This window comes from Acipenser ruthenus, chromosome 33, assembly GCF_902713425.1.
Source record: "Acipenser ruthenus chromosome 33, fAciRut3.2 maternal haplotype, whole genome shotgun sequence".
NCBI lineage: Eukaryota > Metazoa > Chordata > Actinopteri > Acipenseriformes > Acipenseridae > Acipenser > Acipenser ruthenus.
Genome location: NC_081221.1, coordinates 10,406,220 through 10,478,308, shown reverse-complemented (window position 1 = coordinate 10,478,308; position 72,089 = coordinate 10,406,220). Strand labels below are relative to the sequence as shown.

Sequence of the window (72,089 nt, the reverse complement as noted above, 5' to 3'; positions counted from 1 at the left end):
TTTTGTAAGTGCATTATCTAAATGAATGTTATTAAATTACATACTTCCTTTTGTTCATATTGCATCTGCTGCAAGACATACATAATTACAGGGAAGCATGTCAGAGACTAATAGAACATTCATAAGTTACGGGCCCTCTTTTAAGAGACCACCTGTGTTAAGAGGCCACTATTAGCCTGTCCCTTGAGTGGTCTCTTAATACAGGTTTGACTGTAGTTCATTCCATTATCAGTAATTACTGAACTTATTACTGATAAAAAAAAAAACATACCTGATTTAATGTAGTTCACAAAATGTGATCTGCTTGTATCCACTCATTTCTTGATATTTATAAATGTTGTAAACGTACATATTAACTCATGACAGAATAATGTTCTAATAGAACTAGAAGTCAAATAAATCAGATTTAGTTTTTTCCCTTTTTGTTGTTTTTTTCCTCGCTTCAAACCAGTTCCTGTGCAATACTTTGTTTCTGTGTGTTGTTGTAAAATCTATCTGCCCTTTAAAAATTAAATGCCCGACTTAGTGACGTCACAGGAAAAAACAAACAAACAGGCAGTGAAATTCAATCCTTCCCCTTCCAATGATATGTGTCTTCAACCTGTACTGCAAAGAATGGTGGCCCAGCAAGAGAAAGAAACAAAGTGCGTTTTTCTTTTTTTTTTTTATCGTGTTTACCAGATTATGGGCCCAGTATGACACTTCAGTATGATTGCGTTTTATCACAGTCCTTAAAAGGTTAAGAGAGGCCTAGTGTTGCTACCGGTAACACTTTGATACCTGACATTTTAGGCCTTCAGCTATGGCTAAGCCCTGGCTTCCTTGTCTTTTCAGCGGCAGGGAATGCCCCCAGGTCGAGGTATGCCAATGCCAGGGATGGGGCCTGTTCCTGGCCCTTCGTATGGTTCAGGGATGCCCATGAGGCCTGGCATGCTTCCGCAAGGGATGGACCCCATCCGAAAACGACTTCTTCAGCAGCAGCAGCATCATGGGATGCATAACCAGAGACGGGGGTAAGACACATGTCAGCAGGACAATAAAGCAGACTTGTTTTACTGTTCTCCCTTGCGGTTCTGAAAAAAAAAATAGGATAAACCAGGTGGTAAGGTCAATTTGTTTAATTAGGTGTCATCTTGAAGTGCTATCATTTGAATTGGTTGAGATACAAGGCATTGTTTAAGGGGTGGTCCTGCTGCATTGGCATATTAGTTACTTAAAGAAGAGTTTTTTTCAAAGTCTTTTTATGAATTTTAAATTTTGTTAAAGGCTGTCAAAAGAGAATTTAATTTAAAAAAAGCATATATCTAATGGGGAAATGGCAGAATCTTTGTAACACCCGCCTTATTTAATCAGCAAGTTATTCCTGTCTGCAAATAAATCTTTGCACATTTATCACTGCACTAATTGATATACAGGCTAACTGATCCATTATGGACAGCTCCATTAAAAACATGTTTGAGAATTTGAAAATATTTCTAACTGGGTATTGGGACATTGCTTGTCTTTGTCCTCAGATCATTTAGTTCCCCCAAAATAGCCTGGACCTCTTAAAATATTACAATGCAGTGTCCCCCAATACCATGAGGTGTGGGCCAGAGCAACGAGTGCCCTCTACTAAGTCACCAACACCTGATGTTCATTAGAGGCCTTTTTGTGAGACTGTTTGGAATATTGGCCCTGAATATCAAAACTGTCTTCCGACAGTCCTAAACTCGCTGTTTCCATCATAAAATGAAACACCTGTTTTCCGACAGGTGGATTGGGTGCAATTTTACAGAAAGGTGACAGAAACTATTCAGTATTTAAATAAGAAAGCTCTATGTTAATGATGCAAATGACAATTTCAACCAAGTGACAGGTCTGATTTGAAAGGTAGTAGAGGCGGAGAAAAACAAAACCGGTATGTGTTTCAGGAGACACGGAGAAAGAAGAGAAGATCCATTTAACAGAACATAATAATAAAGCAAGTACATCAGGACATAGAGTCATTTTAATGTAATTTTTTTTTAAATGTTCTGTTATTATAAATAATACTAATGTATTAATTCAACTATAGTTTAATGAACCCGGCAATGCATGACCTAAATTCTCTAAGTTTGTCACATGAATATAATATCGTAGCTTTATCTATTTGATATACTTGTAGCACTTGCTCTTCTGTAACATCCAAGCAGGTGGCCCTTTGACAATACACACATGGGGAATACCTTCGGAGTCATCTGAGATTCCGTACTGGAATTTATTTTAGCACTGAGCCTGTTTGAAATATGTTCCCACCTCCTTAGGACTCTTTGAAACAGGTGGAACCATTTGACAGAAAACTCAATTTTTGCACAGGGGGTATTTTAATTAGGTACCCACTTAATTTGCATGATTCCTCATACTGTCGGTATTGGGGTTTTGCCACTGTTCTCATCCTTCTTGGCCATTTCAGATTTTTGCTCAGAACACGAAAAACAGTTGGAAAGTCAAAACAAAAGCCCTCCCAAATGGTCGGAAAAGCTTTGATATTCAGCACCACTTTGTCCAATTCTGGTCACCTCCGCAACAAAGACACGTTGTGACCCTGGAGAGAGTCCAAAGAAGAGCAAACAGACTAATCCCATGGGTTAAAGGAGTGAGCTGCGAAGATAGACAAAGAATTGCAAGAATAGACAAATGGAGTACCTAGTCATGTTGTTGGGGCAGAATCACTTTAGACCAGAGGTTTTCAAACTGGGGTTGTGTTGGAATCTGTTTTGGAATGTGTCTGGAGGGAGGGCAGGCTTGAAAGCCAAAGTGTTTGAAAATGCTCCACATCTGTCGTGGATGCATTGTATGATGCATCTCAAAGTCTTTGCAACTCGAAACATGGATCGGGAACTTAGGGATCTCCTCAGTTCTGCTATTAAAGTTGTCAACTTCTTTATCAAGACGCAGCCCACAAAGGCGTGTCTCTTTTCAATGCTTTGCGGAGAGATGGGAGTGAAGCACAATGCTTTGTTTCACACTGAAGTCAAGTGGTTATCCAGGGGGAAAGTGTTGCAATGCATTTCTGAACTGCGAAATGAAGTTCGACTATCTGCTGGATAACAATTTCAAAATGCAGAGACACTGTGATGCCCACAGGCTTGTGCTTTTGGCTTCTCTTGCTGATGTTTTTGACATTCTCTTAATGAACAAGATATCAACATTCAAGACAATCTCTGGAAAACAAAGATTGAGGCTAGTTGAAGCGATCCATTCCCATTAACTGATGCTGTCGAGGAAACAGAATCAAGAATCACTTGATTTCTCTCAGACCAAGTTTTGATAAGTATTTTCCCGAAGAAAATGTACTTGTGAATGACTGGATTATCCAGCCCTTTTGAAGCCAAGTCAGTGTCCTTGTCCCATCTCTCAAATGACATTCAGGAGGAGCTGTCAGAGTGGCAGGTCGCTAGAAATTCAATTTAAACCCCAATCTTTGGAGGAGTTTTGGTTGAAAGTTAACTCAGAACATGCAGCTTTGTCAAACTGTGTGATGAAAGCTCTTTTACTGTTTTGGTTCATCTTATTTATGTGAGATCGGGTTCTCTGCACTGGCTGTGTTAAAAACAAAGTATCGCTCCAGACTGGAAGTGGAGGACAAGCTCAGAGTGTCCCACTCCGCAAATTGATAAACTGTCCGTGGAGAAACTGGCGCACGTTGGTGAGTATATGAAAAAATTGTAAGGTACTGCTCACAGGCAATAAATAAAAATGTGCATTATAAATATCATATGGGAGATACTGAAATTGAAGAAGGAATCTATGAAAAAGACCTAGGAGTTCATGTTGACTCAGAAATGTCTTAATCTAGACAATGTGGGGATGCTATAAAAAAGGCCAACAAGGTGCTCGGATATATTGTGAAAAGTGTTGAATTTAAATCAAGGAAAGTAATGTTAAAACTTTACAGTGTATTAGTAAGAATATTGTGTTCAGTTCTGGTCACCTTGTTACAAAAAGGATATTGCTGCTCTAGAAAGAGTGCAAAGAAGAGCAACCAGAATTATCCCCGGTTTAAAAGGCATGTCATATGCAGACAGGCTCAAAGAATTGAATCTGTTCAGTCTTGAACAAAGAAGACTACGCGGTGATCTGATTCAAGCATTCAAAATTCTAAAAGGTATAGACAATGTCGACCCAGGGAACTTTTTGACCTGAAAAAAGAAACATGGGTCACAAATGGAGATTAGATAAAGGGGCATTCAGAACAGAAAATAGGAGGCACTTTTTTACAGAGAGAATTGTGAGGGTCTGGAACCAACTTCCTAGTAATGTTGTCAAAGCCGACACCCTGGGATCCTTCAAGAAGCTGCTTGATGAGATTCTGGGATCAATAAGATACTAACAACCAAACAAGCAAGATGTTGGCCGGAATGGCCTCCTCTCGTTTGTAAACATTCTTATGTTTATTTGAAATTTATAGGTGAAGGTAATTTTAATGTTGTATCAAGGCCTCTTAGGTTTGTGAGCATTTTTTAAATGGGCTATCAAGCGTACTTGAACAGATGTGGGTTTTTGTCTGGGTTGGGAGGCGCAACCAAAATTTGTAACTTAAGGGGGGCTTCAGCTCAAAGTTTGAAAACTGCTGCTCTAGACCCAGTTTTACAGTTCTGAAGTCAATCAGTTGCTATTCTTCAAGACCCAAGGCCTAATCTTCAGTTCATGTGATCTGATTAAATGGCTACAGGCACATACAGTATTTGCATGACTGCTACAAATATGAGCAGCTCATTACTGAATTGCATTCATCTGCAATGCTACAGTATATATTACCAAAAAAACCATTCGACAGGCATCAAAAAAACAACTCCTTGAACTTGTGTTGAGTGTTTAGTATTTCTGTACCAGGCTGTTTCAAGGTACTGGAATTGATTAAAACATTTATAAAACTGCTGAAAACAGAAATATACAATGTCAACAGCCACTTTGCTCCCTGTGAAAATGGCATTCTTTAGGCCAGTAATATTTAATACCATAATACTGTATACAAATATTCCAAAATGATCTAGTGCATACTATTCACAAATTCATGAGTCACATTACAGTGTTATTTATTTATTTTTTTCAGAATCAAGCGACGGAAAATGGCAGACAAGATACTTCCTCAAAGGGCAAGTTGAAAATTGTAAAACTTAGTAGTGGGGATACAGCATTGATAACTGTGACAGGTGTCTTCCTGTTCATTGTCTTCCTAAAATAAGTCAATTGGAGCCCAATTGAAAGCATTGGTAGTAAATGCTTGGACACCAGGGGCCATATTTTCAAAGCAGTCACTCCAGTCTTTAACTCCTATTTTTCTTTGAAGGAGTTAAAACTCCTGTTTTTAATTTAAGTTATTTATTTATTTAATTATTTTATTTATTTCCAGTTCTCTTAAGCACACTCAAAGTGTTTTGTTATTCATTTTGTAACACTGACATGAATTAATTAAAGAATAGAGGAAAAGCTTTGAAAATATGGTCCCTGGACATTTTAATGGCACCCTAATGAATTCTGAAAGGTCCAGTATATTTCACTCATTTAAAAAAAAAAAAAAATTGTCATTCTGTAATACCGACAAATTTCAACAGGAATAAAATCTATGTTTTGGGGGTCGGGGAGGGGGGATATTTATGAGTGTTTTAATCTCTAAACGGTGCTTTGTACCTCACCGTTGTGTTTGACAGATTCGAGAGCTGGTTCCTGAATCTCAGGCCTACATGGACCTCCTTGCCTTTGAGCGCAAGCTCGACCAGACCATCGCTCGCAAGCGCATGGAGATCCAGGAAGCTATTAAAAAGCCTATAACGGTACACTGGCTCACCAGCACTGAACAGCCTGGCTCATTCCAGTCAATGCCAGCCCCAGTCGATAGAGCATATTGCCATAGAAGTCATGCGACAGTGGGATTTTTACAATATGGATTTGTTAGACAACTTCATGCTCAACTTTAAGCCACTGTAGGCCTCTGCATAATTTGTCCCATTTTTTTATAGTCAAGTTTATATACCACAATGGAAATTAATAATTTCTAAAAATTTCTCAAACAATTGTAGGAAATCTATTGTAGCAAAAATTGATTTTGTAGATGAGGAAAAAGTTAAAAGAAATAGATGTCTACAATTTATTTCAGCATTTTTTTTCCAAACTCAAAAAATGCTGATTCAAAAGTATTCATACCCTGACAAGGAAAATGAAATTAATAGCTAGTTGAGGCACCTTTAGCAATAATAACCTCTTTTAAACAGTTAAGATATTTTGTCAATGAGCTTTTGGCATGATTCCTTAGTGATTTTCTGACCATTCTTCAACGTAAAATTGTTCCAGTTCATTCAAATTCCGAGGACTTCTCTTGTGCACAGCCTTCTTCAACTCAAGATTCTCAATCGGATTTAGATCGGGACTTTGACTAGGCCAATCCAGAACCTTGATTTTATTCGTTAACCATTCTGAAGTAGATTTTGATGTGTGCTTTGGATCGTTGTTGTGTTGGAACGTCCAGTTGTGCTTTAAACCAAGTTTTGTAGCGGAGGGTTTCAGATGATTGGCCAATATCTTTTGGTATGCTATGGAATCCGTTTTACCATGCATTGGAACTAAATTTTCTGTGCCATTAGAGGAAAAACAGCCCCATAGAAGGATATTACCACCTCCATGCTTGACAGTAGGTATGGTGTTCTTTTCTTTGTATGCCTCAACAAACTTTCTCCAAACGTAACGACTATCAGCGTGACCAAATAGCTCTTTTAGCCAATTCACTTTGAATATCTTTGGCAGTCAATCTTGGATTGTTGTTAACCTTCCTCACAATTCTTCTACTTGTTCTTGGTGAAAGAACCTTCTTTCTTCCAGACCGAGGGAGAGCTGTGACAGTACCATGAGTCTTGTACTTCTTGATAATAGAAGCAATAGTTGAAATTGGGATATTCAAATGCTTGGAAATCTTCTTGTATCCTTTTCCAGCTTTATGACAATTTTCTGCCTAAGGTCTTTAGATAGCTCTTTACTTTTTCCCATATTGACTTATTGGTAATGACAGCAATCATCCTATGCCTTATCCTTTTATACTCTCTAAGAATGTTCACCTACTTGAAATGTATTTTTTTTTAAGACTGTAAGTCACCCTGGATAAGGGTGTCTGCTAAGAAATAAATAATAATAATAATAATACAATCCAGCATTTTCTAGACTTTTCTAGAATTAGGTTCTGCATTATCATATTGAAATTTCTAGCACCTTTAGAAAATACTATTTGGGCATCAAAGGTTATGAATACTTTTGAATTGGCATTTTTGGAAATTGCTGAAATAAATAACTGTAGACATCTATTTCTTGTAATTTTTTTCCTCCTCCACAAGCAAAACTTTTGCTACAAAATATTTCCTATAATTGTTTGAGAATTTTCTAGAAATTAAAAGTTTCCATTGAGGTATGTAAACTTTTGACTACAACTGTATGCAGCTTGTGTTCTGATTTTTTATTTTTTTTTAAAGAAATGTATTTGGTACTTAATGAGTTCATGTAAATGATTGTTTTTTTTTCAGTTTGTTTCGGTTTGGCATCAAACGGTTTAACTTTAAAAAAGCGATATATAAAAGAAGATTGTTGCTGATCTGCAGATTCTTCTTTCTGTTGATCCAGCAAAAACGTAAGCTACGTATCTACATCTCCAACACCTATACCCCTGCCAAACCAGAGGGGGACGAGGCAGAGAAGGTGGCTACATGGGAGCTGCGCGTGGAAGGAAAGCTCCTGGAAGATGTGAGTGGTTTGAAAGACCTAGAGGAGAGGTTGCATGGTTTGTAAGAAGTGGGAAGTGGTGGCTTTTATTTTTAAAAGACAAAACAAGGATACAAATGTATTAAATTACACACGTTATGCTAAATATGTGCAGTTATACAACACATTTTGACAGTTCTAGAGATGAATAACTTTTTCGTAATCAGTGCTACATATATTTTTTTCCCACCGCATCTCATTTTGCATAACCATCTGTAATAACCATTCTTTCAACTATCCAAGTTTCTTATTCCTGTGAATTAGGAACCGTAGTAGAATCGCATGACCTACTATAATTTTGTATGTTGAAAAGTTTTAATCCGGGGATTTGAAACCCACAGCCTGGAAAACAGAAGAGGAAGTTTTCTTCCTTCTTTAAGAGTTTGGTGATTGAGCTGGACAAAGAACTGTACGGACCAGACAACCACCTAGTTGAGGTAAGGGAGTCAACAGGTGCTGATAATTAAATTATACTGTATCTATGCAGATTACCATTATATTATAATATCTACGGAGATTACCAGATAAACATTTGCCATGGGCAGTCCACAATAATGGCTGTGTTTACAACAAAATAAAGGTGGCATGCTATAATAGTACAAAAAAGAACCTTCTATTCTGGGTGCCAGAAGTCATTGCAAACAGTTTCTGAGCCACGATACTGAGACAAATGTATATTTCTGTGGAGAAATAATGTAATATTCTAAATGAATGTTAGAGAGTGATTCGGGTATCACAAGGAAGATTTTCAGTACATTTTAAACCCTGTTTTGTGCACCTCACTGCAAAAATAAGAAAGTAAGCATCATTTTATTTGTGGGACACATGTCTCTTGTACCTTAAGGGTTTTTATTTATTACCTGAAAGGTCATGCTCGTTAAGGTGCTCAAATTGTACGCACACGCTGTCTGTTTTAGTTTAAGTGTAGAATTTGAATTTTCTGGTAACCGTGATGCACATCATCAAAGTTGGAAGACTTGTAAAAGATGTATGATACTTGATTTTTAATTTCCTGTCTTTGTGCTAATAATTTGTTAGTGGCACCGGATGCCTACAACCCAGGAAACGGACGGGTTTCAGGTGAAGAGACCTGGAGATGTCAATGTGAAGTGCACTGTCCTGTTAATGCTGGACCACCAGGTGTGTGTTTATTATCCCCTCAGTGAATGAAATCCCAGGTGGAGATGGTCTTGCATTAAAACTAGGGATGTGCTGATACTCGTATTTTAATTCCTTTTTAAGAAGTATTTCCACACTGAGGCCATAAACTGACAATGAAAATATGCTGCAAAACTACTGAATGCAACTGATTTGTCTTGTACACATGGCCTTTCTTTTAGATCTACCTTAAGAGCTACTGCTGTGAATTGTTTGTGTGGAGTAACTAGCGTTTTAATCCATTCCATTTCTTGAAGGGAATTACTCAAAATATGAATATTGGCACACCCCTAATAAAAATTGCGTATCCAATATTGATGAAACTCAATATTAACATTATTTGGCAGAAGTTATTGAGCATTGGATTCTGGGGATATATGGGGGTGTCTGTCTGTCACCCTTTTGACTCCTCTCAAATGTGTTCCATACAATAAATCAGTTATTTTAATATATTTAATATATACAATACAGTAATCCGTCGCGTATCGGCCTTAACTGTTTATCCACCATGATCAAGCTCTTCAGCAACGTTCGTTTATTATTGAACAGAGGAGATTAGTTCAGAGATTGTAGATCCTATCAAAGTTTTCGTACACTGTGTTGTATGTACTCTGTGTGTTACCATTGCTGGTAGTGTCACGTGAGCTGTTCAGTGTGTTGATATGTAAATAAATCCTGTTTGCCTGTGGGGCGTATCAACTTGAACCTCCATCTCGATCTCCTGCCTGTCACTCAGTAGCGAATGGCACACGGCAGACGGCTACCCTGTCACAAGCATTAATACCCTGTATGTTTCTAAACAAGGGATTTAGAGGAGCTCCCTAATAAAAGTGGAATCTCAAAACAATAATTGTGTAAATATACTAATTGTTACAACTGTGTATAATGGGATTTAAAACAGGATTAATTTATCTGACTTTTTACATATCCACCCTTACTCTCGTCCCACCGCAGTCGGATACACGACGGATTACTGTGGTAACGCCTCATTTGCATACCTAATGACTAGACCCCTGTGATTTTCACGACTTTTTTTTTTTACCTGCAATTCAGTCCTAAACCTCCAGATGTCCGTGTAGCCACTCCAGCTAAACTCATCAAAAGAATAAAGTGATCAACCCATAACATTCTGGCTAATTAGAAAACGCCCCCTAATTATGAGGGACAGTTATTGCCATTCTAGAAATTGATGCGTTTAATGAAAAAGCTTACCTCGAGACTTGCTATTTTTAGAACAAATAGATGCACCAACAAACTCAAAGCATTTCTTCCTACAAAACCTATTGAGAAAATCTAAATATTTTCCATCAGTTTGAATTTGAACTGTATTGTATGCAAAACTGCAGTTGAGAAACACAATACTGCTATAAAGAATGTTAAATAAAGTTTTATAGTACTGGCTATGGACGTTTTCAGATCACTACTTCCATGGTGAACTGTTCACCTGTTCTGTATTGGTGATACTTTATTAATACATTTGATTAATTCATCAGCGTTACATTAAATGGCAAAAGAAAAAAAATGAAGGATAACGTTCATGGAACTGCCACTGTCAATCTGTTTAACCAGGTTAGTTAGCTGCAGTTCTTTACTTGTCCACTACATGCTCCTGCAATACAAGCTTACTGTATAGAGTTTGCAAGCAGCATATCTTATGTGTACACAAAACAAAGTGTATTTTAATTACATTTTTGTTTTAATTATAAAAACAATTAAGACAACAATTAAGAGTATGCTAAGAATTTACATTCCCAAGCTTTGCTGTAGACGGGTGATACGGTGAGACGGTGTGTGGGTGAAGAGGTTGGATGTGTTCCTACCTGTTACCCGAATCCTGTATACTCTGCACACTGGTTTTCCACTCTCAGCTACAAAGCCCTCCATTTTTTTCATACCAAAAATATCCCCAGGGATGATTTTATCTGTTTTGCAGAGGGAAAGAGGTCACTTTTGTTTACTAAACTGACAAGCAGCAATTAGGAACTGGTAGAGACAGAAACATGTGACCTACTTTTGCACACCATGGTAAACAGTGAACTCCGTAACCATGGTATAGAAAAATGGTTGCAGTTTAAAAACCGTGGCAATCTATATAAATTTGCTTATCTGCATTAAGAAAAAGTGCTGTTCATTATTATAAAAGTGTCTCATAGTAAAATCATAGCACTTTGTAATAAAACATACTGAAAACATGGTACACCATAGGTAAGTATTGTAAAGCCCAGAGACATATGGTAAAGCATATTAAACTATAGTTAAAGCATAGTAGAACTGTCTTTTTAAACTTTTTAAACATTTAGTAAACAAATCGTTACACAATGGATTTTAAAGCTTTGGTTATCCCTCAGTTAGTCAAAGAGAAGTGTGACAGCATGTCACTTTATGCAGGGACACTGTCATGCATGACAGTCTGGAAGCTTTATTTCCTGTCTTTTGGCTGCTTTCTGTATCAGAGCAAGTTGGCTGGTACTGATAATTCACAATGTCTCAGAGCATGTTCGTGATAATGACCTGGAATTAGGGTTAGGGTTAGGGTTAGGGTTAGGGTTAGGAAAAAATAAATAAATAAAAAAGTCCTGCCCAAGATCCTCGGGACAGCCAGCTTGTTTCGTTTTGATCAGCTTAGTGTGCTTTCCTATAGCTTTCAAACACATGATATCATCACCCGAATAAATGACTCCTCTGTACTCCTGCGTACCCCTAACTGAGACAGTTAAGGTAGGGCTAAGGAAAGGGTTTAAAAATAACTGATATGTAAAGTAAAAGTGTGTCTTTTTATGCATAAATGGGATATGATTGCTCTGTGATCAATTAAACTTCCTCTGCCGGTACATGTATGATCGAGGACGTTTCTAAATGGAATGAAGTTTAAAAAACATTTGGAAGCAAACTTTCCTTTCACTCGGGATGCTGGCATCTTCTTCACGATTCACAATTCAAAACGTATGCAAAATGGTTATGATTCGTCACACACACGTGCCCTTTCCTTAGACCTACCTTAAATTAACAAAATACTTATCTCAGGAGTCATTTACTCGCCACCATCCATGTTTTCGTTGTGTTTAACTGTAACTCCCTCTTTTAAAATGACCCTGAGCACTGTTTTAATGTGTTTTGGTTTCTGAAACAGAGAAACTGTTAATTGAGAGGCAAAAACTCAGAAGGAAATACAGAAAGCCAGAAGCTCTATTGTGTGTGTGTGTGTGTGTGTGTGTGTGTGTGTGTGTGTGTGTGTGTGTGCGTGTGCGTGTGCGTGTGCGTGTGTGTAACTCGTCTTGACATGTAGGAGAGGGAGGATGTCTCAAAAAATTAGAGGTACCGGTAGTATGTTTTTATTTGTTTGTTTAAAAAAAAAAAAAATGTATACTGAATATACATAAAAAAAAAATGCAACACAGATCTAATGATCAATCTATTAATTTTCCAGAAAAACACTATTGTTTTTTTTTTGTAAATTCAGATTCCGGGGGAGGGGGCGGTGTACTGCCCATGATAACACTATTCAGCAGGTTTCATTCAGCTTTATGAAGGATGAGTTAATTCTCTAGGGTGATGCAACACTGTTGCCCATAGCTGTGCCCCCCTCCTCTCCCTGCAGCCCCCGCAGTACAAGCTGGACCCACGTCTGGCTCGTCTCCTGGGCGTTCACACCCAGACCCGTGCCAACATCATGCAGGCTCTGTGGCTGTACATCAAGAACAACAAGCTGCAGGACAGCCACGAGAAGGAGCACATCAACTGCAACCGCTACTTCAGACAGGTGGGCATTGCTATCAGAAAATACTAAACAAGACATGTGATAGCCTTTATATAATAAATGATATGTAATTGCTGCACATTGTCATTTACCTTGTGAGTCTGATTGATTACCCAGACTGCTGTGCTTGCCTATACTGTGCTATAGGGTTATGGGGGGGTGATATCTGTCAGATATCCCTAATATATATGTATGTATTATTAATATAAGAGTTATGAAATCCAGCTCTATTACATACCCGATATCAATCCTGTATTGCCCTGCAGGTTTTTAACTGTAATCGGATGAGATTCTCTGAAATCCCGATGAAGCTGGCTGGCCTTTTGCAGCATCCAGACCCCATCATCATCAATCACATGATAAGGTGAGACACAGGAAGCGGCAATGCACTGCAGACAGTTCAACACAGATTGACGTGATTGCAAAAGTACACAGGAAGTGCCAGAGATGCCTACGTTTCAAAGCATTTGTATAGTGTTGCCATTGACTGCTGAGTAAAGTAAAATCTAATCATTTTAACGAATTAAGCCAACTAATGCTCCTGTGCTAGTTTAGTTTTTGTGTTGTAACTAAATTACCAATTGTATGTGATTACGTGAAACATGGTAAGAGCATTTTAAAATTGTGATTTATTGTGAGCTCTATGGAGCCGCCTATCTGTCAGTATGTTACACTTACATTTGTATATGTGCATACTGTGGAATTATGATGATATTGATGGCTGTAATTTTGTATTTACAGCCATGCCGAGTGGTAAGTATGTCACTGACAAACTTGTTTAACTTTTGTAAACCTCTTATGTTTGTTTTATTAATACCAAGTTTCATTATGTTTTTTATAAACTTTCCCAAAGTAAAAGCATAGCAAAGTGTAATAAAGCTGAATGAATGCTTGGTAAACCATAAATAAGCATTGTAAAGTCGATAGAGGAAGTGTAAAGCATATTAAAAAACATGGCAAACTATGGCAAAATACATGACATTTATAAGCATGTATGACACTAAGTGTAGCATGCAGACAAATATTTGTTTATTTTAATATATACAAAAAATGCAATTCATATAATACAAATATATATTTGTTTTTAAAGTTATTTAATATACAAAATGTTTCCTTTTGGGATAAAGAGAAATACACACTTTCTATCAAGTGTTACTATCATTATTATTTTTTATATTCCTAATGTTCTCAGAGTTTTATTTATTAATTAAACAGCAGTTATTTAAAGAATGATTTTACAAATGTAATTTATTGATGAAACTCTTTAGACTCTAAAAGTGTAAAGCATATTAAAAAAACTTATTACTTGAAATGTATTTGCTTACGATTGTAAGTCGCCCTGGATAAGGGTGTCTGCTAAGAAATAAATAATAATAATAATAATAATAATAATAATAATAATAATAAAAGATGTCAGCCATTCATAAATATCAAACTGAATTGTATTAATAAAGGCTTCTGTAAATAAGGCCCCCTTTCCCTGTACGCATGTCCTCCTATCTGTCCATGTTGTTTCAGTGTGGACCCCAACGACCAGAAGAAAACGGCTTGCTATGACATCGACGTGGAGGTGGACGACCCCTTGAAAGGTCAGATGAGCAGCTTCCTGTCCTCGACCACCAACCAGCAGGAGATCGCTGCTCTGGAAGTTAAGGTACAAGGGTTACCTCGAGTGGGAACCGATACAATGCATTACCTCAGGATTCAGTGGCAGGGTCTTCTATCTTAATTGGCAAAATGAGTGAAGCATTTAAAGAAATTGGAGCAACATTTCCTTTTATAGGTTTAAAACAACAATCAGTTAATGTGATATTATTGATCTCTTGTTTAGTCTTGATTATTTTAGTGAAAAATTACAATTGTTTTTCTGATGGTCATCTAAAGGTCTAAACAATCAGCAATATTGTTAATGAGATTTGTTGTTCCTGCAGACAACTGATTTGTCCATTTAAGAGATGCTGGGGGGCTATGCACCATGAAATTGTGCTGTACTATTGGACAATTACTTTAACTTAGTCTTCTCTGTTGTGGGAGAGAAAAGTGAGATGTGTTTATATTAAAAAGTGAACAAAAGAAAATCAGAAAGAAACAAGAGCATGTGAGGGAGAACAAACTATTTCCAAGGGATACAGTCGCAATACTGGCAATTCAAACATGAGTTAAGAATTTTGATTAGTGTGATCTTCGAGCCCTATGTTGCATCCACGGATAGAAGGGGAGCATTTGCTGCTGTCCCTGCCCCTTTGCCAGCCCTCTCCTACAGGGAGCGCTGAATTTGGGAGGTTAACCCGACTGTGCTTGAACCCCTGCAGATCCACGAGACCATCGAGTCAATAAATCACTTGAAAACTCAGCGGGATTTCATGCTGAGCTTCAGTAACAACCCCCAGGAGTTCATTCAGGACTGGCTGAAATCCCAGTGCCAGGACCTCAAGGTAGGCAGAGTTGGTATTGTGAGTAATTAGACATGCACTGCTGGGCAAGCTTTAGGGTTGGGAGGGTGAAACGGCTTATTGCCTTGATAGTGGGTTTGGAGGGAACCGTTGATTTCTTGATCTGCCGATTAATTAATTTATCTTCCTTTTGATCAGTGAGTGGCTTGCAGTGGTTAGGCGACTTTTGGATTGAGCTTTTAAAAAAGTGGGCACAAAAATATGAAAGTATTTTAAAAAAATAAAATAAATAGACTAATAAGAACAAACTGTCTGTCACTACCTAATTTCCTTTTGGTAAACAAGTGACCAGAATTAACAACAGTACTCTAGGTTAGTTCTCATCAGTGTGTAGTGCAATCTAATCATAACCAGCTTTGATATGTGCTCTACACTTTTGACTATATACCCTGTCTGGCTGCTGTCGGGGATAAGTTTACTGCAACACCAAGGTGTTTCTCTTGGTGAGCCTGTTCTGGGGTTATAACACCACAATGATGCACGTCTCCTGCAACTGATGCAGCACCACCAAAATCTAAATCTTGACATGTCGGTTGTTTTCCTGCACATATACCACAACAGATGGCAAGTGGGCCCTTTTCAATAACTTCAGTTTCTCACTATAGTTTAATTTTGGACCAAAAAAAAGAGCTATTCCTTATCAGTAAGCAGACCGTGTTGATAATACAGTTGGTTTACATTGTTTATTTTTGTAAACTTATCTTATTTAGCTTTGCTGTAGTTGAATAATGTGAAAATAACTTTTGAAATAAATACAAAAGTAAAACATGAAGATGACTATACATACTAGTCTACTCTGATAGTGTAACCATTTAGACAGAAGGTGTAATGTACAGCCTTCATTGTTAGTGCACAGTATGTCCTAGCTTGTGTCTTGTGTTCCTTCATTGCAGCTGATGACGGACACAGCTGGAAACCCAGAAGCGGAGAGAAGAACAGAGTTTTATGAGGAGCCCTGGGCACAGGAGGCTGTCGGGAGATACATCTTCTCAAAGGTAGGCAATAAGAATACTACGATGGAATTTGAAATTACAGCACATTAATTCAGGACTAAAGAATACAACTGTGTTGAAGACTACCACTGCTTTAATTAGAGCCTTTATCTTTTTCAGTATGTGTTTAACTGAAACATCTATTTAAATCGACACAAGCATTTAATCCCTTTTGTAAAAGACAACACAAATTTAATTGCACAAACAGGTGCGTGGGTTTATCTGCTGTTTTTTCAGAATGCAGTTCCTCCTTTTGGTTTTGTAGCTATCGTGTGCCTCGAGTGCCCTCACAGCTCAAGATAAGGAAGGTGAATTAGGATAGAAAAATGGATAATAGCTTGTAGGTGGATTTCAAATAGATTTTCACTCCTTTTAAAATAGTCCTGCATACAAGCTTTGGATGCACCTGTTTGAGCAATTATACAGCCAGCAATCATGTGGCTGTATGAAACAAAGGTTAAGTTCCCTTGTGCATTCTTTGCATTTCTGGATGTTAGACGCTTTTGTTTAGAAAGAAGATTGGATTTCATTGTTTTTATTCTCTTTCCAAAGTTAATGAATTATTTTGTGTTAAATAAGTTTATTAAGCATTCATTTGGAAAGTCAAAAGCATCCTCCGACATCCATTTTAAATACCGTTTTGAATGTAACAATGAATGAAGCAATCCTTATTGCATCGTAAGAATTTCGACTTGGTCATTGTATTTATGTCCATTTCAGATCAACAGCTCTCAATTACCTCTGTCCCTCCAACAGGTCCAGCAGCGCAGGCAAGAACTGGAACAAGTGCTTGGAATCCGCCTCACCTAAAACTTGTTTTCTTATATAATACATGCCCTGTGGAAGCGCTGAATTGAAAGCACATCCCCTACCAGCATTGGAATTGACAGGGTCCACGCAAACACATGGTGGTTTTATCTATAGGATAATCTATAGGCTGACTGGAAGATTTTTTATATCTTATTTTTTCGTTTGGCAGTTGAATGACATGTTAATGGGTCTTGCATTATTCTTTCTTTATGCTATGCAATGGAATTATTTTTGTATTTTAAATATTATTCATGTTTCTTTTCCAGATGAAATGCAAAGATAAAAATCTGAGCTATGCTATTAGGTATCTGAGTATTAAATCTAAATACAGCAATTATTGGAAAATATAAGGCAATGCAATATTCCATTTTTGAGTTTTGTGAAATTGGCTAAATGTTGTCTTGGTGATGGGGGATTGAGTTTGATTGTGTGTGTTGTGGGTGGGGTTGAGGGGTGGTATATAATATTGCTGTTGGGCAGCTAATCCATATGACAGAATAGAGGGTAGAAAGAGGCAGATTGGTGGCCATGCTCTTTATTTAATATTTTGTTTCTTTGTTTTATATGTATTTGTCATATGAGTGTCCTTGGACCTTTCATTCCAGTCATAGTATATCCATTTGTATTTTATATGGGATGGGATTTGCCCAATTCTACTATTGTAGAAGATGAATATAAATTAAACCTTCATATGGAGTATAGGAAAAAAAAGCATAGGTGCCAAGACTTTGTTTGATAACTTTATACACCAATGGATTTGTCTAACAGTATTGTTGTTTAATACAGTTTAATTATATCTAAGGGCATGGGAATAACACAGATTATTCAGGGTTTTTTTTTTTCTTGAAATCGTAATTTAGTTAATGACAGCCGAGTTAAACTGTTGACTGTCTTATATTCTGGGCATTCAATTAGTGCTGTTGCAAATAAGATGTGTATGTATACAAGACGTGGAAGCCTTAATGCTAGTACAAGTATACCATTCTTATTACTGTTGTCCAAACAGTATTGCCACCAGTGTGTTTTTTTCAGTGAGAATAGGTTTACCATAAATATAAGTCCAACAATCACAAGGTGCTTGTGGTTCTTGGTTTTCAGCAGTTAAAACCTCAGAACATGCTCTGCAAATTATCTTCTGCAATCTTGTAGGCCTTAACATTGAGGCTTTTTGAAAGGCCTTTTGTCAAGCTAAATCTTTTACTTTTACAACATTCCAATTGTAAAAGCTGTTTGTTTAGTTGTAATACTTAGCATTGCTTCAATTTGCACTATGTGTTGGACATGATATATTCAAAACAGTAAAATAATTGCTGTGCTTGTCTTGTATTTCAGGGTTGATTTTTGGTGTTCTAGATGTTGGTACAGATGTATTTAAATTTGTAACCTGTTTAATTCATAGCGCTTGATTAAGCCTTTTAAGAGCATAGTAAAATTTGCATTAAATATAGTGCAATTACAATTTGAATCTGGGTAATAAATACAAAAACAAAACCGTATAGATCTCTAGTTGAACCTTATAGTAACCATGGACTGTATTTTACAAGGTGACTTGGCTTGTTTCAGTGGAAATTACTGCACTGTATATAGGGTGATTAATAATTTGTGCAATTGTTGCATTGTTTTCAGTTCCACCTAATATGTTGAGGTTGTTGAACAACCCTCTGCTGAGCAAACGGTGTGCCACACAGTCTCTGTTATAGACATTTGTTCCTTTGCATATTTCTGCGATGGTCCAACGATGTTGTGTGAATTATGAAGCACCCTGTATGCAACAATGACCACTATGCATGTCCCGGTAACCCTTTTTGTTTAGTGCACACTGATGTGTGGTTTTCTGAAACCGCTATAGTAACCATAGTTTTGTCAAGTATTAATGTTCGTAGATTTACATTTTATAGTTTATTATCTTAAGTATCGCATTACTACAATTGTCTTTCAAGTTGCGAGTAGCCTTACAAAAGTTTACCATAGTAAATTTGCACAGTCATTTCCCTTTTTTTTTTTTTTCTTCTATGTATTTACCATAGTTTACCATGGTTTGTTTTTTTTAATATGCTTACTGTATCTCTCTGGGCTTTACAATGCTTACCCATACTTTGCCATGCTTTTACTATGGGAAACTAAATAAAGGTATTGCTGGTGTACTAGCACATTCCACTTACCCTTTGCTTATTAAAGGGTAAGCTTGTGCCTGCTTTTGTGTAGCTGGTTGAACAGTGATGGTACTGGTGCCAACTGCATCAAATCGGAATAGCACTTACATTGTGTAACAAATTAACTAAAGGTGAATTATATAAAAAGCTTTATATATTTTGTAAACCTGCTTCAACAAAAGGTAGGGTTTTGTAGGTAATGCTTTGTATAATGTGAACATGTAAGTCTCTTTGATTTAATACTGGGTGTGCACAAGAGCATTACATTGTTTCTTGTTTTTGTTGAAAGGTTATACTGTTGCAGTACTTGGGCAGGCCCACAGACAAGCTGACCAAAAACAAACTAACATTTCTATGTGATAACTACAGCTAGAGGGACAGAGACGTCTAATTTAATACTCAGCTGGGGTTAATATTTCTCAGACTTTTACCCATTTATACAGTTGGGTTTTTACTAGAGCAATCTAGGTAAAGTACCTTGCTCAAGGGTACAGCAGCAGTGTTCCCCACCTGGGATTGAACCCATGACCCTCTGATCTGGAATACAGAGCCTTAACCACTACTCCACACTGCTGCCCCAATTGTTATATGAGGGAGCATGAACTGGATGTTTAGAAGAAAACATCTTTCTCCAGGCAATGATACCGAGTAAAACTTGAAAAGTAAATCCCTAGTTTAGCTATGCTGTGTGATATGTTGCAATATGGACAACATGGGATCCAACAAAAGTAGTGTTTCTTGTAAACACTGCAGGTGGTTTTGTAACAATTTTAAAGGCTGGCAGTAGAAAGTGAATGTGTGAAAACAGCTTTTGGTAGTTGCAAAACTAGAAACGGTAGGCATCAGTGAGCCATGTATAGCCATGATTTTTAACTCAGGAAGCCTTCAATATGGCAGTGGTTTGGGAGCTGGCTATCCATATGTCATTGCTTTACCCAGTGTATATCAATTATACTAAATCACATGAGAGAAATACTCTGCTAAGGGTTAGTCAAAATTCTGTCTTTTCTTAGATGTCACCCCGTGCATTGAACATATGACACAATTTTTAAAAAAAAAAAACACTTTTTGTGCACAGGGTGTCTTATTACAATGGAAATCACTTTCCAGTTTGAGCTTCGCTCTGCTGTCCTATATCACCCAAAATGCATGAGAGGACCTCTCTTACAGCAATGAGACACCTTCCACACAAACTACATTTAAAGTACAGTTGAATAATAAAATATGGTAATCCATTAATTTGCTGTCCTTTTAAATCCATAGTACAATTCATCTGTGCTGTGAAGTTGTTACCAGTTCTGCAATGTTAACAAGAGTGCTTCTCTTTCCTGAAGTGTGTACTTTACAGTTTCTTGCCTGGAGACTTCAGTATCTTTGTTGGATTGAAATAGGAAACATAAACTTTCAGGAGAGGCTTTGTTGTGTATTTAATTCCACCTTGTCTTCTGATGCTGTGTGTCATCGGCTGATGGGTTTAGTTCAATGGAGCCCCAGCCCTAGCCTTTATAAGTTACTCAAGGGGCACGGGGTAAAGCTGCTGAGCAAACGAAAGCATGGTGTGACAGAGCTCCTTTTCAATGTGAACAATAGCAATAAATTACACCTTGACAGTCCTGTGGAAAAACAGTTTGTGTCCCAAATGTGCTTTTAATAAAGGGACTCTACCCAAGACTTTAAAGAGATGTTTTCAGTTCTGTTTTGCATAATGTCTATCTCAAAAGCCCTGTATCATGTTTCTGTAGATTGCATTATTTTCCTGCCTTGCTTGGTGAATCCCAGCAGAAACATGTCCAACGGTAGATTCAAATATCCTGTGTTGTTTCCCTTACCTTTTGTATGTAGTTCTGAAATATGATTCTTTTTCCTAGGTCTTTGTTAAGGCGCTTTTGACTGTGAGTGCACCATCTGCTCTTCAGTTATAATTGCATCCCATGATATGTGATGTAGGCTACCGTCTCTGTATTGGGCTAGCACCATCTAGTGCACAGCAGTCATTTACCAGCAAAAAAAAAAAAAAAAAAAAAAAAAGCAACTTGATTCAAAGATTGCTCTTGGTGATCTAGCATGTATTACATAAATCCAGGCAATTCGGACTGAAGAGCATATCCTGAACTCAAGTGAAAACACTTAACTTGCAAGGAAATTATGCTAAAATATTATATATCTAATTCAAATGCCTTGAACTACCATCCTATTTATTATCTTTATTGGGAAACTACAGTAAGAACAGCCTAGAGCATGTTAGAAGACAATTTTTATATTACTGAAAGCCAACATCTCTTACATGATTGTCTGTAGTAGTTGAAGAATTAATGGTTCAGTCTACAGCTCATTGGAAATGTTCAAATGTTTTGTTATTTGCAGGAGGGCGTGGAAATGTTTTGTGTTAACGGTGCTCTTTTAAAAAAATTGCATGATTTGTATTGCATTTGCTTTTTATTAAAAAAAATATGATGATCAGTTGTGGTACATTTCTATAAAAATAAAATAAAACCTTTTTTTATAGTTTTGCTGCAAGAGGCAACACTGCTGACTTACTGTATTATTTTTGCTTGCAGAGTTAAATGTATTAATGCACAAAAAGATGGGAGAGTTTTTTTTTTTTTTATTGAAAAATTGATGGAATCATATTTTGAAAGAGCAGGGACAAGTCAAAGTGCCTTATCCAATTTATTTTTTAATTGTAGTAAAAAAAAAAAAAAAATACACCAAAATGTTTGAGTAAGCCAAATTGTGGGAGAAAATCAGCAAAAGATTTTAATAAAAAGAAAAAAAGATCACATCATAGTTATAAGGCAAAACACAAACAGCACGGTCTCTTAACTATGGCTGCTGACTACAGCGTCATAAAGGGGGAGCACTGTGTGTGTGTAATTTACTGATGATTCAAATGTTGAAGGGCTTTTCTCTGAAGCGACCCAAAATTAAAAATGTAAACCTTGTGTATTAAATAAAAAAAAAAAAAAAAACAATTATATAACAGTAATTTGTTAAGATTCTTAAATGGTAAAATATAGTACTTGGAAACTTTACTGTCAACATGGCCTAACTGTGAATTAACCAAATTATCAGAATAATGGAGTCTGTTCAAAGCATGGTGAATAGCTTCAAAGCCTCTTCACGCAGATCTGGTGCGCACACACACACACACTGTGGAAACTGCCTAATGTAAACCCATCATTCATATGGGTTCTGTCCTGAATACAAATGACCAGGTAGAAGCGAAGGACAGCAGCTGTTACTGTACTACTTGCAATTTTAGGATAAATAGTTGTGTGTGTGTGGCCAGGCCTTTGTAGGTGCAGAGCACAGCAGAGAGCTGAGGGCTGATCTATATTCAGTCATCAGCAAAACCAGATAATGTTCCCTGCCTACTAGTATACAACTGTCCACTTAGTGAAGTTTTATTGGCAAGCATAACTATTAGTAAATTAAATATAAATATCTAATCATTGCTGTTTCTTCAGGAATGGATTGGAATTTCAAGTTCTGGAGAGTTGCTACTTGTAGAAATAGAAGTCCCTTGCAAAACTACCAGTTCACTTCAATATGAATGAAAGAACATATGCACGTGCATTTCTCAATTTGACATTTGAAATTGTATGGAGATAGATCATTTCTGGCTGTAAAAATTATCTACTGTCTTTGTATCTAATTTTTTTTTTAATATTTAAAAAGCCTGCATGGTCTCTAATGTAAACTCTGTACTGACAGAGGAAACAACTTATTTTTAAATTCTTATGCAAAAGTGCACTTAATGCAATTTTAGTATAAATTTTGCTCTGCACTTAGTGACACAACAGACTGAAACAGTGCAGTTGCACGCATGTTTTTCTTGCTTGTTTTATAGTGGGGGGAAATTGTTTTTATTTATTCCATAAAAATAGAAGTTAACTTTTCACTTGTGCTACAGGACCTTAAGCAGCCCCATATGTTCAAGTGAGCTTGCAACAGCAGATGTTACTGTTTCTGTACCAGATTCCATAAATATTACTAAACACATCAATGGAGTTACAAAATCTTACCTTTTTTTTGGATAAAATACCATTACACTTAAAACCTAAAAGAGCTAGTGGGTGGCCTGTTCGTGAAAACGGGATTAATCCACAAGAGGAGCTGGAGCAGACTGCCTCTCTGGGTGGTGGTTTGAGAAAAACCTGTTTGGAAGACAATCCAGTGCACAGCCTCTGCTAAAGTCACATATATCCAGGCAATAAAACAATAATTGCTAAAACATATAACCTCTTTTTGACTGTTAGAGATAGCAGAAAGAAAGGAGTTAACAGTATTTTGTACAAATTCAAAACATAATGAGGTACAGTGGAGAATCTTCTCCTACCAACAATAAATCACTGGGAGGACTACACACAGCTTATATCTGCAATACATTGTTTACTCTCTAATCACAGCAAGGGACCTTTTTTACTGTGCAACTTTGCAGCATAACCAACAGTTCTGGAGACAGGGTTTACAATGGAAATCAGTTTCACTTTGAAGAACTTGTGTGAGATGTTCAAATAGTGTGTCAAAACTATGTTTTACTGAAATCAGTACCATTGGGAAAAAAAATGGAATGGACTGCAGAAATATGTTATTGCATACACACTATTTGAATCTTTCATGCAACTGCAAAGTTTGCTTTTTTCATACGAAACAAAACATTAATGGAAAGCCCAGGTAAAGAAATGCATTGCACCTCAATACTATAATAAAGTGCATGACTGTTAGCTTTGTACAACAAATCCATAACACGATTTATAGCTTGTATATTCCATTTATTGAGAATGACATATGATATTACTTTAAACATAAAAAGATTATCTAAACAAAAGCGGTTGTGTATCCGAGGGCTGTTACTTCCAGAGCTTCTTGATGGACATGTTCTTTTCACTATCTTTTTGCATGACCTATTGCAAAAGAAAAAGTGTTAGTTTTTTTTGTTAACTATGAAATCAAACCTTGAGATTACACTTAAGTGACCTAACTTTGAATGTGTTCAAAATAGTCCCAAATCCTTAATATCCAGAATGCAACATTCTGAGCAATACACAGCCACTGCACCAGAGATAACACAGACATAACAGGTATGTGATAAATACAGCGAACAAGGGGCGGGGCGGGGCGGGGCTGGAGATGCAGTACTGAGTGTCCTGTTGAAATGCAGTGCCCTTTAACCCTTTGCGGTCCATTGTCGGACTGGGTCCGACATTGCAATTATTCCTCACAGGTCCTTTGTCGGACTGGGTCCGACATCATTATAGCAACGCAATAAACGGGTGTTCAGTCGTTTTTTCTCCGGAAAAAGCCGAGAAAACCATTCAATTGCCGAGTGGGAGCGACAGGAGCCGAGACAAGTCAGGAAAAAAAAAAAAAAGGCGTATTTCATGAATAGTCATACATGGTATCAGGTATCAGATAATGGGGCATTCATAGTAAACAAGCTGGCTGAGTGCGTCAGCGCACTGAGACTATCATGGACATTTGCAGAGCTTTTTTCAGATGTTATAGTAATAAAATAATGACTTGGATCGCATTATTGAGGAGTTTGGTGATAAAACGAGTGATCCGGAGATGATCGATCGGTATGTACGACTATTATTATTATTATTTATTTCTTACATAGCTGAACGCTATAGCAAACGAAAAGGGTGGGGCGGGGCTGGAGATGCCTAGTGTGTGCTTTGTTGATATGCAGGGCCATTTAAACCCGTTTGACTGAAAAAAAACACTTTTAAACAGCGCGTATAAAATTAACTGCGCGTGTGAAAATTAATTAGACCTGGCGTGCCTGACGCACGATTAATAAATGGACCGCAAAGGGTGAAACCTGTTTTACTGTGAAAAACAGCACATGTAAAATAAACAGCACATGTGAAAATAAATTGGACCTGCCGCGCCTGACAGGCGCTGAATAAATGGACCACAAAGGGTTAAAAAGACCCCACATGACAGTATTTTGGCCCTGTTCATCCTTACCTTGGCAACAGCCATCTCAAAGTCCTCCTGTGTAACATGAACCCTCCTCTCCCTCAGCGCGTACATTCCAGCCTCTGTGCACACACCCTGCACAAAACATTGATTAATTACAACTCACATAATGTACTTTAATAAAAGGTTATTGTCATGGTACAGTAGATTTAAAACAGGCTTGGTAGAAGATAAGATGGTAAGAATGTGAAGACAGGAATATTTTGTTACTGAATAATCATAACTTACTTTAAATTAGCAAGATAAAGCTATACATTACGTTTATATCAGCCATTATACCAGATCTGATTTGTCATTCAGAATTGGTCCAAAGATATTATAAGGTCCAGTTTCCATAAATGGTTTCTATATGGTCCACTGACATACAGCATTATGCCTGCAGTGTCATGTCATTTCTTCTTGTAATGCAAGTTCAAACTTAATCTACATTTTAAAAAGCGGAGTAAACACACACACAAAAAAAAAGAGTCTGGAAAGTATCACTTTGTGTGTGCTGCCACCTACTGGAAGGAAGGCAGTATTACAACCTTAAGAAAGTGGAAAGCTAGTCTTACCTTAACCTCAGCCCCAGATGCCCCTGGCATGAGTTCAGCAATTTTACGCAGGTTAATTCCTCGTGTCAGATTCATCTTGCGAGAATGAATCTTCAGAATATCCAAACGGGCCTACAAACCAAAAAGATGTACAAGCTTCTCACCAAAATGCAGTTTAGACTGCCTCTGATGTACACAGGTTTGCAACATCTTAAACAGACAATCAGGTGAGCCCCAAATGTTACCTCACCTAAGTTAATCCACGATTAGAGCTAATTGGGGTCTAAACTGAAGTTAATGAAAATGTCTGAAATGTGCTTTAAAAGTGAAAACGTTCATCCCTACAGCTCGTCATTTTACTATCGGTATTTCCTTGTCTAAAATTATTTGGGTTGTTAATTGCTTGACAAAAACAAACATTTAAAATGTTACCTAATTAAAATATATTTTAAAAAATTCTAATAAAATCTAAACTTACCTCTTCATTGGGAGGAGGGAATTCAATCTTTCTATCAATTCTACCTGGCCGCAGCAAGGCTGAATCCAAGATGTCGATTCGGTTAGTAGCCATGATGACCTTTTGATAAAGAAAAGAGTCAGATTTCCAAAAACTATCTGGAGATTTAAAGCATAGATAGTTTTGATTTCAAAATCACAAGAAACTACAAGAAACACTATGTAGCGAGCTCAAGAGACAGCAGTGCAGACTCTGGTTTTCGAAGGAATGTGCACAAGAACAGTATTTGATAAACACTAAGCTACTGATGTTTTTTCAAAAGATGTGCGGTCACACTGATAGAAACAGTACAGCTTGTGTAGTTTGAGACTCGTTAGATTTTTTGCAAAACTCAAGTAACATATCATACCTTTTCTTTTCTTTTCTTTTCTGTAGGACGAACATAAAATCCCCAGATTCAGAGAAGCAAGCTAGTTCTTTTGAAATGTTTAAATTTCACATAATTTACTGTAACATTACCTAAACAGGGTACTGCTTAGGGATGGGTCAGTATACTGGTTTAGGTACATTACAGTATTAACCCTTTGCGGTCCATTTATTAATAGCGCGTCAGGCACGTCCGGTCTAATTAATTTTAGACGCGCTGTTTAAAAGTATTTTTTTCCCACAGTCAAACGGGTTTAAATGGCCCTGCATATCAACAAAGCACTCACTAGGCATCTCCAGCCCCGCCCCACCCTTTCGTTTGCTATAGCGTTCACCTATGTAAGAAATAAATAATAATAATAATAATAATAATAATAATAATAATAATAATAATAATAATAATAATAGTCGTACATACCGATCGATCATCTCCGAATCACTCGTTTTATCACCAAACTCCTCAATAATGCGATCCAAGTCATTATTTTATTACTATAACATCTCAAAAAAGCTCTGCAAATGTCTGTGTTTTCTGTGCGCTGATTCAGTCAGCCAACTTGTTTACTTACGACCCGCCCCGTTATCTGATACCAGATACCATGTATGACTAATCACGAGATACGCCTTTTTTTTTTTTTTTCAACTTGTCTCGGCTCCTGTCGCTCCCACTCGGCAATTGAATGGTTTTCTCGGCTTTTTCCGGAGAAAAAACGACTAGAAACACGTTTTTTGCGTTGCTATAATGATGTCGGACCCAGTCCGACAAAGGACCTGTGAGGAATAATTGCAATGTCGGCCCCAGTCTGACAATGGACCGCAAAGGGTTAATACCGTTCCTTTTATTCTACACCACAACTATTGTAATTCCTTTATACATTGGTTAACATGGGTTTCGCTGTCGCTCGTCACTCTCGTAATTTGCGAATGTTTTTTGAAAGTGATGACAAAAAAAAAAGTGGAATCGTCACTAGTGACGATCGTTTCTGTTTGTACTATAAAAAAAAAAATCCCTTTTGTTAAAGACACACACAACGTCTCTTTCTTCAAAAGAAGGGATCGCTAAACCATAGAGTCACTGCTGATCAGATCAGCGTCTCGGCCTCATCGATTCATTGACTCTGCAACGTTCTCATCCCGTGGTAGGCGACGTAAATGCAGTCAGCCAATCAGTGCCTCAGTTTCATGTTGCGCAAATATAACCTCGTATCCCTGTTACACCCAACCATTACTTCTGGAAGAATAAGTAATCAGCTTCGGCAGTGACTGTTGAAATATAAGTTATTACAGTTGTGCTTAAAATACTGAAATGGTACAAAGGTAAGCGGTAAACTGCCAGAGGTTAAAAAAAAAAAAGTTTAGGTTACCAAAAACTGCAAAATAATGTACATTTCAGAGTTATACAAAAAGGCCTTTTTCAGGGAACAAGTAATGGGTTAACAACTTACAGCTGTTCTGCAGCAATGGAAGTAAATTAAGCCTTGAAAGTTGATGCTAACAATTCCTACAGGTGTCCCAACTTTTGTTGTTATTATTATTATTATTATTATTATTATTATTATTATTATTATTTATTTCTTAGCAGACACCCTTATCCAGGGCGACTTACAATTGTTCCAAGATATCACATTATTCTTTACATACAATTACCCATTTATACAGTTGGGTTTTTACTGGAGCAATCTAGGTAAAGTACCTTGCTCAAGGGTACAGCAGGTGTGTCCCCTACCAGGGATTGAACCCACGACCCTCCGGTCAAGAGTCCAGAGCCCTAACCACTACTCCACACTGCTGCCTTGATTATTTACAAACCCTCTGTCTGTATAAAAGCAGTGTTGGAACAGACTGTGTTACTACACCCTCTTAAGCATTATTTGGACAGTATTGTACTGCAGGAAGTAGTATATTGCTCTCATAATGGCGAGAAAAAGGCAATTAACAAAGGAAGACAGACAGAGCATTATAACCCTTAAAAGTGTAGGTCTTTCCTTTAGAGAAATTGCAAAGAAAGCCAAGGTGTCAGTGAGTACAGTTTCCTACACCATCAAAAGGCACTTGGAAACTGGAGGAAGCTCTGACAGGAAGAGGTCTGGCAGACCCAAAGCCACAACAGAATCAGAAGAAGACAAGTTTCTGAGAGTCAACAGCTTGCGTGATAGGCGGCTCACAGGACAACAGCTTCAAGCACAGCTTAACACTGGTCGAAGTAAGCAAGTCTCAGTTTCAACTGTGAAGAGAAGACTTCGAGCTGCAGGTTTGACAGGTCGAGTAGCAGTAAGAAAGCCATTGCTAAGATGGCAAAATAAGAAAAAGAGGCTTGCCTGGGCCATGAAGCACCGCCAGTGGACTACTGAAGACTGGAAGAAGGTCTTATGGACCGATGAATCAAAATTTGAAATCTTCGGTTCATCACACAGGGTTTTTGTACGCCGTTGAGTAGGCGAAAGGATGGTTCCTCGGTGTGTGACACCAACTGTCAAACATGGAGGAGGAAGCGTGATGGTCTGGGGCTCTTTTGCTGGATCCAGAGTCGGCGACTTGCACAGAGTGAGTGGCACCCTGAACCAAAACTGCTACCACAGCATTTTGCAGTGCCATGCAATACCCTCTGGTATACGCCTAGTTGGTCAGGGGTTCATCCTACAGCAAGATAATGACCCAAAACATACCTCCAGGCTAGGTCAGAACTACCTTAGAAGAAAAGAACAAGACGGTAGGCTTCAAATCATGGCATGGCCAGCACAGTCTCCAGACTTAAACCCCATCGAGCTGGTTTGGGATGAACTGGACAGAAGGCTGAAAGCAAAGCAACCTACAAGTGCAGCACATTTGTGGGAACTTCTGGAACAGTGTTGGGAAGAACTTTCCGAACAATATTTGATTTCCATTGTAGAAAGAATGCCACGAGTGTGTTCGGCTGTTATATCTGCAAAAGGTGGCTACTTTGATGAGTCAAAAATTTAGATTAAATTTTGTTAAACAAAACGATTCCATGATTTCTTTTTTATCTCCAATTGTTAATTTGTTCTATGCTTTAATTTCAGAGTACATTGAGACATTAAACTGCGTAAATTTCAATAAAAACTGGAAAAATGGAGGTGTTCTAAAACTTTTGACCGGTAGTGTATATATATACAGTGTATGTGGTTTTATATGGCACTGTATACCTACAATACATGTTGCATTGAGAAAACACCACTGGAATCGGAATAAAGGAAATTATTATGTTATACAGTTCACGTGCAGCATGGTTTTGGCAAGTAGCATTTTCAAAACCATACCATTATGTGCAGTATTAAAATAAGTTAAAAACATAGCAAATCCACAAAACCAACGAAATACTTATTGTATATTTGACATTTTATTTGTAGTGTTCTGTGTAACACAGGCCTATCGTTTAACCTGAAGCAGATATACGCGTTTATCATATTATCAACACCACCAACGTGTGTTGTAAAAATAAAGAAACAATTGTTTTGAAAACTGTCCAAAATATTTACTTGGTGGCTAAGAATGAAAAATGCCAAGATAAAAATGCTGTTTTTTATATGGAAATTGTCAAAATAAAAGGGGAAGCTGGAAGAATTTACCAGTCAGGACTACGGCATTTAAATACGACTACTATTAAACTGTATCTGTTGGTAATGTGGTTTCTTCTAGCAGTTTTCAAACTGGGGTACACGTACCCCTGGGGGTACTCGAGAAAAATTCTGAAATGGCAGACAACGCATTTTATTTAGAACCACTTGCCAATCTATTGCAAACTTGTCATGTAACCAACGTTTAAATCGCCAACACCAGACTGACGGGCTGTGACAGAGCATTCAGTGCACACACGGCTAATTTACATATTAAATATGTACATTTTAAATAAGCCCTGTTGTTTAAATGTAATGTAAACAGTTGGGCGGTTACTGCACTCTGTGTAGGATACAAAAAAAGACATTTTAAAAAACTAAACGCCTAGTCTTTAACTAATTTTATTTCCTGTGTGCGTTCATGCCTGCAAGTCGATATTTATTTGTTTCAATGACCCGAATAAAGTTTATTGTAACTTAAGTACTATTGGTTCATTTCAAAATACAGAATGTATGGCCAGTCAGAAACCGTCTAGTTTGACATGCCGTTACGTCTGGTGTGAGAGTTAAGAGTTTTTAGCTTTCAATTCAGTGAAAAAATGTGGATTGTTTGCTCAATACTAGTACATTACTAGCAAAGGGCGATCAAGACGAAATACCATCAAAGATTAAAAACGCCAAAAATGTCTTGCGACTGAAGCTCTCTTCAATTTCCCTGCCATCATCAGTGGTTTGTGTGGTAACAAGCAGGGACATCCATTACACTGATACTAGGTAAGCGTTTTATTATTATTTTTTAATTAGCATCAGTACTGTACGTTTTAGTCACCAATAATTTAAAAATGCCAGTAATATGTTTTCGTATTGAGGTCAGCTGTAGAGATGCGTGGATAGTGAACTTTTCTTTGCCTTCTTTTCTATAACTTTATCATCAATATAAATACATGATTGCGGTAAACTTGTGCGCGCAAATTAAAAAACAAAACTGTTAGCCAATACTGTAAAATGTCGCAGAAGAAAATCCACTCGTTTTTTCCGCAAGAGTGAAATAGAACTAACAGAACAACAAGTTGTAGAAGAATGAAGACTTGGATTCGGAACACCAGAAAAAAAAGAACAAACAAAGCTCACAAGCGTCAGATAAAAGAAAAAGAAAAAGAAAACAAGCAGCAAAGTTTCAGCCTTATTGAAAAACTCTGTTTCCATGGGTTGTATATAATATTCTAACACTGTTTTTTTTCTTTTTATTGTAAAAAGACATACATGGTATAAGTAATTCATAATGCATTCTGTGTCTGTGTAGCTTTTCAGGGCAAATAAATCTGGTTCTTGAGTTTTAATGTTCTAAAACTTTACAGCTGTAAATTACCAATTTATTTAAACTGTAGAGCATTATTAAAATGGTTTAATTCAATAATTGTTTTGGTCAATACAGTGATTTAAGGTATAAAATAAAATCAGGACTCATAACACCCTTGAAAACTTGAGCTGTGCGCTAGTAGTGACTACTGAATATCTGGAGTGACTAATGTTTTTAGAAAGTATTAGTCACTAGTGACTACAAAAATCTAGAACCCAGGGGAAACCCTGCCGGTTAACGCATTTTTTCAACTGCAAACATGCTTCTTCTAAATCAAGCGATGGTACTTGCAGCCTTAGCAAAGTGTCCGAGGAAGATCTTTTTGTGAACTGATACTGTATTTTGATAATGGTTTTGAATGAAACTGTCAACGACACAGAATACAACGTTTCAAATCGCTGCGTTGTTACCGAGCTGGCTGTGCCAGCTGCTCTTGGCTGCTGTCTTTCTGACGTCACACGCAGCTTTTAGAGAAACGCCTTCTCCAAACCTTGCAGCGCAGCACACATTTTCAACGTATTTTGTCTGGATTATCAACAGTCAGTTTAATGTAATTGATTAACATTGACGTTATTGTAAAATTATATATCACTTATCACAGACTTAATACATTATGTTTATTTAAATAATTGATTATTTAATATAGCGTTGACAAGGCTGTTCACGGCTTCATTGTATAATGATAAAATGTCGTTCGCCTCCGCTAACAAGATGGCAGCAGTAGTTTTAGTGGTTATTTGCATTACGATGAACAGGTCACTCATGATCTCTGCATCGTCCCTTTGGTTCACAGCCACAGCCAGCCTCCCGCAGTAACATTTCAAAGCTGCGCTGGGCTATGCAGAATCTGTGTTGAGTGACGTCTACAGCGCATCTCCGCGAATCTGTGCAGCACTGTGCAGAACTGTGGAAATCTAAGAACACAACCAATGTCTCAAATAAAATGAGCACAGACCCGCGACTGCAGCAGGATAGCCTACTTATTATCAACGTAGTTTTGTTTAAACAAGTTATAACAGTATTGCAATTTTCTTAGGTAAGTGAAGAAATCTTTTTTTACAAACTCCACATGTGTAAATCATCAAAGCTTACTTGTGCAATGTCGTGACATGTAGCTATAAATCCAATAACATGTTTTAGTATTAAAACACATTCTTTTCTTGCTATACATATTTTATTTATCCAGTTGAAACAATAAAAAACTAATCTCTTAAATAATAACCTGTGGTACATGTTTGTGTTTTAAGCAATAAGACCGATCATTTCCAATTCTATTTACCATCAATTAAACAAAGTATTTATTTATTTATTTAATTTTATACATTAAAATGTTAAACTACAGCACCATGTCATTTTGAGCAAATAATAGATCTTAATACTGTTGTAGTATAACATTGAGAGTGTACAACTTTTTTTTTTTTTTTAATTCTGATTGTCTTTATAAAAAAGAAACGTACCAAGTTATTTGGCATAGTAAAATACTAAATATCAAATGTTTAAATCATTCCATGAAAGTGTGATTTGTTGGTTTTATTTTTGTGAATTACAGTAATTTAAGTGATTTACATTAGTCTTTCATCATTTTTTAAGCCTTTATTTTATAACTTGCATGATGTACTGTATACCATGATATTAAGGTTACCGCGGTGTTTTATCTAACGGTTATCATACCATGCAAATTTTATACTGTCCCATCCCTAGTACTGCTAAAATAGTTACAGGTGTAGGCCGGGGGAATTAAAAAACACAGTCATTTTAAGACAGCATTTTGTGAGTAGTTTCCATAAGATCTGTGGTGGTATTCAGTAATGACATCACACAGGTGAGAAGTGGTCATTAGTAATATATTTATTTTTGCAGGCCTTCAGTAGAAACATGGCTGGACGAAGCCATGATTCTATTAGTTTTTCTATACCATGTATTCAATCAGAAAATTTAAGCAAGAAACACAACCCTAGGCACCCTTTTTTGTTTAAGCTGTTGAAAATGCTGCAAGGAATCTAAGGTAAAGTCAAGAAGTACCTTGATGTTTTTGGTGGCCTCAAATCCATCCAGCTGGTTGAGCAGCTCCAGCATGGTCCTCTGCACCTCGCTGTCCCCCCCGGAGCCGCCCTCCAGACGAGACGAGCCAATCGAGTCAATCTCATCCATGAAGATGATGGACGGAGCGTGTTCTCTAGCCATCACAAACAGCTCTCGCACCATGCGAGCCCCTGCCACACAAAACACAATACTATTTCTAGCACTTACTTTTAAACAAGCGTATCTACAAATAATTGAAGAAGTAACTTGTGTGGAACTTTTAAGCAGCTTTCTGAGCTCAGGCAGAGCTATAAAGTAATCTCGTATACCTTGTTCTACTGCCATATTAACAATTGTGTTATCCCTTTGCAATCTATTGTTCCTAAAAAATGTGGTCTTCCTTCCAACAGTGGTTTCTGTGTCACTAGGCAGAGCAATGAATCTGGATGAATGTGGTAGGCATGAATGAGGTGTGATTTGGCCCACAGGACTTAAGGGACCATATCCATCACCAATTTGACTGTACCAGATTCCCATCTTTATCCAATACAGATGTACAGATTGAATTTTCTAATTCAACAATATATGTCTTCACTCACCCTCTCCAATGAATTTCTGCACCAGCTCAGAGCCTGAAACCCTGATAAAGGTACAGTCTGTATGATGGGCTACAGCTCTCGCCAGCAGTGTTTTTCCAGTTCCTGGAGGTCCATAAAGCAACACGCCCTGAAATGAAACCAAACATGGTTTAATGCAAACCATAACAAAATCCATGGGGGATGCTTGAAAACCAGAGGCCTGACACTGAAGGTAAATCTCCATGGGTATAATATTTAGTTAATTTTGAGGACGTCAACATGTTAGAGCACCAACCTTGGGCTGTGCAATCCCCAGGGCTTCAAACAGCTCAGGGTGCTTAACAGGCAGCTCAATGACCTCCTTGATTTCTTTGATCTGCTTGTCCAGGCCTCCAATCATTTCATAGGTGGAGTCTGGAACCTTCTCCACCATCATCAGTGACACAAGCGGGTCCACTTTGTTGGGCAGGATTTTGTGAAGGGTGTAGCTGTCGTTCCTAAGGGCCACGCGGCAGTTAGGCGTCACCTTCAACATGCAAAGGGAAGTCATTTAGTAATTTTGCCATAATGTGCGATTGGGGGTGAGGGGTAATTAATAAAATACCCTGACAACCTGACAATATTCTGGAGATCTGTGGCTTGATATTATCAAAACAAACACATATAGATTGGTAAACCAATTATAAACTTTAAAATATTTTTTTATTGTATTTATTTACACATTTTGCACACCTCTGAAAAATGGAAAAACAAATCATCATCAACAGCAGATCAATACAGTCTAATATCAAATTTAGAATTGCAATAATTGAGCCACAGCAGTCTAACTACATGTCCAGGTCTTTATTGATCCAACTGTGGAAAGTTATTGCTTAAATTTGCAAGTACAGTATTGAATAAGTGTTGCTTAGACGAATTGGCAAAACAAACTGGCCGTTCCATATTGACAAATGTACAAAAACAAAGCACCCCAGTGAGCATACCGTTAGGGAAATGTAATGTCAGATCGATTGGAGTTATAAACATGAAGTAAAATGGAAGTATCATCGATATGTCCAGAGGTTTAAACAATTTGGCAGTGAAACATGTAAGTAATAACACACAAAATGGTGTTGGTTGTGCTTGAATAACCGCACACCCAGGGGCGTAGTGAGGCACGAGGCCTGGAAGTGCGGTTATTCTAGCACAACCAACACCCTGGAGTGTCTTATTGCGCTTTGAAAATGGGTTACTAGTTTTTAGAAATAAAAAGATAAGACATTTTTATTTAAAAATGAATATAGGTTTATTTTTTCCTAAATATATTACTATGCTAGGAAAAATAGTTCCAATAAATGTAATAGTTCCAACGAATATAACAGATAACCAAATTATTTAAAAACACATTAAATAAATTATCAGAATATTTTCAGCATGTCTCATGAAGTTGACTGTACCAGTGAATGCACAGTTTTCTAAATGAAATGGCTGGTTACACAGTTGGACAGATTGTGCAGTAGGTGGCACTGTTTGGTGAGTAGGGGAGTTTGTTTTTGTCTTGTTTACAAGTTGACAGTACTCCAGAGCGGATGTAACCCCAGGACTTACTGTCTTTCTCAGCTGGTGCCCAATAGCTTCTTAAACTACCTTATAAAATGGGTTGGGAGATATCTGCGTCCTGAGTGCCAATGACTTAAGTCTGTTTGGGATACAGCAGGGTGATATTGTGACTTGGCTTTTTGTTGTCGCGTGTAAGTTTTCAGGACGGAAATAAATACGCTGTGTGCTGTTTTGAAGTGGGCATTATAGATCATCCCACTGTGGGAGACAAAAAAAAAAAAAAAAAAACTTCATCAAAAAAACGATTCAGGCCAGCTCGCAAGCTTGTGTAGCTGCTAACTAAATACGGTGTGCCAGCTGATGTTCTCACTTCAAAGAAACTTCTTAAAACTGTGTTTATTTCATTCTTAGGTGCAGTTTTCTTGCCAATATTTTTTGTTTGTGCTCACTAATCATTAAAAACTGACACAGCCCAAGCGGTTACTTTTTTGGTATTCCGTTCTTCTTTATTGGCTTCAGTTGTATTAATTTCAGCAGTACTGAGAGAGAGCTGTCTTGCAGTACTCACGGTTTAATTTTTTCCTGACTTATATTAAGAAAAAAAACAAAACAAACAAACAAAAAAAAACAATAAATTATTACTGTTGGTTCCGTTACCGAACTTTTGCAGTCTAAATCCTCCAGGAATGTGTGGACATTGGAGTCACCAAACAAGTTAAAATTTAAATGGAGGAAGTCTGGACATTGTATTATTATTTTTTTTAAACGTTCTTAAAGCACTTGTTTTTACGCGTTGGTTGTACTGTAATAATTAAATGACTTGGAATGCCTATCAGCCAATCAGGATGCAGATATTTCCCAACCCATTTTTTATTTAGCAGACGCCTTTATCCAAGGCGACTTACAGAGACTAGGGTGTGTGAACTATGCATCAGCTGCAGAGTCACTTACAATTACATCTCACCCGAAAGACGGAGCACAAGGAGGTTAAGTGACTTGCTCAAGGTCACACAATGAGTCAGTGGTTGAGGTGGGATTTGAAACAGGGACCTTCTGGTTACAAGCCCGTTTCTTTAACCACTGGACCACACAGCCTCCCATTTTATAAACAATTATAATAGTCTGCACCTACAATGGAACTTGAATCACATGCGCTGCAAAATTAAGAAAGAAAATACACATATTTTCTGCAATGAAGACACTTAAGTATGTATGCTGTTTGTTAAATAAAATATGAACAGTTTTTCATCTGCCATTTTAAATACGTGAGTGGCTCCATCTATCCAAACATGGTGCCTGGTCTGTTGCTTATAACATGGCTATGTAGCATCATTATAAAATCACCAGTTATCAACTGAGTATAGTGCATTTAAATTAACTGAGGGAAGATTAATATTGTGTGCTTGCAAACAAAGCCTTTAAAGTTTGTTGAGTTTCAGTCGCTCACAAGATTAGTAATGCTCTAGTAATATTATAAAAAATGCAGGTATGTTACAGCATTCACTGCATATTTTTAAGGCAAGCCTCTAGATCTAAAATGGTTTCTGAGATACGAGACTTGAAGCACCACTTTCATAATACTGACAAAGGGGTTATTTTTTCTTGTATGATACCCACGATTGAACTTCAACATAACTTTTTTTCAAATCACAGAATACGTTGTGTATAGAGTGTAAAGCCAATAAAATATCTCAAAGCTTTAGGTCCTCATCATCAAGGAACCAAAAAGCTACATGACCCCAATGAGGCTGCCATCTTAGGTCACAGGTATAAGTGAAGGGTATTGTTAGATTTTGACAGAGAAGTTCCATAACACTGAAAATATGAGGTCTGCATCTAAAATGGTTTGTTATCAGTTACAGTGGCAGCAAGTGCAGAAATGCTTAATAAATAAATAAAGTAAATAAATTTGACTTACATCATTGATATCAATGTTTTTGTCTACATCCACAACAAACTTTCCCTCCGGATGAACCTAAAACACAAAATGATAAGTTTACAACTGTTCCAAATGGTCAAATCTTTAAGCAGTACGTATAAATAAGACATCAGCAAAAAAATATATATATTCTTGTAGAATATATATATTTATACTAGTGATGTGCTTTTAAATTTTGCAATATTAACGTTTAAACCACATCCACATACATACACACTCTCTTTATATTACATTCTGATACGGACAGCCCTGGTTAGTATTTCCTAAGCAAATAAACCCTAAATAAGCAAATAACATTTTAACATTGCAAAGACTTAACTACAAGAAAAAAAAAAAAAAAAAAAAACCTACACCTACATCAAAGTATACTTTGCTTATATTTATGGTTGTAATTAAAATTGCTAGTGAAGATATAACTTTATATTATAAAAATATTGAACACATTTTCGAATAGTATAATGTTTTTAGAATAGTGTTTCTTAAAGGTTCATTTAACAACAACAAAACTGGAACCTATTACGTTTTTTTGTAGTTTTATTTGTTGTTATAAGTAACTGCCCCCAAAATTATATGGTTTTAAAAAAAAAAAAAAAAAAAAAATTTAAAGGGACGAACATCACCCACTGTATCTTTACATTGAATTGTTAAAAAGAGATGCCTGGCCTACCTGTTTGAACTGTGTCTCAGTGGTCTTTTACTTTAGTGCAGTAGTTCCAACATACAAATAAAAACTGTGCTAAACATAAACGGCCGTTCGGTCCAAAAGCTTACAAAACAATTTCAAGTGAAAAAAGCCTTCCACCTATGGGAAGATTGGGGAATGGGGTCCACGAGTCTGTGGCAATTGCAACTTTTTCTCCCTTTGAAAGTTTTGTATGAACAGCTGCAGCAGGATATTCTTTAAGTTTTTACAGCCTTGCTGTTATTGTTTAATGGGTCAGCACAGTATTGGGATAATCTTACATCGATTTAAAAACTGCTGCATTCAGGATTCACATGCACTGTCCTCAGGGGATAACATGATCACGCCCAATGTTCGGCCAAATCTATAGCAAACGTTGCTATGGATGTTTGCTTTTTGTTGCCATCAGTAACTCCATCCACAATAATTCTGAATGTTTCATTTCAAACTGAAGCATTGAACTTTGTGGTACAGCAATTTTGTTTGGCATAATTATTTACATACCCCGGTTCTCTCGTCCATTTCCTCAAAATACTACCAAATGTGGCTTCCTTTGTTTAGTGATGCCATTTTAAATATAGAACCAACTGAGAAAAAAACCTCTGGTCATTAACGTTATTTAACCCCGCCGTGGAACTGATACCATACCACGCCTACCACACACACAGTGCACCAATGAAGAGCCAGACCGAGTGCAAAACTCAATACATTCGCTATTTTCCATTACGGCAACATCTTGAATTTCCATGCCTGCTTTTTTGGCTGAAGAGATATCATCTCATTATCAAACTGGAATTAAATCATTGTCAAACTCGTGATGGTAAACAATAGCCAAATACATGAATCACAGAATAAACAGTATCACACGTTTTCAGATATCTGATGTAAGCACGAAAATGTTTCTGCACAAAACTTAGTACTCAGTGAAAGCAATCACTGGTGTCCAGTTGCTGTATTTTACAATGTACTGGACATGGCAGCCATCAATTCCTTCATCTGATATATGTGTCCAGTGTGAAAGAGCAGTACGAGGTAAATGCACACGACAAGTTGATAAGCGTTACATCTGTGTGGATTGTGTGAATATGGGGGCTGCTTTGAAGTATGTTTCCCTTAATGCGCATTCCTGTTACACAATGTGAACAGAGTTATTTTCTTTTTTTATAAGTAATTATTTCTATTTTACAATTCTGTATGTAGACCTACTGTAGCAGGGCGGTAGAGAGCCCTGTACGTATTTATTTGTTTATTTTATTTTAGAACGGGGTTCCCCTCCGCCCCTGTGCAGATTATTGTTTTGTGTTTGTTTATTATGATTTATTATTTACATGACGGTGAGCGCCGTGTTTTGGTATTGTTTTGTTTAGTGACGGCGTAGCCGTTTGTTTATTTTATACTGTTTAGTAACGTGGATAGGAAGCCCCATCCACAGCACTTTTTAATAAACTCGTGCAGATTGTGGCCGAGGGGTAATAGGATAATTACTAGGCAGTTAAACCCCTCGGCCACGGTATATAAGCCTGCAGCTCTCGGCACTGGAGGTGGGTGTTTTAGGAGCGGAGAGAGCTAGAGTGGAGAGAACTGAGAGAGAGAAACTTAAAAATTAAACATAGGAACAGTGAAGGCAATCTGCCCAGCCTGACCTGTGTTTTATATATTTTGTGTTCGAGATTTGTTTCTGTTTACACCTTTTATTTTCGCTCTGTGAGCAAAGTGTTTTTTTGTTCAAACCTTTTATTTATTTTTGTGATTTGTTAATAAAAACGGCAGCCTGCCACGTCTTACTTTTAACTGCAGTACTTGCCTGGTGTCAGTATTTTTCCTTCCTGCCGTCACCGCCCAGTCAGCCTGTCACACCTACATATAACCAGTTTACTGCTGGTTACACAATATTTTCTTTTGAAATGTTTTTTTTTATTATAGTTTTCATTTTTTGAAGTCGTGCAAAGCAGTAGGCTAGTGTGAAAAAAGCCTTGTTATTTTTATAAATAATGACTTCGTTTTTACAATTTTGTATGTACATATAGCAGTTTACACCTGTTTACACAAATTCTTCTTTTGAAATGGTTATTTTACTAGTTTTTCATTTTTTACATCATGCATTCTATACGCTAATTTCTAAAAAACAAAGCCTTGTGTTTATTTTTTCATTTAAATACGGTGTTTCTACTATGCAAATGTTAGCTATGATGTTCATAAATAAAACTTTCAAGTTGTATCTGATAGCTTGTGTGTCATTTTCATACTGAAGCTGTTTAAAACGTACCCGTCAAAATGACTACCGCTGGGGGTTCTAGGTAGTAGCATAAACCCGGTGCTTCTAGTGTTAAAATGTGCAACCAGTCTTCTTGCTGTTGCCACTAATGTATGTACGGCTCGAACATCTTCCAAACTGTTCTGAATGCATAGGTTTATACTGTGCTCTGCACAGCGCACACTTGCCACGCCATTAAAAAGTGCCCCAGTATGATCGTTTACATGCACAAGTAAAGGCATTGCTCTGCAAATGTTTCGACAGGGCATTGCACAGTGAAACGTTTTAAATGCAGCTCCCTCCACGATGTATCAACATCCACTATCAGGTCTGTTATTTCCTTTGCTCGGCCACTTTTTGGCTCGATTTTCTTTCCACAATACGATGCCACTTTAGTAGTTCCTTCTGTTTTTTAGTACTCACATTGTCATATTTTGTTGGACGGAACCTCAGTAAATGGTCCCGCAGGTTTGTGGTATTGCCAGAGAAGTTCAGCAAAGTTTCACAAATGCCGCATTTTACCTTTACATTTTGTTCTTTAGAAAATAAAAACTTCCAAAACGTCGGACGGCATTGTTAGTAATTTAACCGAGAAAGCTTTAATCCTGTAGCAACTATACTGGTATTTCATTGGGTTTTTCTGTTCACGCTTTTGACTGAGTTCCCGGGTTGATTCTAGAAAATGTTTGTGCGCATGTGTGTGGGGGGCGGGGTTTTGAAAGAAATACAAAGCAAACGCGGGGAACTAGAGTACAGTTTTATATAATTTAATTTCGTCCTAATAAAATGGATTAATGAAACGACATGTGGTTTCACCATATTAATTTTGTTTTGACCCATCGATGGTTATTGGGCCAATTCGATGCATCGATCCATCGTCCCAGCCCTACCTACACCACAGGATAATAATCTTCCTTCTGACAAGTGACTGGTTCACATCAATGTCAGTCCCACCCCTTTTCAAAGGAATGCACCGCCCTTCCCCTGCACTCCTCACATCATGAGAAAATGGCTGAAAGAGTGAAAGACCTGCTGAACAGCGATTCTGTGACTTAACAGAAAATGAATTACAAAACATACTACAAAAGAAAGATGCTCCAAACACTAAAATGGTGATTAACACTTTACTGTCACAGTTTTCTAACTTTCTGAAATTCAACTCGACGATGTAATATGACAGCCAGGATCTAAACGCACTACTAAGAGAGTACTATGCAGCAGTCAGGAAACCAGACGGAGAGCTGTACGCCAAAAAGACTTTGATAACTATGCGGTATAAACTTCAAAAACATTTCTGTTTATTTATGTATGAGCTATATTTAAACAAAATACATAAAGCCATAGTTACAATCCAACCTTGCCTGACTTATTTTCTTGACCGATTCATATATTAAATATGTACTGCACACTGAGCTCAAAGTGGAAAATTAAATGCTCCTCGGGAAGACTACTGTTACCTCGGCTTTGGGCATTGCAGCCCCGTCGGTAACAAGAGTCTTATAATAACAATAATTTTCCACTATGACCCTTCTCTCCAGTCCATATTTACTATCTATTATATCTGGGATATACAATGCCTATAGAAAGTCTACACCCCCTTGAACTTTAACATTTTGTTGTGTCAGTGCTTCAGAGTTTCATGCATTTAAAGGAGCATTTTTTCCACCTATCTACACACCATAGTCCACACAGTTAAGGGGAAAAGTTTTTATTGAGAAAAAGATTATATATACAAAACTGAAAGATCATAATTGGATAAGTCTCCACCCCCCTGAGGGACACAGACAACTGCAAACTTGAGGGGCCCGATAAACCATGCGTGCTTAAAAGCTGCGGGTACCCACGTCCGACAGCCTTGTGCTCTCTTTCATGTTTGGCAAGTTGATCCAGAACACGTCTAGGAAAGAAGAAAGTTTCATAACAGCTATTGCTTAGCATCTGTTCAAGACATACCTTGACAAGCACCTTCTTCTTATCCATGGCTCTCACCACCTCTCCTACATATGAGCCCTGCTCCTGCAGCAGCTGAAGCTCTTCACGTAAAAGGCGGACTAAATGAGAAAAAACATAACTTCAATGCAAATCCCCATTGAGAGTCAATAAAAATGCATAGGATCTTGACTTTGAATAGTTTCTAATAATAAACCGGTAGACTACCTTTTGCATTTAGCTCATTCCTCTGAGCCTGCAGACGTCTCAGGTTCTGACTCTTTTCATTAACCGTCAGCTTGTAAGAGAAAAGAAACAAGTCCCGTTATCTATGTTACTGTAGCTAAACTTTCAGGGCAACATTTTAAAAAATCTGTCACATAGCAAACAGTATTTTGTGTTTTTATCATTTTGTCAGAGCTGCTTCCATCTGAAAAGACAGCCAGCTAGTGTTGGCATTTACATAGGACATTTTAAATTTGCAATGACACTGCTTAGTGTTTTAAAAAAAAAAAAAACACACACAAAAAAAAAGTGTGCATATATAAATTAGGACTTTTAATCTATTAATCCCACCCATGGGCTTTGAGCGATTAAAAAACTATTGATTGATTAATCTTGTCTATCTGAATGTGGTATCAAGAAAATGTTTGCGAAAAAGAAAACTTGAAAAATGGAGGGGGGGGGGGGGTGTTACTTCTAAAGACCTTGGCAAAAGGGCAGTATAAAGGTATACCAAATATTTCACAATATCTCAGAATGAAGAAAAAAAAAAGACTTAAACTTTCAACATTTGCTCAGATGCTTTCCTTTCATGGCAGTGCTACATGTTTATTGTATCCACCCTATTTTGAACAGCTATATCAATTTTTCTTCAGCTAACTTAAATAAAACAGCACTCAATAAATTACAGTTCTCTTCAGCTAACTCAAATAAAATAGCACCCAGTAAGTTACCTAAAGCCTGAAACATACCAAAAAACAGCAATTAAAAACTAAATACATATTTTAAAATGACTCACTTTGGCTAACTTCCAATTACATCCAAGCAAATATTTTCAAACTGTCAGATTACATGCAAGTAAATATGTATATTAAAACATTTGCTGGCATTATTAAACATTTCCAGTACAGCATTATGTTAATTATTTCTATTACTTGGAATTGTCCTTCAATACATTTTATATCACTATCAAACAGGTGAGATTAATACATGGGATGATTAACCGATCAAAACCGCTAATAAATATGCATATATAGACACACATTTGCAGAAGCAAACATTCTTCAGGAATAATGTGGTGACCAACTGGTTCATCTGTTAAATGTTCAGAATTATTCAGACAAATATCTGTCAGAGTTGAACAAACATTATTCTTATTACCTGTAGCTCTTCTATTTTGGAGAGGTAATACTGTCGGAGGCCAGTGCCCCCTTTCACCTCCTCCATCTCCATCTGCAACACGCACGAAAACATCATGATATTAAACATGTCAACACAAGTTAAAGTACAAAGTAGTAAAACATTTGCAAATGTCAATTTGTCTTGCCGTGTTGCTTTGATTGTAACATACTTTTTAGCATTAAAAGTTCTTAGAGACCACTCCATGAAATTGTTATGTTTTTTTTTTTTACACCGAGAAGTCTTCAATATCTACAGCAAGCCCAATGTCTGTGGTTAGCAGATCATTCTTAAATACATACGTTTGATCATCAAAGGGTCATGGGCTTACCAGTAGTTATTTATTTGTCACACATCTAATGTACTTTTTCATTAACTAACCACTTTTAAATATGAAAAACAATAAAATATACTTGTCAACAGTCAGACCTGCTGTAAGTTTCAAATTAGCGACACAAACTTAGGAGATGGGCAAGCCAGACACTTCCTACTTATGATCATTTTACATGTATTTTACTACTACGGTATATCTGTGTAATGCCTATTTTAAAATCAAATGCATCACATTATCACTTGTAATTTACAAAACACAAAAATAAACTGTGCTCTATCAAGTTCTAAGTACACAATAGAACCACTCCGTAACAGCTATTAAACAATTCTATGCGAAGTGACAGGAGCGAAATGAATTTTCGGTACGGTTTTCTTTTCTACTGTCTATAAGGATAATCATTATATATAAATAAACAAATAAATCATGGACTTGAATATAAACAATAACAAGTAGTTGTCATGCCGTCAAACACCTATAAATACCTCCAATGTTTTGATTCAAACACATGTTCCCTTTAGGAAGATATGTACAACATATCGAAACGTTGGGCAGTTGGCTCTTTAAGCTATATATATATATATATATATATATATATATATATATATATATATATATATATATATATATATATATAGTTTCTGCTCACACATAAACAAGGCCCAGAAATACAAGTTATTGTTGTGATTATAATGTAGCACAATGTACGAGCTTCAATTAATATTATAACGCTGTCAACAAAATACGCAAATTTAACTCTCATCGGTGCTACTGCAATTTATATATACATCTGCCGGATCAAACAATAAGTGCAAGTCATGTTACATGTATGCATCACTGTACACAATGAGACAGCAAACACGGACAAGACATTGATATTTATTATACATTTTAAACATTAAATGCTGAACAGATCAATAAATAACACAATCCTGGTATGTCTGAACTCGATTCAATGACCGCTTACTGAAAAATTAACACTGTACAGGAGAGTTTAACAAAAACGTCAGTGAATGACTTACATGTTCTGGACCGTCCAGCGCCATCTTGCAATACTGACAGTCAACAGAGGCATCCTGGGTAGACCATAATCCCACCCTCTCTAATACAGCGCCCCCTAACAGATCTCACACGTCACAACATGCAAGGCGAGTGTCAGTGTATTTTGCAGGAAGGATGCTAAACTTTGATGAGCTTCACAAGCTTGTTATTGGAGTAGTAAAAACAGATTTGTACATTTAAAGAATGTGTTAGTTGTAGGTTTTTAAGGTGTATCTTTAATATCTGTTTAAAGCATTGCTGCCACCTACTGCTTTGTGTGTTAAATGACAGTACTGTATTGTACGAGACAAATGTTTATTTTCTACAAACAACTTCTAGTTGTGTTTGTATTTTTCGCTCTCCAAGATAAACCCTTGCAACCACACACAACCAGTTAAAACTGTATACTGGTGTAACTGTATACGTTATATATATTTGTATGATCCTCGAAATATAATTAAATTATATTTAACAATGGTTCCATAAACTGGCGCTAGATGTAGGTTCTCAATTTTGGGGTTGTGAAGTAACCTGCGATGATGAAAATATGTCAAATAAATCATTGTCGCGTTTAAACTTTTTCAAGTGTTTAGCGCGCCGAGCTCCAAATTACGCCGTTACTACGGGTCTGTTTGCCTAGCCAGCTACACTTCGATTTTCCCGCCCGTGTTGTACACTAACTCTCTGCTGTTAATTTAATTGATCTAAAATGAATAATTTATTATATACTTATATAAACTATATATAAACTTGCCAAATTAAAATACTATTCAACGTACACTACCTTCTGCTTTTGTCGTCGACCTGCTCTGGTCCTGAGGCAGTACATGACGACGGTGTAAATAGTAAACTGGAGATATAAATACTCTCAATAAATACAATTCTAGACTGTCTCTTAGTGCAGTTAGGTTTACGACATGTGAATTCGGGATGTCCTTGTTTTACTGTTTTTAAATAAAATTTATTAGCAGTACCCGCTCTGAGTCGAATCAGACGACGTCAGAAGCAGAAGCAGCGGCCGTTATTCTGTTGTGACGTTGGTTATCCCGCGAACTAGGACTATATACAGGATAGGAAAATGATGTCACAAGTGGGCGGAGCTAGTAAACAGTGGAGCCATTTCTGGAGCCCGTCGAGCTCTTTAACATCGCACTCGTAATGCTTTTAACGTATTCACGCTTGCCCTGGGAAAATGTTTCTTGACATAATCAAGCATTAATTCGCATAGATAACAGTCAGTCGCTTTATAGTAACCATATTTTGTATTGTTATTAAAAACATACCGGGGCAACACAGCATCGCCACAATGTATTCAGTACTAAGTGGGCTCCACAAATGGCGCCTGTAATTGAGTACCGAACTGCATCACGGGATTGACTGTCCTATCCTTCTTTATATATCAAAAGTTCCTCCTGACAGTGCGAAACTGGGCCCCAATTTCAGGAGTTTAATCAATGGACAGGTGGTATTGAAAGGTAGTAAAGGCGGAGAAAAACGAAACTGGCGTGTGTTTCAGGAGACACGGAGAAAGGAGAAAATATATATTTAATCGAACACAATAATAAAGCTAGTAGGTCGTGACAAAGAGAACACAAGTAGTTAGAGAGGTCTGCTGTTTAATGTAGTCAATTAAAAAAAAAAAAAAAAAAGTATGCTGTTAAATTATAATTTCGGTTATGGAGGAGGTTTTATGCCAAAATGAAAAATAAATAAATTAATGCATAACTAAATATATAGATAAATAAATGTCAAAATAAATATACATGTATAGACATTTATTGATTTATGTATTCGTTTATTTATTTATTTATTTTTAAATTTTGGCATATAGCAGATATCTCTTTCATCCTCAAAAATCGCAGCAATCTCTAGCAGCACACATTGGGCTCCATCACCAGTCAATGCACCCACATCAGACCCTTTTAGACAGAGCCTGTTTGAAATAGGTTCCCATCTCCACTGGACTTTTTGAAAAAGGCGGAACCACTTAAGACTGACAATAATCCAACCACATGAACACTTGATTTTTGCACGGGGGTATGTTAATTAGGTACCCACTTCATTTGCATAATATTCCTCGTACTGTAGGAAGCAGGGTTTTGCAACTGTTCTCATCCTTAAAATCCCACCACAAAAGCCCTCCCAATGGTCGGAAAAGCTTTCATAGTCAATGCACGGATTCTTAATAAATTTGAATCGCAGAGAAAAAGCTACCATCATGGAATTGTATATTATTGTTTGGCTGCCAGAGTGCAGTGTCCGTGTGTGTGTGTTTCAGTCCCTCCCTTATCCTTCTGCCTACCCTGTGCTCTTTCTCCCTCTAACCCCTATTCTGAATAAATACTGGCTGTACGGTGTCCATTGTAGGACATACTCAGTCATCACCCCTCCTTGAGTTAGTTGTCACCCTCCTCAAGTCAATCCTCACCCCTCCTCGAGTCAGTCGTCACCCCTCCTCTGGGTGTTACTCCGCGTTTTCTACCATCACACTGTATCCGTCTGATTCCATCAGGACTTTACCCGAGTAAAACGTTACAATATATAGCAATACTTTCATGTCCAATTTCATAAGGCTGTTCAAGCATTTACAACAAAATATTTAAAATTTAGAATTTTTTTTTTTATTTTGTTCTGTATGGCAGCTGTACAGCAAAAAATAAATAACTCAGCACATATTTCGTTAAAACGTGACAATTAATACGTTTTAATGTTTATTACCGTAAAACATTATAAGTGAAAACCGAAACCGCAATTTATCAGGCTTGAGAACATCACGCAGACTAATGCACTACTAATATGTCATTTAGACATAACTTATAATCCTAAGTGGTAGCATCCTAGTTCAAATGGTATTTTAATAGTATTATTTGCACTTACTGTAAACTATTTAAATAATAAGATTGCATTGTAACCCTACTGCCCTAACACCTGTAAATCGCCTTGGATAAAAGCATCTAATGCAATATCTCACAAGCCCAAGTAAAAATTCACAAATCAGGAGAGACTGTCACGCATGGCAGTATTTATTTGATTTTATTTATTTATTGCATTTATATAGCGCTTTGTATACAAAAGTATCGCAAAGCACTGTACAGTACATAGCAGAAAAAAGAACAAACCACAATACATTTGTATAGCATGTCACACATACAACTGCCACAGTCAGAATAACAGTATACTAAATAACAGTATACACATAATACAAAAGCAGCAATTTTAAAGTTACATTAAAGCCCACTAAGATAAGGAAGCCATTTTATAAAAGTGCATTTTTAGTTTTGACTTGAAAACTGTAACGGTCCCAGCTTACAGTTTTCAAGTTTGGCTATATTTCTCAAATGGTAAAAAGATACTTTAGTAACTTCCTTAATATGAGTCTCAAATGAGAGATCAGGATCAAAGATGGACCCCCAAACTCTTACTTTCTAGTTTGTTTTGACGAGAGACTGCAAGGATCGAGCGCATGTAATCCCACATTTCCTTTTAGTTGGTTCTGGGAGTTGGAGATTGGCCTATAGTTATTGAGGGCTCCAAATTGTATTTCTTAAGCATAGGCTTTACCACAGCTACCTTAAGTGCTGAGGGAACTATACCGGAGGAAAGTGAACCATTTATAATTTTTAAAAATATGGGTACTAATAACACCAAGAACATCTTTTAATAGTTTTGTAGGAATAGGATCAAGAGAGCATGTAGTAGCTCTCATATGTTGAACTAGCTTTGTCAGTTCCTGCAAGTTAATCAAAGAAAAAGCCCCCATAGTAGCCTTAATAAGTGTGGTTGGTAAAATTGTGTTGGAGTCTTCGTTAATAGAAGGTGTCTGTGGAATCTCATTTCTGATGTCTAGTATTTTATTTTTAAAGAAATGTAAGAAGTCATTTGCATTTGTAAGATAAGCCAATGTTAAGGGTAGGACTATTAATAGAAGGATTAATTAATTTATCTAGGGTAGCAAAAAGAAATCTAAGATTATTTGTATTTTTTTCAATTAAATTAGAATAATATGATGATCTAGCCAATGCCAGAGCCTTCCTATATTTAACCAGGTGGCCCTTCCATTTGATGTAATGAACGTGCAGTTTAGATTCTCGCCATCTCCATTCTAGTTTACATCTCCATTCTAGTTTATTTCATTTTACTAGTTGTATTATTAAACCATGGTGAGCTTTTTTTAAAAGACACTCTCTGAGTTTTGATTGGCGCTACAGTATCTAAGATACCAGTCAAGGTGGTGTTATAGGTATTAACCAGCTGATCTACTGATAAGGACTCAGAAAGCTTAACAGCAATTGAAGAATTAATTACCCAGGATTTAAATGTACTAGTCTTGGTAGATACTGGCAGATTCACCTCAAAAAGAAAGGCAAGATGATCAGAAATAGTAAGATCTAGGGTTAAGACATTCTTAACAGCTAAACCACAAGAAATTACCAGATCTAAAGTATGGCCACGATTATGCGTAGGACCTTTGACATGAGAATATAATCTACGGAATCCAGTAGCCTAAAAAATTCCAAGGAGTTAGAATCAGAATCAATGTCAACATGACGGTTAAAATCACCCAATAAAAGAATCCTATCATATTAGATAGCAGATCTCCAAATTCAGTCAGAAATAGCAGGTTTGACTTAGGTGGTCGATAAATAATTACAATATGAACAGGTAATTGACTTTAATGTCAAGGTTAAAACTTCAAGAGATGAATAACCTTCAACAATTTCTTGTTTGATTCTAAGTTCACTACAGAAAACAGTAGCAAGTCCACCTCCCCGCCCAGCAGAGCGAGCTTTCTGGAAAAAAGAATAGTTAGGTGGAGAAGCCTCAATCAGGGAGACATTGTCATTCGGTCCAAGCCATGTTTCAGTTAAAGAGAGAATATCAATGTTGTAATTATTATTATTATTATTATTATTATTATTATTATTATTATTATTATTATTATTATTATTTATTTCTTAGCAGACACCCTTATCCAGGGCGACTTACAGTCGTAAACAAAAATACATTTCAAGAATCACAGTACAAGTAATAATACAATTAAGAACAAGATAAAAATACAATGACTTTGGTTCTAGGAAGTACAAGTATGGCAAAATACGATTCAGTAACAAAGCAGATAACAGTGTCAGTGATAGTTACATCAGGATGTAATTAAATACAAAATACTACAGATTAAATAACACTTGTGACAGATTACAGTACTCTAAAGTGCAGGATTAAATGCAGTAAAATAGGGGGCAGATAAGAGCAAGTAAAGCACATTTAAGGAAGAGTGATAAGTGTCCAGAGGGAAAAAAGAGGAGTTCTACAGGTGCTGTCTGAAGAGGTGAGTCTTGAGGAGGTGCTGGAAGGTGGTCAGGGACTGGGCAGTCCTGATATCTGTAGGAAGGTCATTCCACCACTGCGGGGCGAGGGTGGAGAAGGAGCAGGCTCTGGAGGCAGGAGAGGTGGAGAGGATAAAATCACTAATTAACAGAGCCTCATTAGACAGAGACCTGACATTAAATAAACCTAGGCGTAAATTGGTCCAATCAAGAGTGTGTGATTCAGCAGGAGTAATAGGAATTTGACAAAGGTTACTGTAGCATACACCTCTGTGTTTACTCAGCGGGTAGCGGGAATGGCAGGATATTTTAACCTGAATTTTACATGCCTCTTTAGATTCCCTCCCCTCCCCAGTTCCTCATTTAAATACCTTGCTAGGGCTTGCCCCTGACCTATTTAGGTGCAGTCCATCTTTCCCATAATATCTATTTATTTTCCAAAAGCAATTCCGGTTCCCAATTATGTGCAAAGGAATTGCCAGTATAAGGCCCAAAGTGCAGTTCTCATAAAGTGTCATGGGCAATATTGTTAATATTGGTTGTTTATTTCTTTCATGCAGGGGCGATGGAACTAGGGGTGCTGGGGGTGCAGCAGCACCCCTTGGCTTTGCATGGCTTCCACCATATACAGGGGTTACAGTTTTGTTCAATGGCTTTTAGCACCCTGTGGCAGTCTGGCTCGCAGTGGTGAGGTGGATGACGTCACGGACCAGGAAGTAACTGACACCAAAACAGTGGATGGGCGGGTGAAGCTGAGTGCAGTAGCACTCAGCGTATTTATTAACAAACAAAATAAAAGATTTAAACAAAACAACAAAACACAAAACAAAAGGGCACGAGGGCCAAACGAATCAACAAACAAACAAGTAAGTGTCGTGCTGGAGAATCCAGCACGTTTTAGCAATTGTTTTTTCAAATGTGACTCGCTCTCTCCGCTCCCCGTACTCTCCTCTGTACACCCAACCACCTCGAGTGCAGAGAGCTGCAGGTTTATATACTCTGGCCGAGGGATTAACTAGTTGTTAATTATCTTACTATCCCTCGGCCAGAGTCTGCACGCGTTTGGTAAGGATGCATGACTGTCAGCTAGTTAAATAATCAGTAGCTGATCAGCCATGCATCCTCACAGGGTTTTTAAATATAATAATAAAAGACGCGGCGCTTTTACCCGCGCCGCAAACAAAAATACAAATAATAATAAATAGGGGCGGGACACTCCGCCACACACCCCCACTTTAAAAATTGTTCAAGTGCTACTGCTTTCACGTGGGTGCAGATAGTCAATGGGGTGTGGCCACCTGATTTAAACAAGAACATTATTTTTGGCATAATGCAGTATATTATTATTTTGTTAGCTACAATCAATTCAGGTTAGCTATTACCAAGATCAATATTCCGTGGAACACAACCATCTACCTTCACAAAATACACCCAGAAGGTCACCAAAACCAGCCTGCAACACTGCAGCCTGTGAAAGCTATCAGCAACAGCGGTCTGCTCCGTTCTGAGTTACTGAGCTTCACTGCAGTGGGGAAAACTGTCAGCTGTGTGGTCTTCATGCTAAAATGTTGGTGTAGCTGATCAAGGCACTAAAGATCAATTAGCAATTCCATGCCTGTTGTAAAGTCTATCTGTAACTAGACCCTGGGGGCCAGGCTCAGCGTGACAAGTCTCCAGGGTGCCTAAAAAGTAGGGGGCGCTGAAGCACAGTGAGATTAAATATCCTCAGCCAATTTTGCTCTCTAACCCATCGATTTCTACGCCTAAATTGAACACCTTGGGAGTCAATAATACAGTACACCCTCGCTATAACGAACCTGTTGGGGTCCAAGCCTTTTGTTTTGTGACATCGAGGGGTTCGTTATAGCGAAAAGGACAATCAATGCGAATGTTAAACTGTTGGAGTAAGTTAATGAGATGAGATTGTGAATAAAAGTAGAAATGTACCTGTCATCTCATGTATGCAGTATTCTGCCTTTGCTTTATCCTATTTGTTAAAGAATTAAAACGCAGCACAAAATCCCAAGTTGAAGCTTAACTTTTATTCAAAATGAATCTCATACGAATCGTTTCAATGTGCACCAAATCTTAATCCAGCATGCAAGAATCCCAAACTGATTTTTTATTCCAAAGTAACCCGACGTGAAACGTTTGACATGAAAAGTTCATCAGATCCTCAAGTTTTTTCTTTAATCAATTTTGCTTTGCTGCATGGTTGCTGAACAAGCCAAAAAACAGAGTGCCTTTTGACAACCTATATTCACAACAGATATGCCTGCGTTACTGCTTTTTCAAACGATCTATGTTGTTTCCAGCTTTGTTGCAACATAAAATTATTTTTGTTTCAGAGGCATAGCTACACAGCACATATTATTTATTAAGACAAAAGAGTTGACTTCACTGTGGAGATGGCATCCCGTGCGTACAGACCAGTATGTTGACAGTGTGTGTTTATATTATACTATATTACAGAAGTAGTCACAGTATATGTGTAGTATATGTTGTTTAGTTGTGTAAACGGTTTATCCGTCCTGACGTTATAAATCCAGCTGAGAGCTAGCTTTATTTTGTTTGTTTTGTTTTATTAGCGGTTGTTTCCCCACCGCAGTGTAAGAAAAATAAAACCAACACCGGCTTTAAACTGTAAATCAAGATTCTGACCGGTGTGACTAAAATCCATCCGGTACTGTGCAGTATAGATTTGATTCTAAGATTTTGCTGTTAATTTACAAGGTCCTGAATGGATTAGCACCTAGTTATTTGCAGGAGTTACTGACCCCGTATCTTCCAAACCACACTCTGAGATCATAGGATGCGGGGCTGCTGGTTATTCCTAGGGTCAACAAAAGCACCTAAATTATGGAATGCTCTGCCTTTGTTTGTCAGGGAAGCTGGGGCCATTATAGTTTTCAAGTCAAGACTAAAAACTCTTCTTTTCCAGTTTTTTTTTTAAAATTTTTTACACAAACACAAGATCTAGAACAAAATAGGGAGAGATAAAAAGAAATATATACGCAATTCACAATGACACAAAAAAATAAAAAATGGGGGAAGGTACATTGTATACTATATTTCATATCAAAGAAGGGGAAGCATAATAAGCAGTTATAGCTGAGGGTAGAAGACTCTGCAACAAGAGAGCCTGGTCCATGGTACAGATCAGCTCTGGCCTACTATACTGTATATAAGGGTCCCTTGGTATGCTTAATATGTTTTTGATGCCCAATCTAAAAAGGGGCCCCACACATATTCAAATGAGGATATTTTATTTAACAAAGAGTAAGTTCTTTTTTCAAAGCTGGATAGTGGGGACATGTTAAGAGCCCAATCCTCAAAAGCAGGTGCTGAATCACTCTTCCAACGTCTCAGAAGTATATGTTTGGCTGTGGCAGTTGCCAAAATAATCCACCTTATTTGAGAATGTGTTAGCTCAATTAAATCAACCATTGACCCTAACATTATAAGCTTTGCAGAAAGAGGAAACTGCTTTTCTACAACTTCAGACATGATCTGCGAAATAAGTTGCCAGCAGTTAGCTAATATAGGACATGACCGTATGATGTGCGTAATTGACCCTACATCCCCATTACATCTCCAGCATTTATCATTTGGCAAGATATTGAGCCTACGTAACTTTTTAATCTGTGTAGTATCTTAGTTTGTATGAACCTATTCCCTACTTCTCGGTAGGCTGTATTCAGATTTACCAAACAGGAATCCCATTCTTCCTGGGAAATTTCTCCATCCAAGTCTGATTCCCATTGATGTTTCACTTTGCTTAAGGGGTCAGGGGTTTGATCTAGTAAAATACGGTAGACTTTGGGGTCCAGTCCTTTTCTACCAAGCTGTCTATTTAAAAGCTGTTCCACAGGGTTGGCTGCTGGGCATGTGAGAGGTCGCCCCAACCATTTAGAGAGAGCACTTTGCATTTGAAGGTGTCTCAAGAATTGCGATTGAGGTAGACCATACTTCTCCAATACTTGTACAAAACTTAAACATTTTGTGTGGTAATCAAAAAGATCAGTTACCTGTTTAATATCCGCCCTACTCCATTGTTCCCAGAACATTGTTTTACCACCAATCTGAATGTCCCTATTGTGCCAGATTGAGGCCTGTGGTGACTTGTGAAGTTCCCAGTGACCTGCTCCAAGTAATTTGGACCAAGCCTCTCGGGTGGCAGTAATTGCAGGGTGGTCCTGTAAATTGGGTCGCAGGGTCTTGTAGGAACAATTCAATAATTGATAATTTAATGTTTATCTGGGTTGATTAGTTCTCTTATTAATAATATTTAATTGACGTGTTACAAAGATCAAGGATTTACTATGAACACACATACACACACTAGACACAGGAAAGTTTAATCAATAGCAGTATTTAAGTACACAAATATTAAACAGAAATCAGAAAAGTCAGAAAGTAAATCTCTTAGTCTCTAAGCACAAAACACAAGTCCAAAGCTCTCACTGCACTCATGCTAACTAGCAGGAATTTGAAATATGACACCGCCTGTCTCCTCACACACAAAGCAGCCACTGCAGCAGCTCAAGCAAGCTGTGACATAGCTAGTAAATTGCTCACACACGCCCACATACAAGCACAGCCTCAACTGAAACGATACAGACAATTATTAATGGTATATAGATTAAGGATATGGCCAGTTTATTTTTAAAGAACTTCCTCATACAACAATACCAGGTAGATTTCTTGTAGTTACTTCATCAAGTTTCACTAAAAGTTATTTCACACGCAAAGGAAAATACAACTGGAATTATACTCAACAGTTCCTTGAAGCTTAGACTTTTGGTCCGCTGTTTTGGAAACTCAGTCTGTTGAAGTGTCCAGTACAAAAAGCTCTCCTCTCAGCAACAAAGTCTTCAATCCCACATTAGATCAAACTCGGCAACAAAGCTTTCAATTCTCAATAGAATTAACAACAGCTGAAACAAAGTCTTCAATCCTCGGTATAGGATCCACAACAGCGCCCGTTCGCTCTGTCCTTTTAGCTGAATATTTTTGCTATGCAGGTAGCAGGGCACAGTTTCTTTTGGATACTGTGGTTTTACGTGTACAGCAGACCCAGACTCGTTTGTCTGATAACAGTCTCTGTAAGTTTTACAGCAGTCCTCCAGCCGGGCCTCAGTCTCGTTGCTTGTGGTAGTGACTCGCTTGCAGCTTGCTTCCTCTTCTTGGGTCAGTTTTTAGGCAGAGTCCCACAGTTGCAACTTTGCTTAGCAGAGTAAAAGCACCTTGTTTAGCATTCGATGTGGAGCGCAAAATGTTTAGGTTTGGATATTTAAAGTCTTTTCACTCTGCTGAGTAGCCACTTTCATGAGATCATTTGTGTATCTTGCCTCTTTAAACTCACAGTCCTTTGATGTTTTTATGTCCTTTTCCACTGGGACATCACTAGTTTATGTCTTCCTTGTGACCAAACGATTGTTGTTGCACGTGTGAATTATCTGTACATAATTCAACTGTCCTTTCAGCCAATCCAGTTCAAATGCCATCTTCACCTCGTTCACTATGTCACATAGTTCAGTATGTCTGCAAGAAAGAGGCCCTCTTGTCAAGACACAGCAGTTCACCCTGTTTCTCAAGACACACAGTTTAATTAACTAATCCAGTTGCATTTCCAATACACATTCATGTATTATTATCATATTCAGGGATATGTCCCCTGAAACGGCCAATAATACAATTTAAAATTGGGTAAACCAAATCCCCCTCTAGCGGGGGAAGCTTGTAATCCCATGTGGGGCCTTGAAGTACCCCACAAAAAAAGATGGGCTAATGTATAAAACAAAACACGTGCTAACATCTATTTTTATAGAATTTATCTTGCCCCATAAAGAAAGATTGCTTTTTGTTTCAGTTAATAGGGGCCTAAAATGTTCCTAAACAGTATCTCTGTAGTTAGCAGTAATCAAAATACCCAAATATCGAATGCTACTAGGAGACCACCTAAAATTCAATTTAGAAAAGAATGAGGAGGGACAGTAACCAGATAGCGGGAGGACCTCAGACTTTATCCGATATCCTGAAAAGGCAGAAAATAAGTCAATAGTCTGCAACAATTTATGGATAGTCACCTCAGGCTACGATAGGAATAAAAGCATGTCATCTGCATATAGCATCAGTTTATGCTGTTAACCCCAATCTGAATGCCATGAATTTGTGGATCCTCTCTAACTTTTTGGGCAAGGGGTTCCAAAGCCAGAGTAAACAATAATTGAGATAAGGGACACCCCTGCCTCATTCCTTTCTGCAGCTGAAAGGGTTCACACAAGAGACCATTTGTGAGGACAGAGGCAGAAGGAGAGCTATATAATGTAGTGATCCATTTAATGAAGGCCTCACCAAAGCCAAAACAAGTCAAAGCAACCTGTAAGTATCTCCATTCAACGCAGTCGAATGCTTTCTCCACATCGAGTGACATAGCAATTATTGGGGAAGGTGAATCATTCACCACCCACTGCAAATTAATTAAAGATTATCTGTGATAAAACAGTGAGGAATGAAACCAGTTTGGTCCGATTGAAAAACACAGAGATGCCAACTTATGAAAGTAGAAAATTGTATCATAGTAGCGGAAATATAATAGCATATGGTAGCAGATTTTTTTTTTTTTTAAGGCCAGGGGCTGCTAGCCCTAGAAATTAAAAGGTTCTTAGGGTCTGGCAAGCCAAAGCTCTAATTTTTGCTGTTCAATCTATAATTTTGGTAATTGTAAACATATGGCATTTAGAAATTAACAACCCCAATAAAAATACTTCTACACTGTTTTTTTTTTTAAATTTGGAATTCTATTTATTCTGGATTTAAATATTAGAAATGAAGAGAAGTGCTGTCAAACCTGGACTGAAATATTATAAACTTTATAAAATATAACTATAAAAATAACAACACCTCAAGAAAGATTTAACATAGTTTTGTATTTACATTTGTACTACTCTGCAACGACCAAAACACAAAATGCAGTGGAGTATCCAATAATTCATTTGTTATTTAAAGAGTGTTAAACCTCAAAACCTATTTGTTTCTCAGAGAAGTCTGTCTGGCAGTATTCACAGCAGACGTGAGATTGAGACACTCTACTTCTTTTAATGAATGACCATTCTGTGGTAAATTCCTCTCGATATTTCTGACAAGCCAACCTCGATCTTTTTGATTGAGGAGAGTTACATTTTTAGTTTGATTTGTGATTCCTGTTTTAGTAACTGAGAAGTAAGGCTGGGATTTTGTCACGGAAATTTGTACTGACAAATCACGGAACAGTCACGGTAAATTAAATACAATATACAGTACTGACATAAACATAAAATTGGCCTGTCTATAGAAGTAGGAAAAGGGGAAAATTAATCTAAATATTTATTTATTATGGTTTTCACAACATCAGGTTCAAGTTTTAATCCTGTCGGTAAGCTTCGAGGCATATACAACTATAAACAAAAATGTTCATTTTACATAACTTTCGGTGGGTTTCTACAGGACAGCAAACAAAAACTGTAGGGTTTACATACCTTTAAAAAATAAAGTTTGAAGTTGAAAGACTGTGTGCATCTGGTGATTCTGCTGTGGTACAGTTTGCAGTTATTTTACATTCTGGTTGGTTTGTTTGTTTACATATTATTCTGATACAGCATGCTGTACGTGTTTGATGCCTTTCTGGAGCGCCAGTCATCCCAAAGTACTTTTTTTTTATGCAGAAAATGATTACAGCAAGAGTTGGGAATCTCGTTTCCATGTTTTTCCAGAACTGTTAAACGTTGCATTTCATTTTACTGACAATTTCGTAGTAAGATGAGATACTTCGCTTGTTTTGGGTCAAAGACCTGACAGACATTGAAAAATGCAGCTGCAGGTTGATAAAATCGGGCAGTAGAATTGCACCTGCATGTATGTTTAAATCAAATCAATTGACAGCGCTGAAAAAAACAGAACACGTGAACGGCTACATTGCCAAGTAAAGCAACCAAGCTAGTTCAACATCATTAGCTAAACCATGAAAGCTTTTTTTTTTTTCAAGTGTAATTTCAAGTTGTGTTGGTAAAGTTCAATGTTCTATTCTAAAATCATGGAATCCGTGTCCACCGTGACAGCCTTACTTTTTTATACATAAATTTAGTCGTTGCCAATGATTTTTTTTATATGGTGATATGGTGATTAAGTCCATTAACATTACATGTAATGGTTTTCCATGGATCAAGCTCACTGTTCCCGTCAGTCATATCCCTAGGCATACCATCGATTCCCAGTAAACCTGTAACAACTGGGAACAAAACAGCAACAAAAAACACAAACATTATGCTGAGTAAACTTCCTACTCAGGGAGTCACCTGGGCCCGTCCCACAATAGCCTGCACTAGCAAACTTGACAAAGCAGATATTATTTTACCTAATCCCTACATACAGCCCATTAGTGAATGCCAGCAGTAGCATCGTTAAAAAAAAAAAATCCTTGCGCTGCCTTGCTAATAAAACGCGAGCTGCATAATCAAGCTGTTTAGGCTTGATTCCCTGCAGCTCATTCCCATTATTTACATTCACAAATAATAAATATATTTAAAAAAAATAAGAATAATTCTAGTCCCTATTCCCATGTGCCACTGCCTACAGTACATCAAAGTGGTGAAAGCAACAGTCTGTTCATTTTTATATCACCCAAAAGAAAGGAGAAAAAGAAGAGAAAAAAATGCATCTAACCGCATAACCTTATCCAGCCATATATAACCAGGCTGACAGTGTTCACTTTAAATAACATCAGTGTTATCAAGGGGGGATATTTTAGGGTGTCAGCCTGGTAGTTTTACTTATCTAAAATTCTTCAGCTAATCTCGGATCGTTCTGGGGTTGATCATGTCACTAATAATCACGTTTAGTTCTGAGTCTCTTCCTTCAGTATTTTCCATTTAAGAAAATCTTCCAGAGTGATGAACACCATTGAGTTGTACCACCAAAACTGCCAGGTAGTGTGGACTGAATTTAATCCCTTTGCTTGATGCTTGATTCGTGCCATGCCAAAGACCGCATCTCCCTTTCTCTGCGTAGAATCTCCTCCTTTGTCTGGAACCGTAACAGCATTACGGTATTATCGCTCTCGGTTGCTGGCCCTCCCTTGGCCTGGGTGCCAATGCTCTGTGAGCCCTCTCAATTTCTAATGACCCCTCAAAAGAATGTTTAAGCATTTTGGGGATCTCAATTTGCAGGAATTCAATCATATTGTTCTCTTGCATGCCTTCGGAAACACCCAAAATCCCCAGATTGTTACGCCGGCCTCTGTTATCCAAGTCCTCCACCCGCTCTCTCAGTGCCTCCAGCTATTTCAGCGTGGTCTGTAAGGCCTCAGTAAATTAGTCTGTTCGTTCCTCCGCCGTCTGTTAGAATGGTTACTGTAGATTCACCGACCAATTTTTTAGTAGCGGTTGTATCACAGGCGATGTTCTGCATAAACACTGACCATTGACCGCATCTCTTTAGCAAGAAAGTTCAGGGGCAGCTCCGGCTCGGTTTCAGGGCCCCCAGTATCTTCGGCTAAAGTCGTAGATATGGAGTTTGGCTTATCCGAACGCCCCCTGCGAACTTTCTGAGACATTGCTTCTTGTAAGTTATGTGTGTCTTAGATTTAGGTATCTAGAGGACAGTTTTAGGATTTTAAATACATAACTAGTGCCACGACTTGTGGAGCAGTGCAACTGCGCTGCCATTACAGTCGGGCAACCACGTGACCGTCCTAAAAACGCACTTTTACAAAATGGTTTTCTTATCTTAGTGGGCTTTAATGTAACTTTAAAATTGCTGCTTTTGTATTATTATGTGTATACTGTTACTTAAATCTGTTATTTAAATGGTCTGACTTTGGCAGTTGTGTGTGCGGCATGCTATACAAATTTATTGTGGTTTGTTCTTTTTTTTCTGTTATGTACAGTGCTTAGCGATACTTTTGTATAAAAAACACTATATAAATGCAATAAATAAATAATATCAAATTAAGTTGTCTGTTAGATTATTATATAAGGGTATTTATAGCATTTTTTAATAACACTTCAAAATAGACAAGGACCTGCGCCCACAGAGGCTAATGCTTTGTGTGCTTGAATACACCCACACACACTTCAACTGTTCAATAAGCTGCACATGGATGATCACTCATCTCCTCCCCCCTTCGCCTACAGTCTTGGTAAATTAGTCTTTAATGCACTGAGATGGTAGTTGTCTGTTTCCTTTCATACTCCTTACCCATGACGTGTCTCTTTTCATTAACTTGACATCTCTGGTAATCAGATGCATTTCAAGACACATAAGATACATTGAGAAACAGGGGTAGATGTAAGTATAGGTGCAGTGCAAATAATTGCAGATGCAAAATTCAAATTGCATTGCGGCCAGGCAATTATTTTGCACTGTGCCCTATGTAAGCTTAAGAGCAATGCAAATGACTCAACATGCACAAATAATGATCCGCAATTATAATAATAAACACCCGAAACACCCGATGACCTCAGGTTACATCACTGATGATTTGTCCAAGTGCATCATAAGATGTGTATTTTCAATTGTTGAGCTGGACCAATCAGTGACGACCAGGAACAGACTGGTTGACTCCTAAGAATAGAGTGGTGACGGCTGGAGAGACAGCAGACAGCACGGAAAGACGGCAACCGGGGCAGTAAGGGTTGGCAGCCCGACCTGCATTTTCCGTGAGGAAGAAACCCACACCAAGCTACAGATCAAACTACGGAGATATACCCCCAGGGGTGCCTGAGAGGGGGGGAGGATGAGCACCCCAGTCGGACGGACCAAAGGATACTGACACTTTGCAATGGAATAACGACTACGAGTATGGAATGTGTTTGTGGTAAGGTCTGCAAGAACCCACATGGCCTGAAGATCCACCAGGCCAGGATGAAATGCGTGCAGGTGGTGCATGCGACACAGCGCACAGGAATCATTCCTGGTGAGACACAGGAGGAGCCAGGCCCGGAGTCACCCCACAGTGCCCGGAACCTCCAAGTGAAGCAAGCTCCAACCTCACGCAGAGCATCGGAACAGCGGCGGGTCAAGTGGCCTCTAGCCAACAAGGAGAAAGAGTGGTTCCAGTTCGATGAAGATGCTGACACAGTCCTTGAAGTAACAGCCGAAGGTGAAGCAGACAGACGTCTCCAGACAATGACGACAATCACTGTTAGCCTGGCTGCAGAGAGGTTTGGCACGGAGGAGAAGAAAACAGCAAAGGCCCCATACAACATGAGCAAGAGAGGGGCAAAGATCCACCAGATAAGGCAGGAGTTGAGGACCGTGAGACGACAGTTTAAGGAGGCGAGTGAGGAAGAGAGAGGAGCCCTGTTAGAGCTACGCAACATCAGCAGGAAGAAGCTCATAACCTTGCGGAGAGCTGAGTGGCATAGAAGGCGCAGGAAAGAGAGGGCCAGGAAGCGGGCTGCCTTTTTAGCAAATCCATTTGGATTCACCAAACAGCTGCTAGGGCCGAAGCGAAGTGGCCACCTTACCTGCTCCAAAGATGAGATCGACAACTATCTTCACAGCACTTATAGCGACACGGCCAGAGAGCAAGAGCTGGAGCACTGCAAGGCCTTGATAGTTCCACCAGTACCAACCACAGAGTTCGACGAGAAGGAGCCCAGTTGGAAGGATGTACAGGATGTTGTCAAGAGGGCAAGAGCAAGCTCAGCCCCTGGACCGAGTGGTGTGCCCTACAAGGTCTACAAACGCTGCCCGAAGCTACTACATCGGCTCTGGAGAATCTTGAAGGTGATCTGGAGGAGGGGTAAAGTCGCTCAACAGTAGAGATGTGCAGAAGGTGTATGGATTCTGAAGGAGGAGAACTCGAAGGACATCGACCAGTTCAGAACCATCTCGCTGCTCAGTGTTGAAGGAAAGATATTCTTCAGCGTTGTGGCCAGGTGTCTGACAGACTACCTCCTGAAGAATTTCTACATTGACACATCAGTCCAGAAAGGAGGGATCCCGAAGGTGCCAGGGTGCCTGGAGCACACAGGTGTGGTCACGCAGCTAATTAGGGAAGCCCGGGAGAACAGAGGAGTCCTTGTTGTGCTGTGGTTGGACCTCACAAACGCCTATGGCTCCATACCCCACAAACTGGTTGAAGTGGCTTTGGATCAGCACCATGTCCCAGGTAAGATCAGGGATCTCATACTGGACTACTACAACAGTTTCAGGTTGAGAGTCACCTTAGGGTCCATAACATCAGAATGGCACATGCTTGAGAAGGGAATCATCACTGGCTGCACCATTTCAGTGATCCTGTTCACCCTTGCCATGAACATGCTGGTGAAGTCAGCTGAGGTGGAATGCAGAGGCCCGTTGACCAAGTCTGGTGTGCGACAGCCTCCTATCAGAGCCTTCATGGACGACCTGACCGTGACAACAACATCTGTCCCAGGAAGTAGGTGGATTCTGAAGGGTTTGGAAAAGCTTGTCACCTGGGCATGGATGAGCTTCAAGCCAGCGAAGTCCAGATCCCTGGTGCTGAAGAGGGGGAAGACGGTGGACAAGTTCCGCTTCACCATCGGAGACGCACAGATTCCATCCATCACAGAGAAACCGGTAAAGAGTCTGGGCAAGATGTTTGACAGCAGCCTGAGGGATACAGCATCAATCCAGACGACCAACCAGGAGCTGGAAGGGTGGTTGGCTGCAGTGGACAAGTCAGGTCTACCTGGTAAGTTCAAGGCCTGGATATACCAACATGGTGTCCTCCCACGGATCCTCTGGCCCCTCCTCGTTTACGAGGTCCCGATTTCCATAGTCGAGGGATTCGAGAGAAGGGTCAGTAGCTACCTTCGCAAGTGGCTGGGATTACCGCGAAGCCTGAGAAGCATCGCCCTGTACGGTCAGAAGAACAAGCTAAAGCTACCCATCAGCAGCCTGAATGAGGAATTCATGGTGACCCATACAAGGGAGGTGCTGCAATACAGGGAGTCAAGCGACCCAAAAGTCTCCCAAGCCAGTATAGAGGTGAGGACAGGGAGAAAGTGGAGGGCTCAGGATGCAGTGGAGCAGGCTGAGTCACGGCTACGGCACAGCGTGCTGGTGGGTACGGTGACTCCCGGAAGAGCTGGCCTTGGTAGCATTATAACACCACGCTACGACAAGGCCCAAGGGAAAGACAGACGGAAGGTAGTGCAGGAGGAGGTGCGAGCATCAGTCGAGGAGGAGCGAGCCAGCAGGATGGTTGGAATGCGGCAACAAGGAACCTGGACAAGATGGGAGCAAGCGGTGGAGCGAAAGGTCACATGGTCTGAGCTTTGGAAAGCCGAGCCCCATCGCATCAAGTTCATGATCCAGGCAGTCTACGATGTTTTACCAAGCCCATCCAACCTGTTTTGATGGGGCAAGGTCGATTCACGGAAGGCCATTAAGACCGCCACAGAGGCAGCTGAAACAGCCTCTAAGTCGGGGCTTTATCAACCCCGGCTGGGTCACCTGGGCGAGGGTGTATGATGTTGAAAGACCCGAAACACCCGATGACCTCAGGTTACATCACTGATGATGTGTCCAAGTGCATCATAAGATGTGTATTTTCAACAGGGTCTCAATGAGAGCATCAGTCTATTTAGCGGCCACACTTGCAGTCTAGAGATGACAGAGTTATGAGTACAGAGAGCAGTAGTGCAGCACAAAAATACAAACCAAAAAAATATATATATCAGAGGAAGGGCAGCAAAGTCCTCTTGGCATACGGAAAAGAAAAGAAAAGTTTTCTAATAATGAGCTGAGAATCCTTACGGCTGAGGTCACTCAGCATGAAACAGAGTTGTTTGGAAAAGACTCAGCCAACATCAGTTATGCTAGTATCCTTAGGAAATAGCTTAGTATCCAGATCCCGCCCAATTCCATGCTCTTTTCTTCATTTGAGTGCATTTTAATATAATTTTAATGGATTTTAATGATGGCAAAAGTGCAAATCTGATAGCGGGTGCAGAACGCCAGTTGAACACCATTCTTTACATAAGCATCATTTATGGGGGCTTTGCACCCGCAAATTACTTTTAGTGTTCCGGGTTTAAAAGGAATGTCATATGCAGACAGGCTTAAAGAATTGAATGTATTCAGTCTTGAACAAGGAAGACTACGCAGCGATCTGATTCAAGCATTCAAAATTCTAAAAGGTATTGACAATGTCGACCCAGGGGACTTTTTCGACCTGAAAGGACCAGGGGTCACAAATGGAGATTAGATAAAGGGGCATTCAGAACAGAAAATAGGAGGCACTTTTTTACACAGAGAATTGTGGGAGTCTGGAACCAACTCCCCAGTAATGCTGTTGAAGCTGACACCCTGGGATCCTTCAAGAAACTGCTTGATGAGATTCAGGGATCAATAAGCTACTACAACCAAACTTTCTTATATTCTCATGTATCCTTACATCTACCCCACAATCTGAAATAGGAGTAGAACGACTACTTTTTTGTCCAAGTTGAATAGTCACGTATTTGATAATGTCTGGTAACACTTTTCTGTTTGAAAACTGCTTGGAATTTTACAAATATTGGCGAGTTCACTACTAGTATACACTTTAAACCCACAAAAACATTGCTACTGTATGTTGCTGCTCTTGCTTTGAAATTGAAGTGTGCAACAAGTCGACTACCAGTTTCTGAGGTTGACTGTGTCGGTGCTACCCCTTATCACAAATATACAGTAGATTGTATTCTGTACTATCCATACTAAAATGAATTGCATGGTTATATGTTTTTGACACCAATTTATAAAACATATAAAAAACAATAAAAAATACGACAGCTGTAACTATTTTACACACATCACAGAATTATATTGAAATTTGGTAATTTAATTTTCTGTCAGCAAGCATTTCATTATGATATTATTCGAAATATAGGGCTGCTTTTTGTCATGATAACTAACTATCCCATCTAAAACTTGCCCATGAAATAACCTCTCAAGGCTGATTGTGGTTAGGTGAGGTGGGGAAGCGTATTAGCATTGCATAGTGCTTCACCTATGGCTCCTGTGTGGCTCTGTTTATCTAAAAGGTCACCTGCCTTTACCAGCATTTTGATAAGTTAATTTCAGTCAGGATGGGTATGACAGCAGATCTGACACGCTTTGACAGAGTACTCACAGTAAGTGCTTCTGAACCAGGACTGCACTAATCACTGGTATTCCCAACAAGGAACAGTGTCAAGTGATGAGTCACTTCACTACTTTCCACATTCAGGTGGTAACCCTTGATGAAAAGTCAGCTATCCTCCTCCTCTGCAGATTCTGGCTGTCCATGTTTACCTAACACTCTGTTGTCTTGTGTGTTTTAAATAATCTGTCCAGTCACTAAATACAGCCCATTGGCACTAATTAGCTTCTGCAATATCAGAAGATCAAAACTTTCTTTCAAAATATTGAACATTCCATACAATGACATCCAATTACTAACATAACAGATTTCCTAGCTTTTTGTTTACGAAGATGTAAAAGGTGATAGTCCAGTATTTTAGGAAGGTATAGAATGCTATAGTATTTCTATATGGGAAGACCACTAGAACACTATATCTCCGGTTTTACAGCAGATGAACTACTGTGTGATAAAACAGCAGTCTAACTGGTGCTTCTTTGTAATAGTGAATTGCAGTCTTTATCTTTTTTACGTGTACAATGCTTATACACACCCTCTTAATATAACACAGATTTACTGTAGGACTTGTAGGTTATAATCTGCTCTATCACTTGATTTAGCTTTCTCTGTAAATTATATGCACTGAAAATCTGAATCTGAATTTTTACCTTTGTGTTTGTGGTTTTGGTGTAGTGCAAAACATACACTGTAGGTGGCAGTGGTGGAAAGCTGGCAAACAGGCTGTTATTCTGTCTGACAGCAATGCTGAACTTTGCATTATGGTGTGCATTTTCATTATGATATAGTTCTAAAGTCACTGAACGAATTCTAAATTTTAAGTTCTATGTTACCCTGGAAATAGATGTTTAGGGGGTGGTAGACATTATAGTAGTTATTGCTAAATTAAAATGCAACACTACCATATATTATTATTATTATTTATTTCTTAACAGACAGCCTTACCCAGGGCGACTTACAATTGTATACAAAAATACATATCAATAATTACAGTACTATTACTGCAGTCCTAATAAGAGCAAATACAAAACACAGTACAATTTGATATTACGGTAGTTCAAGAGCAGATAACAGTGTTGATAGTTACATCAGGGTTAGATACGAGTGCAAGTGAAATACAAAATACTACAGATTGGGTTAAGTGCAGGATTAAATACAGTAAAATAGGAAGCAGATAAGTGCAAGTTAAAGTGCATTAAAGGCAGAGTGCTATATTGACCAGAAGGGGAGAGTTGAGTTTTACAGGTGTTGTCTGAGGAGGTATGTCTTGAGGAGGCACCGGAAGGTGGTCAGGGACTGGGCGAGGGTGGGGAAGGAGCGGGCTCTGGAAGCAGGGGAGTGTACAGGAGGTACAGCCAGTCTTCTAGTGCAGGTGGAGCGGAGAGGTCGGGTGGGGGTGTAGGGAGAGATGAGGGTCTGGAGGTAGCTGGGTGCAGTCTGGTCAAGGCATTGGTAGGCGAGTACAAGAGTCTTGAACTGGATGAACGTGGTGATCGGGAGCCAGTTGAGTGAGCAGAGCAGTGGAGTAGCATGGGAGAAGCGAAGCAGAGAGAACACCAAGTGAGCAGCGGAGTTCTGGATGATGTGGAGTGGATGGGTGGCGGACGCAGGGAGGCAGGCCCAGAGAGAGTTGCAGTAGTCTGGGCGAGAGTACCAGGGCCTGGATGAGGAGTTGTGTGTAGTAGTTGGTGAGGAAGGGTCGGATTCTTTGTATGTTGCTCAGGAAGAAATCGGCAGGTGTGTGCTAGAGTGGAGATGTGCTGGGAGTAGGAGAGGCAGGGGTCCAGGGTTACTCCAAGGTTCTTGGCTGAGGAGGAGGGAGAGAGCGTGGTAGATTCCAGAGGAATGGAGATAGAGAGATCAGAGGAAGGGGAAGATGGGAAGAAAAGGAGGATGCGAGATCATCCAGGAGGAGATAGCAGACAGACAGGTAGAGATACAGGAGGGGATGGTGGGGTCAGAAGGGGTGAAGGAGAGGAAGATCTGAGCATCATCAGCATTGAAATGGTATGAGAAACCATAGGATGTAATGAGGGGGCACAGGGAGTGGGTGTAGAGAGAGAACAGGAGTGGACCCAAGACTGATCCTTGGGGGACTCCTGTTGAGAGAGGGTGAGGTGTGGCGGTTGAGCCATGCCAGGTTACCTGGTAGGTGCAGTCGAAGAGGTAGGAGGAGAACCAGAGAGGAGAGAGGTGTTGAGAAGTGAGGAGATGAAGGGGAGTAGTGCAGGAGCAGCAGCTTGTAAGACGTAAGTGGGGAGGGGGTCCAGGGTGCACATGGTGGGTTTGTGGACCTAGAGGAGGGAGGAGAGGTCAGAGTCTGAGAGGGAAGGAAGAGAAGGAGGGTGAGTTAGTAGGGGAGACAGAGGGTGTTGGTGTTGGAGCAGGAGTGGGTGGGGGGAAGGTAGAGGTGTTAAAGATTGTGGATATCAGAGATTTTAGAGGAGAAGAAGAAAGAGGCAAAGTCGTCAGAGGAGATAGAGGAAGGAGGAGGACGGGGGGAGGGTTGAGGGGGGAGGAGAAGGTAGAGAATAGTTTCCGGGGTTTGTTAGTGGAGGATTGGATAATAGATTTGAAATAGGAGGGATTAGCAGAGGAGAGAGTTGAGGAGAAGAAGGAGGAGAGGAGGGTGCGGTAGAGGTCTAGGGCAGCAGGGAGTTTGGTTCTCTTTCATTTCTTTTCAGCAGAGCGCAGTTTGGTTCTTGCTGAGCGGAGCACAGAGGAGAGGGGATGGGGAGAGACAGAAGACCAGTTCCACCTCCAGTGAGATGCGGAGTATGGTACAGGACATACAGTAGAGAGGGGACAGGGCAGCAGGAGTTACAGTGTTATCAGGAGAGAGCCAGGTTTCAGTGAGAGTGAGGAAATCGAGTGAGAGGTGGGAGGCAAAGGCAGAGATGAAATCAGTTTTGTTAGCAGAAGTGACAGTTCCAGAGAGCACCAGAGAGAGCGGGATTACTGTGGGATACCAGGTACTAATCACAAACAGTAGATCACCTAATTAAAACAACACCACCTTTATAATGTTACTTAAATACAGCTAATGTTAATTACTTGAAGCAGGATCACTTACCTATCTGCCTCTGACTCTGGTTGCCTGTAGATAGAAATCAACATGTACAGAGCACACAAGATTCGTGTTTTATTTCAGTTAGGAAGATGTGTGATGTGTACAGGTACTTTCTTACTTTGTTGTGAAAAAAAAAAAAAATTGGTTTTACACAAACTTTTCTAATTAGCTGTTATTGACTTTACTGTACACTGTCAATAGGAGCAAAGCGAGACTATAAGAGTGGCCTTAATGGTGAGGTGGCCATTAATCAAGGTTTTCAGCACTGTTGAAGTAAAAGTAGCCACCAAAATGTCCTCCGTCATGCCCAACCATTCATTATATAGAACTCAAATGCGCAGTTGTGAAAAAAAACAAACAGACATTTATTGTCATTTTAAAACATGATATCTGGTACTAGGTTAGATACATCTCTGTTTGCAAGCCATCATTTTAGACTGTCTTGCACTTCTCAGGTCATCTCACCTGGAGGGTGAAATTGACCTCACCCCTTCACTGGCTTCCTGTTAATAACCAATCAGCTTTCAACATGCTTTGACCCAGATGACACTGCTGGGTTAACCAAGGGAGTAAATCAATAACAGACTTCCTGGAAGTGTAAAATGGGTAAGATTTATGGAATTATTTTGTTAGCTACAGTTACTTTAAATTATTACTGAAAATCTGCCACTAACATAGGATTTATTTTTCATAGTACCAAACACACATTGAAGGCAATGTCTGTCTTTATTTCATCAATCACAAATGTGTGTGTGGGATAGATTTTTTTCCAGTAACAAAGCTGCGTGGTAATCTTCTCATCATGTACGGGGGTGGGGAGAGTGAGTCACAGCTTTTGCCAGCTTTGATCTTCTCTAATCTTAGAAATGTTTAGTCTTCTCAGTTCCTCTGGATTGCAACCTTTCCTCTGCCTGTGACTCTCAAGCGTGCATTTTGAAGTGAAACTATAAAGCTAGAGATAAATCCTTCAACGGAAATCTTTAATTTTCAAATTAAATAGTTTCGATCTTTAGCTCAGAAGGAAGGTCAGTTTCCAAAAGTCCTTTGCTTGTTTAATTTGCAATCCGAGACCCCTGGATCTCGTCTTCCATTCAAAACCTGGCAATAGCCCCTTGGCCCAGTCGGTTTGATGTTAGATTTACTGTAAAATGCACAGATAAGGGCATAAGTTACGAACAAGAGGAAACCATTTGGCCCATTGATTTTTGACCACTTACTTATTGAACATTAGAGTCTGATGCCAGATAACTGACCACAATGAGGAGTCCCAAGCCAAAGGCTCTGATAGTGTTTGTAACAAAGTAATTACATGAATCGTACTGTTATGAACTTCCATACAGTATAGGTAGGGGTCTACTTAAATCGCGGTAAATTTATGTCCCAAATTCTGGGCCGCTTTGCCTTTCAGATAATGTCCCAAATTCTGGGCCGCTTTGGTTCTTAGATAACGTCCCAAATTCTGGGCCGCCTTGGTTTTTAGATAACGTCCCAAATTCTGGGCCGCTTTGGTTTTTAGATAACGTCCCAAATTCTGGGACGCTTTGGTTTTTAGATAACGTCCCAAATTCTGGGCAGCCTTGGTTTTTAGATAACATCCCAAATTCTGGGCCGCTTTGCATTTCCGAATTCAGCCCAGTTTTGGGGAATCAGCTGACAGCCGAGTTTCTAAGTCATGCATGCACAGTTTACCATAAACTGGATCATTTGAGAGTAACCCTTAGTACATTAATCAAAGTTCATGTATTTTTTACTCTCCCCAGAAATCTTTTTTTTTTTTTTTTTTTAATGAAAAAAACAAAAATGTAAATGTTAAAAAACGTATTTCTTATTACATGAAGAAACTACATTGCACTGAAATAGATACATGAAAATTAATTTAAGCAGTCGTTTTCCTTTATTAAAGGCTAATATTAAAACACATTTTTGGGAAGGAACATGGTATTCCGAAAAAAGGGCATCTCGTTTTCTTATGTAACGTCCATCAATATATTGTAGTGTTTCAGGTTCTTTTTGGACAGAAATGAGACTGCAACTGTGAGTAGATGAAGGCCGTTTATTTTGACAATAATTCAATAATCACAAAATAAAATCATAAAGTGAGGGAAAGGAGACTGGGAGTCGAAAGTGAAAATAAATGATTGTAGTAATTTTTCTTTTACCCTACCCTTCCCAGTCTTTTCCCCGCCCCTTTGTGCGCAAAACCTGAACTCCAATTCCCCTCCACACACGTGTACCACCATGCAACCCTGGCACGCACACACCACCATGCAACCCCTGCACGCATACACCCACCATGCAACCCCTGCACGCATACACCCACCATGCAACCCCTGCACGCATACACCCACCATGCAACCCCTGCACGCACACACCATCATGCAACCCCTGCACGCACACACCACCATGCAACCCCTGCACGCATACACCCACCGTAGCAATTCTTTGCACAATATATTTTCGGGTATTCAGCCCCATTCATGTCTATGGCAGTGTTATAAAACACATTTTCAGGCATATCTCTCAAACCCGAGCACGTAGAAACACCATTCAAAGTGATATAGACTCAGGGGAGCACCCCAAACCACCCCCTAAAAAGGTGTGGTGGTTCACCCAAAAACTCATGTCATGACGAAAAAATTCACTTTGCCAAGCCGTCCTGGCATTTGAACCATGAAAATTGTGACTCCTTGTGCGGGGCCCCAACGCAAAAAAAAAAATCAAGTTCCTAACCCCCACAGAACCCGAGATACGCCCTGTCAAAAATGTCCAAAAACTACCCTTTTCGGGGTCATATCTCCATGACCCCAGGGCCTAGAAACCGGGTTGAACTTCCTAGGGTCATGTCTGGGGGCCCTCTTTCACAGGGAGCCACCCGTTTTCAAATGCTACATTTTCAACAAATTTTCACATTTTCAGCATGATGGCATGTCAAGATTGCATTTCCAATAGCTTTTGAGCTCCAGGTTGGCAAAAAAAGTCTAAACTGGTGTCCTTTCTAGCTGGGGACACGTCACTTGGAGGGATCGACAGGGGCCCCGAGGTGGACCTCCATACCGATTTTCAAGTCTTGGGGACCCCCGGAACCCGAGATACAGCACCCTGAAAAATGTCTATGGGAAATCCCATTATAAAACCCCTTTGGGGCAACGCCCACCATCTAGCGGTGGGGTGGTTTTTGAACCCGTGGCTGATGTCTTTCTTTAGCTAAGACTCTTGTGCACGCAAAGAATGTCCTTCTGAGTTTGTTGGCCCAGGGGTCGTGGAGATACGGGTACGATAAGAGACCACCCCCTTCCCTATGGCAAATCCCATTATAAAAACACCATCGGGGTAAGGCTCAGCTAATGGCGGTCGTGGGTCTTATGAACTCAAAGGAACCCATTTTCTTTAGCTAAGATTGTTGTGCATCTAAAAAGAGTA

General features: G+C 38.7%; 2 protein-coding genes and 1 pseudogene across 4 annotated transcripts in view; 2 read left to right on the top strand and 1 right to left on the bottom strand.

Moving 5' to 3' along the window:
- The window catches only part of smarcd2 (SWI/SNF related, matrix associated, actin dependent regulator of chromatin, subfamily d, member 2), a 28,049-nt gene extending 6,433 nt beyond the window's left edge, over window positions 1-21,616 (top strand). The window contains exons 2-14 of one of the 3 annotated variants that reach the window (XM_034055592.3): window positions 835-1,013; window positions 5,078-5,120; window positions 5,676-5,798; window positions 7,630-7,749; window positions 8,109-8,204; window positions 8,806-8,907; window positions 12,524-12,685; window positions 12,949-13,046; window positions 13,424-13,435; window positions 14,201-14,336; window positions 14,995-15,117; window positions 16,029-16,130; window positions 16,884-21,616. In XM_034055592.3, coding sequence (XP_033911483.1) covers window positions 835-1,013; window positions 5,078-5,120; window positions 5,676-5,798; window positions 7,630-7,749; window positions 8,109-8,204; window positions 8,806-8,907; window positions 12,524-12,685; window positions 12,949-13,046; window positions 13,424-13,435; window positions 14,201-14,336; window positions 14,995-15,117; window positions 16,029-16,130; window positions 16,884-16,937 — 1,350 coding nt within the window. In that variant the 3' untranslated portion in view covers window positions 16,938-21,616. Of the gene's footprint in view, window positions 1-800; window positions 1,014-5,077; window positions 5,121-5,675; window positions 5,799-7,629; window positions 7,750-8,108; window positions 8,205-8,805; window positions 8,908-12,523; window positions 12,686-12,948; window positions 13,047-13,423; window positions 13,436-14,200; window positions 14,337-14,994; window positions 15,118-16,028; window positions 16,131-16,883 lie in introns of all 3 variants that reach the window. The other 2 variants (XM_034055593.3, XM_059006532.1) reach the window with 2 other exon arrangements.
- A 2,228-nt stretch (window positions 21,617-23,844) lies between these two features.
- On the bottom strand, window positions 23,845-45,226 carry LOC117433263 (26S proteasome regulatory subunit 8). The gene is made up of 12 exons (XM_034055378.3): window positions 45,127-45,226; window positions 43,756-43,827; window positions 42,601-42,670; window positions 42,397-42,494; window positions 37,487-37,543; window positions 34,325-34,555; window positions 34,051-34,177; window positions 33,452-33,642; window positions 26,090-26,188; window positions 25,633-25,743; window positions 25,067-25,153; window positions 23,845-23,997 (listed from the first exon to the last, which is right to left on the bottom strand). The coding sequence occupies exons 1-12, from the start codon at window positions 45,148-45,150 to the stop codon at window positions 23,944-23,946; spliced, it is 1,221 nt and encodes a 406-aa protein (XP_033911269.1). The 5' UTR covers window positions 45,151-45,226; the 3' UTR covers window positions 23,845-23,943.
- A 16,082-nt stretch (window positions 45,227-61,308) lies between these two features.
- Window positions 61,309-63,951, top strand: LOC117433318 (uncharacterized; annotated as a pseudogene).
- The last annotated feature ends 8,138 nt before the right edge of the window (window positions 63,952-72,089 follow it).

Bases quoted from the DNA above. Each gene is read 5' to 3' on its own strand.
- LOC117433263 (XM_034055378.3), bottom strand. From the start codon at position 45,150: ATGGCGCTGGACGGTCCAGAACAT. The intron at 43,828-45,126 runs GTAAGTCATTCA...TGCGTGTTGCAG, and splicing joins CGCTGGACGGTCCAGAACAT to ATGGAGATGGAGGAGGTGAA. The intron at 25,154-25,632 runs GTAAGACTAGCT...TGTTTTGTGCAG, and splicing joins CATCTGGGGCTGAGGTTAAG to GGTGTGTGCACAGAGGCTGG.